Here is a 72,089-nt window from a genome sequence, read left to right as displayed (position 1 = left end):
ACACACACTACAATAGTGTTAACCATGTACACATTGTTGCTCAATAGATCACTAAAACTTTCATTTTGCAAAACTGAGACTCTACACTCTTCCCTACTCCCTGGCAAACTCTATCTACTTTCTGTTTCTAAGAGTTTGACTATTCTAGGTCTCTCATCTCGGTGGAATCATGTGATGTTTTTCCTTTGTGACTGGCTTATTTCAGCTAGCTTCATGTCCCCAAGGTTCATCCATTTGGGACATTTTTTTTTTTTTGTACTGGGGATTGAACCCAGGGGTGTTCTCCCACTGAGTCGTACCTCCTGCCTGTTTTTATTTTATTTTGAGACAGGGCCTTGTTAAGTTGCTGAGGTTGACCTCAATTTGCCATCCTCCTTCCTCAGCCTCCCAAGTCACTGAGATTACAGGCATGAGCCATAGCAACTGGCCAGATTTTCTTTTTAAAGTCTGGATTTGAGGTGTTTTTTTTTTTTTTTTTTTTTTTTTTTTTTTTTTTAGGTGTAGAAATATATCCCATATTGCAATCAGAAACATCCAAGTGGCTTAAAAGCAGAGAATTCCAGAACACTAGAGAGGGGCCTTAGGGGGTGGTCGGTAGCTATTTGATCAGAGAATAAATAAAAATAGTTAAAAGAACTTTAAAACCCTACTACAAATCAGCATCAACCTGTCCAGTCCTTAAAAAAAATTTGAAAATAAATTTTGAGAGTTTTGAATTAAGTGTGGGTGGGGTGGGGAATGGAGCTCAGTGGTCGAGGCCTTGCCTAGTGTGTGAGGCCTAGCCAGGGGTTGATTCCCAACACCTAAACAAAAACCAAAACAAAAGAAGTTTTGAATTCAATTTCCAATATTAAGTTGTCATAGGAACTGGCCAAACACTCCTCATGGAAGTGTTTACAATTGTCCACTGAGATAAAAGTGTAAAAAAAAAAAAAAAGAAAGGCTGAGGCAGGAGGATTGCAAATTTGAGGCTAGCCTCAGCAATGTAGGGAGACCCCTAAGCAACCCAGTGAGACCCTGTGTTTAGATAAAATATGAAAAAGGGTTGGGATGTGGCTTAGTGGCTAAGAACTCCTGGGTTCAATCCCTGGTAACACACACACACACACACACACACACACACACACACACACACAATGTCTAATACAATTTGCCCAGTTAAGTGAAAATAGCGTATGGGTTAAACAAGATACTTTAGATGTTCTTGCTGGTTGCTTTGGTAGAAAATAGTGATAAAAGAGGCTGAATAAACATGTTGGAGGTGATTCATTAGAAGTGGGGCATCCTAGGTGATCGTCCTGGCGAACGCAAGTGGCATTCTCTGGTAGGTTCTAAATTGGAAGTAGGGACAAAAATTAAGCTGGCAGTTATTAACAAGTCCTGGCTGCTGGGAGCGGATTGTACAGGGTGAGTGTTTGGCTTCCTGGACTATTTGCTTGAGACAGTGGTCTGACCTCCAAATCCAACTTAGAGGAGCACTGGCTTCCTGGGCTGGTTGCTCTAGAGAACGGGCCAGAGTTCTGTTTTTACAGAGGGTCTGGCCATTGTCCACTTTTGTCTTCAGCCTCTCAGCGGAACATCCCTTGTCACATTGCAGACACTCAGTGAACATATTTATGGACCATGTGAACTTAAGCAAGTCTCTGACATTGAGCCTCAGCTTCCCCTTTTACAAGTGCCGACGTAGCCAGGCGTGGTGGTGTATGCCTATAACTCCAATGACTCGGGAGACGGAGGCAGGAGGATTGCAGCAAGTATGAGGCCACACAGGGCAACTTAGCAAAACTCTGCTTCAAAAATAAAAAATATAACAAGGGCTGGGGAAGTAGCTCAGTGGTAAAGTGCTCTACCACTGAGCTACCTCCCTGGCCCTGTAGTAAAGTCTTTTATAAATGAAGCTATTCCAGGCAAATATGTATGGTGCTCAAAGAGAGGAGCAGATACCTTCCAGGAGGGGGTAATTCCTGAGGGTGGGGAGGTCCTGGGTTGCTGATAATGTTTTATTTCTTGATCTAACTGCTGATTATGTGGGCATTTTTATTCTAGGGAGATTTATCAGATGCTTTCCTGTTATGTGTGTTTTACTCTAATAGAAAGTCGACTTAAAAAACAGTGGTTGCTACCTCCAAAGAGTGGTTGTTGGGCAGAGAAGGACGAGGGTCTTGCCCTGTGACTTTGGCCTTGAGGTGTGCTGGGTGCGGGTGGTGGCTCAGGCCTTGTCCTCTTGGCTGAATGATTGGAGGGCTTTGGAGGGTTCCCACGAAGCAGGACCCAGCTACTAGACTCTGGGACTTCTAGTGTCCATAGCAGGACTGTGAATGGAGATGCTTGATGGAACCACTAGGCGCTGTGCCTTGGGATGGAAGGAAGTTACCCAGCAGCTTGAAGGACAACGCTGTTCTAGTCCCGTTGCAGACAGGCCTCCCTGTGACCATCTCAAACTCAGCACACTCTGTTTTTCACCCTAGGCACTTTCTGTGATCTGGAATGATCTGGTTTGCCTCCTTGTGTACTTGTTGTTGCTTGTCCTCTCCTCTCCCAAATGGAAGTTTCTGGAAGGCAGGGTTTGCATGTGCTGTTCATCCTCAATCCCTAGCACCTGGCAATGGACAACACTGGAGGATCCAGCAGTGGAGACAAGAGATTCTAAGGTGGACTTTATGGGCACCTGACGTCTCATTTAAACTATGACCAGCATGGCAGAAACATCCCCCATGGATTCTAAGAGAGGCCTGGCTTTGCGTGGAATTTCCAATCAGGCAATTTCCTGACACGGACCAACAATGGAAACAGTTTTCTTGAAAATGTTATCAGAACAGCGAGAGAGAGACTTTTGTGGCAGACAAATTCCAAACACCAAAGGAAATTCTCCAGTGTCTTACAGGTCCACAGCAAGCTATTTGGTGACATTAAAAGCTGGGATTCTTAAATGTCAGCAATGAAACAGCAAAATCCACAGGAAAGCAACTGCTGACTGACAAGTTAGAAAAGCAAAAAAATCTGAATTTCGGCATTGAGCTGATGTCTCTGTGTGGTGATATGGGAAGAAGGGGATTCTAGAGTTACCAGAGTGTCTTTATTTATAGATGAGACTCTTTTCTAGAGGTGGATTTCCTTTCCTCACCCAAAGAGACTCAGCAATAATTGGTTAAATAAGTTTATTCATGGGGGCTTAGGCCACGCGCCTTAGTGAGGCACAGTTACTAATGAGACTATAAAACATTTTAGGAATGAAAGAGATGGGCACCTTGCACCTTGCATGTTTTTACAACTAAGTTCCTAGCAAAGGAAGCATACAGCCCATGTATAGGAGAGTTGGTGTGTCCTGGGTTTGGAGTTTTTATCTCCTCCTGGGACCAGATACATCCCTCATGACCTACTACAGGTCTGGCAATGAAATAAGGCTCATACCTACCATCAGCAACATCATCTGTGGGCCCAAAGCAAAAATGAAAATGTAAGTCTCCTTGTTCAAGCTATTAAGAATTTCAATCTGATGTCCACAGAACTGTGAGGCAAGTGTGGTCCCCTTCCAAGTGCAGGGCCCTAGAGACTGAACAGGCCCCACATCCACAAAGCTAGCCCTCCTGGTGGTTTATAGATACAAGTACAATATTGCCCAGTTTATCCAAAGCACATCATTAAGTCATTTATTGTAACAAATCTGTGAAATATCATCATGATGGGAAAGAGAGGTTAAGTGACATTCCAGTGACTTGGGGGTGCAGCTCAGGGGTAGAGCACTTGCCTGGCATGCACGAGGCCCTGGGTTTCATCCCTAGCACCATGCCATCACACAAAATGAAAAAAGATGAAAGGATGGAGGGAAAGAAAGCAAAAAACAAAAACAAACAAACAAACAAAAAACAGAGACACTTTGGAAAGTCAAATAGCTACTTAAGTGGTAGACCCAGAACTCATCCTTAGTGTTTTCCTTGGTACCAGCTAAAAAATTCCAAAGACGCTCAGGCCCTTGGATTCCTAGAGCCCCTTCTTCACCTTAGACAACTAAAAGAGGCACAAGTTTGTCTTGAAGCCGCTGGACAAAGAACTGTCCAACATAGAATCATTCACATAACCCAGCCTCTCCCTTCCCTTGACCTGGGAGAACATCACACACGTGATCCTGAGCATCACTGCCGTCCATGATGGGAGGGTGGAGAGTGGGGCATGTTCCCACCTGTTCTTGATAATCTGCACTAGATCCAGGACCATGGGTGTGCTGGACCAATTTTCTTTTCTTTTTTATTTTTTAAATAAAAAATTTTATTTATTTTAATTTGTTCTAATTAGTTATACATGACAGTAGAATACATGGCAGTCTGTCTCATTCTGTTGTCCTTCCCATCCCCACCACCTGACCCCTCCTGTCACTCCCCTCTGCACAATCCAAAGTTCCTTCATTCTTCCCTACCCCTTGCCTCCACTATGGATCAGCATCCTCTTATCAGAGAAAACATTCAGCTTTTGTTTTGGGGGGGATTGGATTATTTCACTTAGCATGATATTCTCTACTTCCATCCATTTACCTGCAAATGCCATAATTTTCATTCTTCTTTATGGATGAATAATATTCCATCAGGTGTATATATATACTACAGTTTCTTTATCCATTCATCTATTGATGGGCAGCTAGATTGGTTCCACAGTTTAGCTATTGTGAATTCAGCTGCTATAAACATTGGTGTGGCTGTGTCACCGTAGTATGCTGATTTTAAGTCCTTTGGGTATAAATCAAGGAGTGTAATAGCTGGGTCAAAGGGTGGTTCCATTCCAAGTTTTTTAAAGAATCTCCATACTGCTTTCCATATTGGTTGCCCCAATTTGAAGTCCCACCAGCAATGTATGAGTGTACCTTTTCCCCCACATTATTGCCCAAACTTATTATTCCTTGTATTCTTGATAATTGCCATTCTCATTGGAGTGAGATGAAATCTTAGAGTAGTTTGGATTTGCCTTTCTCTAATTGCTAGAGATGATGAACATTTTTTTTGTATCTTTGTTGATCAATTGTATTTCTTCTTTGTGAAGTGTGTTCAGTTTCTTAGTCCATTTATTGATTATTTGTTTTTTGGTAGGTCCAATTTTCTTAGGGAGAATTTCTAAGAGCAAGACAGTCTACCATAGTTTACCATAAGAATAATATTAGGAAAGCCTGATGTAAGCATAGCATGGATCTAGACTGGCATGTATATGCACTGAGATGATACTTGCCTGATCAGAACAGAGTCAACAAATGAATAAACAAGGCACATACTCAACTTACACACATGCACAGCGTTAGTCAGCTTTTTATCACTGTGACAAAATATCTGAGATAATCAGCCCCTTAGGAAGAAAGGTAAATTTTATTTCCTAGTTTCAGTCCATGATCACTTTTGCTTTGGGCCTGTGGCAACATGGTACATCATGGTGGGAGGATACGGGAGGGGTGATCTGTTCCTCTCATGGTGGCCATGCAGAAACAAAAGAGAGAAACAGAAAGGGGCCCATATGCTGGAGTGTTTACACCACATTTTTTTTCCAGAAGTTGCATAGTTTCTGGTCTAATTCCTAGGATTTTGATGCACTTTGAATTGACTTTTGTGCAGGGTGAGAAATAAGTATCAAGACTCATTCTTCTACATGTAGATAACCAGTTTCTTCAGCACCATTTGTTAAGAAGGTTGTCTTTCCTCCAATGTGTAGTTTTGGCACCTTTGTCTAGGATCGGATAACTATCTCTGGGTGGGTTTTTGTCTGTGTCTTCTAGTCTATACCATGGGTCAAAGTGTCTGTTTTTAGGCCAGTACCATGCAATTTTTGTTATGATAGCTCTGTAGTATAATTTGAAGTCAGGTATTGTGATGCTGTCAGCATTACTTTCTTTTCTTTTTTTTTTGGCTCAGAATTGCTCTGACTATTCTGGATCTTTTATTCTTCCAAATGAATTTTAAGACTTTTTCCTACTTCCATGAAGAATGTCATTGGTCTTTTTATGGGGAGTATATTGAATCTGTACATCGCTTTTGATAGCCTGGCCATTTAAACAATATTAATTCTGCCTATCCATGAACATGCCAAGTCTTTCCATTTTCTTATATCTTCTTCAATTTCTTTCTTCGATGTTCTATAGTTTTCACCTCCTTGGTTAGATTTATTCCTAGGAGTTTTTTTGGGTTTTTTTTGAGGCTACTGTGAATGGGATTGTTTACCGATTTCTTTCTCAGCAGATTCACTATTGGTGTATGGGAAAAATCCTGATTCTTATATGTCGATTTTGTAGCCTGCTACTTTGCTGAACTTGTTTATCAACTCTAGCAGACTTTTGGTGGTGCTTTTTGGATGTTCTAAGTGTAAGATAATATCATCTGCAAACAATGATCATTTTTCTTCTTCCTTTCCTGTTTTTATGTCTTCTATTTTCTTCTCTTGTCTTGTTGATTTCTAATTATTGCCAAGAGTTGCTTTGTAACCTAAACATGAGTCATTAAGAAGAAAGTGTATTTGGCTATTGTTAGATGAAATAGCCTATGTATATCTGTTAAGTCTATTTGATTTATAATATTTTCCAGGGCCAAAGAGACTTTACTGCGTTAATTCTGGATGACTTATCGATTAATGAGAGAGGTGTGTTGAAATCACCCAGTATTATTGTATTGGGGTCCATGTGAGTCTTTAATTCAAGAGTGTCTGTATTATGTAATTAGGTGTACCATTTGAGACATAAATAAATATTTACTATCATTTATATATATATATATATATACATATATATGTATATGTATATATATGTATATGTATATATATATATATATATATATATATATATATATATATATATATAAAGTTGTCAATATTTTATTTATTTATACGTGGTGATGAGAATTTAACCCAGTGCCTCACACATGCTAGGCAAGCTGTCTACCACTGAATCACCACCAGCCCCATCATTGTATCTTCTTATTGGATCATTCCCTTCACTTGTATGACGTGACCTTCTTTAAAAATTTTTTTTTTTTAGTTATAGTTGGTACAATATCTTTATTTATTTATTTTTATATGGTGCTGCAGATTGAACCCAGTACCTCACACATGCAAGGCCAGTGCTCTAACACTGAGCTACAGCCCCAGCCCCTAAAGTGACCTTCTTTTTCTTTTCTAATTAATTTTAGCTTGAAGTCTACTTTGTTTGATATGAAAGTAGCTACTCCTGCTTGTTTGGGGGCTCCATTTGCATGATATATAAATTTCCATCCTTTCACTTTTAGTCTGTGACTGTCTTTGCCTGCAAGGTTAGTCTCTTGCAAATAACATACAGTTCAGTCTTGTTTTTTAATACATTTGGCAAGCCTGTGGCAACATGGTACATCATGGTGGGAGGAAATGGGAGGTGCCGCAGTCTGGCTGGGCACAATTCATGAGCCACTTATCAAGCAGAAATGAACTTTATATTTAGAATACACACACCACACCACACGAGCTCTTCAGGAATTCCCTCAGAGCCCAACTGCCACCACCGGCTTCCCACAAGCCTCTCAATCCCCACACTCCTCCTGCTCTTGAGGCTGATTGGCTGGGTCGTGTGGGCAGAGTCAAAAAAAGTCCCCCAGTGAGCAGCCCCATGGTCTGAAAGGGCCGGGAAACAGCCCAATGAGCATCACCGCAGAGGAGCCAAGCAGCTGGCAGCTAGAAGTTTGCTCAGGCCGCAGTGAGCCAATCATCAGCTGGCAGCTGGAAGTTTGCTGTGGCCCCTTCGGCTGTGGCTCTCAACAGGGAGGGGTGATCTGTTCCTCTCATGGTGGCCATGCAGAAACAAAAGAGAGAAACAGAAAGGGGCCCATATGCTGGAGTGTTTACACTACATTTTTTTCCAGGAGTTGCATAGTTTCTGGTCTAATTCCTAGGATTTTGATGCCCTTTGAATTGACTTTTGTGCAGGGTGAGAAATAAGTATCAAGACTCATTCTTCTACATGTAGCTAACCAGTTTCTCCAGCACCATTTCTTAATTGAAGAGTTGAGACTACTTTCAATGTTACTATAGATTTTTTTTTAATTCTTGCCATTTTGATTTATTTCTATTATTTAATTTGGTCCTGTTTCTTGTTTATTAGCTACTCTTCAAATGAGATTTGTTCATTTGATTTCTTCTGTGTGGAATATTTCTTCAAATATTTTATGTAGTGCCACCTTAGTAGTCATAAATTCTTTGAGTTTCTGCTTATTGTGAAAGATTTTTAAACATTTCTTCTTTGATGAAGGATAGCTGTGCTTGATATAGCAATCTTGGTTGACAGTCCCCCCCCCCCCCATTATTTGGAACACACCATTCTAACACCTTCTGGTTCTTAAGTGTTTGTGTTGAAAAAGTGGAAGCAATCTGATTGGCTTGCCAATCAGATTTTCTCTTGAGGCCTTTAAAAAATCGTATCTTTATTCTGTGTTAGGGATTTTAATAATAATAGGTCATGGTCAGGTTCTTTTTTGATCTTGAATATTTGGGGTTCTGAATGCCTCCTGTCCATCTCATTCTCAAGGTTTGTAAAATTTTCTGTTATTATTTCCCTGAAGAGGTTACCTGTGCCATTAGGCTACTTCTTAGAACCTTCTTCAATTCCAATAATTCTTAAAATTGGTCTCTTTATGTTATTTCAGAGTTTTTGTATATTCTGGTCATAGTTACTTATTTTCTTTTCTTTAATACTGTCCGAATATTCAAGGTAGGTCACTTTATCTTCCAGCTCTGAAATACTGTCTTCAGCAGGGTCTACTCTATTAGAGAGACTTTTCACTTAACATTTTACTTGATTTATTGTGTCTTTCATTTCCAAGATTTCTGTTTTTAGATATCTCTATATCTTTATTGAAGTTTTTGTTCATGTCCTGTAGTAACTTCATTAATTCATTCAGTAGTTTTCTGTGTTCTCCTGAAATTTATTGATCATTTTTATAATCATTCTTATGAGTCTTTATATGATATTTCATCCACTTCAATATCTTTGGGGTCAGTTATCGATGAATTGTGAACTTTAGGAGATATTGTATTACCTTATTTTTTTTCACATTGCTTGTAATCCTGAGTTGAGTTTTATGCATCTGTTAGGATGAATTTCTTTTCCACTCTTATGAGTGAACCTTTTTAGGGCATGGTCTTTTCTTGACAAAGTGTCCTAGAGTAATTTAGATTGAGACCCCTTTGTAGGCATGGTATCCACAGCCTTTGTGTTAATTCTCTGTTTTGGCTATTGGAGTGGATGTTCATGAGTGGGACCTGAGGGCCCACCCACAGCTGTGCTTTTTTAAAGAACATTTAGTTGTAGATGGACAATACCTTTATTTACTTCTCTTTGTGTGGTGCTGAGGGTCAAACCCAGTGCTCACATATGCTAGGCAAGTGCTCTACCACTGAGGCACAAACCCAGCCCCACCCATAGCTGTTTTTAGTTGAGGAATCTGTAATGTCCCTGTAGTTTCCCAGAAGTTCACAGCAAAGGGAAAAACAAGCAATAGCAGCAACCAAATCAAGTGATATACAGCATTAAAATTGATACCTAGTGCCTACTATGACATCTACAACACTGATTGCCCCTAAAATAGGAATGGTGGGGTCAGCAATTGCCAATAGAAAAAAAAAAAACGTGAACTAGATCTAGCATTAAAGTAAACAGCAGGTGTCAACTACATCATCTACAGCACTAATAGCTGCTACAATGTGAATGGTGGGGGAAGAAGTTATATAAACGAAATAGTTCTAAATGATGGTAAAAATATAGTTCATTAAGAGAAAAGGAAATGTGAGAGGAAGGTAGAAAAAAGTTTACTCACTGAAAATGTGAAAGAATGCAGAAGAGATACAGTAAATGATAGTTATAAAGGAGAAAAATAGGAAAAAGCAAAGTAAAGGGAGAGAGTGGCAGGAAGAGAACAAGAGTATTTGACTATTGGTGGGAGAAGAAAGGACAGAAAGAGAAACAAAATAAATAAATAAATAAAAAAGTAAATAAACAAACAAACCTCTGACCCTTAAAAGACAAGAAAAATAACTCACAAAGATGTTAACAATGTGAAAAAAGAAACAGGTATGTATATGTATATATATCCACCAACCAATTAGCACAGGAAAAAAAAAGAAGAAAAAGGAAAAAAAATTCTTAATGAAAAATGAGAGTTGTCTCCATTGAGGATCTAAATAGTTGACAAGAATGGATGGCCTCCCTGGGTATGGTGGTACTGTAATCCCAGTAGCTTGGGAGGCTGAGGCAGGAGGATCGCAAGTTCAAAGCCAGCCACAGCAAAAGCTAGGTGCTAAGCAACTCAGTGAGACCCTGTCTCTAAATAAAATACAAAATAGGGCTGGGGATGTGGCTCAGTGGTTGAGTGCCCCTGAGTTTAATCCCTGGAATTAAAAAAAAAAAAAAAAAAAAAAAGAATGGATGGCCTCTGCCTTCGCTCCACTTCTTCTTGGGCTAGTGCTGAGAGAGCAAGGGCTGGGGGTTGTTAACTCCTTCTTCTTTTGTGCTCACTGGGCTGCCAGCTGGGGTGGCCTAAAACTGAAGCTGCTTGAAATAACTCCCAGCTTCCCTTCTCATCAGTACAAGGTGGTAGGGAATGGGAAGTACTGTCCACTGGAGTTTTGTCCCCACAGATCAGACTGATGTACTCCCAGGACAAGGCTGCTGCAGAGTTCTGTTGAGTTCCTCCTATTTCTTCCTCATCCTTGGTATCCTGAGATTATTCAGCTGTACAGGCCCAGTTTAGCCTCTGTAATGACAGAATGAGAGACCAATGATGGAGGAGGCCCTGGGCATTCTAGTATTTCTGGCCGGGCCCCAGATCTATGAGTGAGCTTAGCTGACACGTGGAGCATGCATGTGCCTTCCCAGCTGAGCCCAGCCCAACTTGTGGACCCACAGAATTGTTAGAAAATAAGATGATGTTGTCAAAGCCACTTAGTTCCAAAGGCACTAAGTCTAAAACAGCATTTAATTTATTGGGTTTTTAAAAATATTTTTTTGTTGTTGTTGTAATTGGACACAATACCTTCATTTTATTTATTTATTTTTATGTGGTGCTGAGGATCGAACCCAGGGCCTTGCACGTGCTAAGTAAGGGCTCTACTGCTAAGCCACAACCCCAGCCCTAAAACAGCCTTAAAAAAAATGGATACAATCTCCTGTTGTATTTAGGATAAGATGTACTCTAGGGTCTTCGTACATGTTGTGCCATTTCTCTGGATGACTTCCCTACCGTACATCACCCTCCAACACTATCCTACTTGAACACTTTTGCCTCCATGTCTTTCAGATCTCGGGTTAAATGTCGTCTCCTCAATGAAGCCATTTCTGTACCCCAGCTGTTATTTCTATCATCCCACTCTCTTTTCCTTCATAACACTGGTGATATTTATTTATTTATGATTAAATGTTTTTCTCCCCAACCAGCCATTGCGCTCCATGAAGGAAGGGTCTTTGTTCATCTTGTTTCCCACCAGTAGGAAAAGAGTGCTTGGTACTCGGTGTCCAACAAATGAATGAGGGAATGTTAGAGACCTTGAGGAGGAGACTGTACTGTAAAAATCTTCGGTGGTCATTTTGATCTGCTAATTGTGGAGGCTAATTTGATTTTTGTCTTGACGCTGGTTTTTGTTTGTCAGAAACAAAACAATTCTGAAAAGTTGATTTAGTTTAGAGAGTATCACATGCTTATCTCTAGATTCAGTTTTTTTGTTTTTTGTTTTGATTTGGTGTGTGTGTGTGTGTGTGTGTGAGAGAGAGAGAGAGAGAGTGTGAGTGTTTGGTGCTAGGGATCAAACCCAGGGCCACATGCATGTTAAGCCAGTGCTCTACCACTGAACTACATACAGCTCTAAATTCACTTAAGAAGAGGATTTTATGATGTGTTTTATACTTTATTTTGTAAATTTCTGAACATGTACACGACTAACTACTATGCGCTCATCATCCATAAACATTTTCTAGCTAGGCTTCATTTATCTGCAACCCCTGCCCTTCCTTTGCTGGATAGTAAAGCAAATCCTAGACTGAATGTCATTTCACCCGCAATGCTTGAGTACATACACAGTGTGTTCTTTGACTAACACCCTACACCTTCAGAAATTCTTGCATGCAGGTGGGTGAGGTGGCACACACCTGTAATCCCAGCTCTTCTGGAAGCAGAGGCAGGAAAATTGTAAGTTCGAGGCCAGCCCGGCAATTTGGTGAGACCCTGTTTCAAAATAAAAGACAAAAAGGGTTGGGGATGTAACTTAGGGGTAGAAGACCACTCACCCCCGTACAAAAAAAAAAAAAAAAAAGAAAAGGAGATTTTTTAAAGCAAATCAGGCAAGTCTACCATTACTTTTATAGGAAATTTTAGCCCTAGAATTTTGAACAAATGTCTACATTCTTCATGAATAGTATTTCAACTACCGTACAATTATGAGACAGAAGTGATGAAAATCTTTATCCAAATGAAGAATAAAAAATAGACAACTGGATCATTAGTAACTGTGTCTTTGCTCTAGCCCTCGATGTACATATTCTTTTTTTTTAAGTATTGGTTTTAGTTGTAGATGAACACAATACCTTTATTTTATTTATTTACTTTTTTATGCAGTGCTGAGGATCGAACCCAGTGCCTCACACGGACCAGGCAAGTGCTCTACCACTGAGCCATATCCCCAGCTGTGTATGTTGTTACTGTTTTCCAAAAATGAAGAAAGGGACAAAGGATTAATTACTTTAGTGGATGGTCCAAACTCAGAAAAGCACAGGGTAAAAAAATTAAGATAAATAAATAACAGCACCGGGTATTGTCACCCAAGTGCTTAACAGCTCTTTGGGCTTTTAGGTCACTGTCCAGTGTGCTTTAGTTCTCCCATTGCTGGAGGTCATCGATGTTTACTTTTGAAAGTTGCCTCAGTCTCGCAAGGAAAGGCAACGTGTTGCCACCAGGAACTGCCTTTAATGATATTCTAAAAGCAGCAGTGGCTTCTCGTTGAGTGGCTGGTTTCTCTTTGACTTATTAGTCAGGGTCTCTTTTCGCCTCCCTGAGCAGTGATTTTAATGCCACTGGGCGTCACCAGCTCTCATTTTGGGAGCAATTGTGAACTGTCAGTAAAGGTTCAACTCCTTTAAGAAGCCAAAATTTTCAGCAAGAAAATTCACTGTGTCTCGGTTTTCTAGACAGCATCCTCCTAGATCTCACCAGGTGCTTAATAATTTAGCCTTTTGGGCAAAGTTCTCGTTAGAATAGGTCAGACCTATGAATAATTCAGACACTTGAGAATCATACTGCTGCGCTGTGCTGACGCCAGCCAAAAAACACCTTAAGCGCTTACAAAGAGGCTCAAGGTGGCTGGATCGGGTGACTGGGTCATGATGACACCAAATTTGGTTAATGGGAATCCCGGGTCCTATCCGAGGGTGTCAGACTACAGCCACTGCTGGTTATAATTTTGCAAGTCTGAAATGTCTCAGGCAGGCCAAAGTGTCTGCCGAAACATCAGACTTCACACCCCTAATCTTCTCTCTCTCTCTCTCTCTCTCATTCCCAATGCCTGTCTTCTCTCTTCGCATCCTAACACTTCTTCCTTCTCAAGAGATGACCTTGAATCCTCCTCCTTAACTGAGAAAATAGAAGTAATCAGAAGAGAACCTTCCTCAGCTCCCCAGCCACATCTGCCCATGACCAGCCTGTGCATCCTCCTACTGTCCTTCCTGTCTAGGGGATGAAACGGCCATAGTCCCTCTCATGCCACCTCCTCCGTGTCTGCACTGGATCCTACCCCTTCCTACTTACTCCCTTGAGCACATCTCCCTGCTCACCCTCCTCTCTCTCCTAGATCGGCACTTTTTAATTCCCTAACAGATCTTCTCATCATCACACGGACATGCTGGAGTCGATCCTACCTTTAATTCTCCCTGGGGGGATGGTCCAGGCACAAATGAAAAAGACGCTGAACGTCATTCATCCTGAGACAAGTGCAGATCGAGACCTCGACCAGATGCCACCACACACAACGCAAATGTCCCAAATCAAAAAGATGGACCGATGCCGAGGGAGGGCATGGAGGGACTGGCATTGTCTTCCAAAGAGGGGGCGATGAGAAATGGGGGACCCAAGTGATGACCAGTTCATTCTCTTTATTCTCCTTTTATTCTTTAAACAAGTTGGTCGTGTCTTAAATCGTTGAAGATACAACCATCACACGACCCATTCATTCCCCTCGAGTTTTCTCCCTGAGAACTGGAATTCTCCGGGGCCACGTCTTCCTCTCATCCTGTTAAAGTCAGAGTGACAACTACAACCCGGCCTGTCCCATGCATGTTTGCTGTTGGCAGTGGCATTTGACTTCCTGTCAAGATCCTGAGCAGTTTTTACTTAAAACATGTTCTTTCTTGGAGTTTCCCCCATCTGAACAAACTTTGTGATCTTTAATGAATGCGCCAATTTTTGAACAAGGGCAAGAAATCCTGGGAGAGCCCCAAACTGGTCAGGCACATATGAAATACTATAGGAGAGCAGAATAAAAACGCTGTAGGAGGCTGATTTTTTCATGCACAAGAAATGTGAGCATCTTTGGCTCAGTTTACATGTGCTGGAGGCAACGTTTAAAGGAGACTCAAGTGAGTTAATTAAGGAGAATTGGCACTGACCCCCACATAATGAGCCTGCCTGGATTGCTCCAGGGCCCCCCTTTCTTATCTCCCTGTTCTTTGTCAGGCAGGTGTTCTGAGGGGTTCCTTATACTGGGCAGAAACGCCCCTAAGAATCAGATCCTCAGGAAAACCATCCAAAAAGATAAATGTCAAGGAAGGGTGTTTTCATCCCCAAATTCCAAAAACCTGGGATCAACTTCAGGGTGAAATCCAGGAGATTGTTGGAAAGTCTTAGGAAGGCTTCAGATTCCGATTTCCACGTGACCTTGAATGGATGGGAGATTAGGAGACAGGGAATCCCACTCTCCTCTGATTTCCCCAACCATCCAATCTTGAGAAATTCATGTAATTTCTTAGAACATCAGTTTTCCTGTTCATTTACCCAATATACTTTTTATGGAATGCCTCTTAGGTGCTTGGCACTAAGAATAAAAATTATTAATTAATGGGATAATTAATTCACCAAACATTGCTGGTACAGGAACGATACACCTAAAATGAGTGTGCATCACACAATCTATAGGAATCCCATTGTGCAGACGACTCTGTTAAAAAACCAGGTGAAACCCCACGGATTCAGAAGGGGCTGAAAAGTTCAGTGTAGGTCTTTTAAAATTCTTTCACACTTCTTATTCTTTCTTTTCTTATTTATTTACGTATTGGCACCAGGGATTGAACTCAGGGGCACTCAACCACTGAGCCATATCCCAGTCCTATTTTGTATTTTATTTAGAGACAGAGTTTCACTGAGTTGCTTAGCGCTCTCTTTTGCTGAGGCTGGCTTTGAACTTGTTACGATCCTCTTGCCTCAGCCTCCCAAGCCACTGGGATTACAGACGTGCGCTATCAGGCCTGCCTCACACTTCTTAACATGGTAATATTTCCTTCATCATCTCAAATATTCCAAATGCAGTTGTTTTTTTTTTATAATTTTTATTGTTGGTTGTTCAAAACATTACATAGTTCTTGATATATCATATTTCATATTTTGATTCAAGTGGGTTATGAACTCCCCATTTTTACCCCATATACAGATTGTAGAATCACATCGGTTACACATCCACTGATTTACATATTGCCATACTAGTGTCTGTTGTATTCTGCTGCCTTTCCTATCCTCTACTATCCCCCCTCCCCTCCCCTCCCCTTCCATCTTCTCTCTCTACCCCCTCTACTGTAATTCATGTCTCCCCCTTGTTTTTTTCCCTTTCCCCTCACTTTCTCTTGTATGTAATTTTGTATAACCCTGAGGGTCTCCTTCCATTTCCATGCAATTTCCCTTCTCTCTCCCTTTCCCTCCCACCTCTCATCCCTGTTTAATGTTAATCATCTTCTCATGCTCTTCGTCCCTACTCTGTTCTTAGTTACTCTCCTTATATCAAAGAAAACATTTGGCATTTGTTTTTTAGGGATTGGCTAGCTTCACTTAGCATAATCTGCTCTAATGCCATCCATTTCCCTGCAAATTCTATGATTCTGTCATTTTTTAATGCAGAGTAATACTCCATTGTGTATAAATGCCACATTTTTTTTATCCATTCGTCTATTGAAGGGCATCTTGGTTGGTTCCACAGTCTTGCTATTGTGAATTGTGCTGCTATGAACATGGATGTAGCAGTGTCCCTATAGTGTGCTCTTTTTAGGTCTTTAGGGAATAGACCAAGAAGGGGAATAGCTGGGTCAAATGGTGGTTCCGTTCCCAGCTTTCCAAGAAATCTCCATACTGCTTTCCAAATTGGCCACACCAATTTGCAGTCCCACCAGCAATGTACAAGTGTACCCTTTTCCCCACATCCTCGCCAGCACTTGTTGTTGTTTGACTTCCTAATGGCTGCCAATCTTACTGGAGTGAGATGGTATCTTAGGGTGGTTTTTATTTGCATTTCTCTGACTGCTAGAGATGGTGAGCATTTTTTCATGTACTTGTTGATTGATTGTATGTCCTCCTCTGAGAAGTGTCTGTTCAGGTCCTTGGCCCATTAGTTGATTGAGTTATTTGTTTTCTTATTGTTTAATTTTTTGAGTTCTTTGTATACTCTGGATATTGGGCTCTATCTGAAGTGTGAGGAGTAAAGATTTGTTTCCAGGATGTAGGCTCCCTATTTACCTCTTTTATTGTTTCTTTTGCTGAGAAAAAACTTTTTAGTTTGAGTAAGTCCCATTTGTTGATTCTAGTTATTAACTCTTGTGCTATGGGTGTCCTATTGAGGAATTTGGAGCCCGTCCCCACAGTATGTAGATCGTAGCCAACTTTTTCTTCTATCAGATGCCGTGTCTCTGATTTGATATCAAGCTCCTTGATCCATTTTGAGTTAACTTTTGTGCATGGCGAGAGAAAGGGATTCAGTTTCATTTTGTTGCATATGGATTTCCAGTTTTCCCAGCACCATTTGTTGAAGATGCTATCCTTCCTCCATTGCATGCTTTTAACCCCTTTATCAAATATAAGATAGTTGTAGTTTTGTGGATTGGATTCTGTGTCCTCTATTCTGTACCATTGGTCCACCCGCCTGTTTTGGTACCAGTACCATGCTGTTTTTGTTACTATTGCTCTCTAGTATAGTTTGAAGTCTGGTATCGCTATACCGCCTGATTCACACTTCCTGCTTAGAGTTGTTTTTGCTATTCTGGGTCTTTTATTTTTCCATATGAATTTCATGATTGCTTTCTCTATTTCTACAAGAAATGCCGTTGGGATTTTGATTGGCATTGCATTAAACCTATAGAAAACTTTTGGTAATATTGCCATTTTGATGATGTTAGTTCTGCCTATCCATGAACAGGGTATATTTTTCCATCTTCTAAGATCTTCTTCTCTTTCTCTCTTTAGGGTTCTGTAGTTTTCATTGTATAAGTCTTTCACCTCTTTTGTTAGGTTGATTCCCGAGTATTTTATTTTTTTTGAGGAAATTGTGAATGGAGTGGTTGTCCTCATTTCCATTTCAGAGGATTTGTCACTGATATACAGGAATGCCTTTGATTTATGCGTGTTGATTTTATATCCTGCCACTTTGCTGAATTCATTTATTAGCTCTAATAGTTTCTTTGTAGACCCTTTTGGGTCTGCTAGGTATAAAATCATATCATCGGCAAATAGTGATAATTTAAGTTCTTCTTTTCCTATTTTTATGCCTTTAATTTCTTTCATCTGTCTAATTGCTCTGGCCAGTGTTTCGAGAACTATGTTGAACAGAAGTGGTGAGAAAGGGCATCCCTGTCTTGTTCCAGATTTTAGAGGGAATGCCTTCAATTTTTCTCCATTCAGAATGATGCTAGCCTGAGGTTTAGCATAGATAGCTTTTACAATATTGAGATATGTTCCGGTTATCCCTAGTTTTTCCAGAGTTTTGAACATAAAGGGATGCTGTACTTTGTCAAATGCCTTTTCTGCATCTATCAAGATGATCATATGGTTCTTATCTTTAAGTCTATTGATGTGGTGAATAACATTTATTGATTTCCGTATATTGAACCAGCCTTGCATCCCAGGGATGAATCCTACTTGATCATGGTGCACAATTTTTTTGATATGTTTTTGTATTCAATTCACCAGAATTTTATTGAGGATTTTTGCATCTAGATTCATTAGAGATATTGGTCTGTAGTTTTCTTTCTTTGAAGTATCTTTGTCTGGTTTAGGAATCAGGGTGATGTTGGGCTCATAGAATGAATTTGGAAGTTCTCCCTCTTTTTCTATTTCCTGGAATAGCTTGAAAAGTATTGGTATTAGTTCTTTAAAGGTTTTGTAAAACTCTGCTGTATACCCATCCGGTCCTGGGCTTTTCTTAGTTGGTAGTCTTTTGATGGCTTCTTCTATTTCCTCAATTGATATTGGTCTGTTTAGGTTGTCTATATCCTCCTGACTCAATCTGGGCAGATCATATGACTTAAGAAATTTATCGATGCCTTTACTATCTTCTATTTTATTGGAGTATAAGGATTCAAAATAATTTCGAATTATCTTCTGTATTTCTGAAGTGTCTGTTGTGATATTGCCTTTTTCATTCCATATGCTAGTAATTTGAGTTCTCTCTCTTCTTCTCTTCATTAGCATGGCTAAGGGTCTGTCGATCTTATTTATTTTTTCAAAGAACCAACTTTTAGTTTTGTCAATTTTTTCAATTGTTTCTTTTGTTTCGATTTCATTAATTTTAGCTCTGATTTAAATTATTTCTTGCCTTCTACTTCTTTTGCTGTTGTTTTGCTTTTCTTTTTCTAGGATTTTGAGATGAAGTGTGAGATCATTTATTTGTTGGTTTTTCCTTTTTTTAAGGAATGAACTCCAGGCAATGAATTTTCCTCTTAGAACTGCTTTCATTGTGTCCCATAGATTCTGATATGTTGTGTCTGTGTTTTCATTTATCTCTAAGAATTTTTTAATTTCCTCCTTGATGTCTTCTATAATCCATTGATCATTCAGTAACCTATTGTTCATTCTCCAAGTGATGCATGATTTTTCCTTCCTTCTTTTATGATTGATTTCCAGTTTCATTCCATTATGATCAGATAAGATGCATGGTATTATCTCTACTCCTTTATAATGTCTAAGAGTTGCCCTGTGACATAATATATGATCTATTTTTGAGAAGGATCCATGTGCTGCTGAGAAAAAAGTGTAACTGCTTGATCTTGGGGGGTATATTCTATATATGTCAATTAAGTCTAGGTTATTAATTGTATTATTGAGTTCTATAGTTTCTTTATTCAACTTTTGTTTGGAAGATCTGTCCAGTGGTGAGAGAGGTGTGTTGAAGTCTCCCATAATTATTGTATGGTGGTCTATTAGACTCTGGAACTCGAGAAGAGTTTGTTTGATGAACATAGCTGCACCATTGTTTGGAGCATATATATTCATGATTGTTATCTCTTGTTGGTGTATGGTTCCCTTGAGCAGTATGTAGTGTCTCTCTTTATCCCTTTTGATTAACTTTGGCTTGAAATCTATTTTATTTGATATGAGTATGGACACTTCTGCTTGTTTCCGAAGTCCATATGAGTGCTATGATTTTTCCCAACCTTTCACCTTCAGTCTGTGTATGTCTTTTCCTATCAAATGTGTCTCCTGTAGGCAGCATATTGTTGGATCTTTTTTTTTTTTGATCCACTCTACTAGCCTGTGTCTCTTAATTGGTGAGTTTAAGCCATTAACATTTAGGGTTATTATTGAGATATGGATTGTTCTTCCAGCCATATTTGTTTATTTATGTTACTTAACATGGTTTGTTTTTCCTCTTTGATTATTTTTTCCCTTTATTGTACTACCTCCCACTGTTGGTTTTCATTGTTATTTTCCATTTCCTCTTCCTGTAATGTTTTGCCGAGGATGTTTTGAAGAGATGGTTTTCTAGCTGCAAATTCTTTTAGCTTTTGTTTATCGTGGAAGGTTTTAATTTCATCTTCCATCCTGAAGCTTCATTTCGCTGGATACACAATTCTTGGTTGGAACCCATTTTCTTTCAGCGTTTGAAATATGTTGTTGCAGGATCTTCTAGCTTTCAGAGTCTGTGTTGAAAGATCAGCTGTTATCCTGATTGGTTTACCCCTAAATGTAATCTGCTTCCTTTCTCTTGAAGCTTTTAAAATTCTCTCCTTATTCTGTATGTTGGGCATCTTCATTATAATGTGTCTAGGTGTGGATCTCTTATGATTTTGCACATTCGGCATCCTGTAGGCTTCTAGGATTTGGGATTCTGTCTTATTCTTCAAGTCTGGGAAGTTTTCTCATATTATTTCGTTGAACAGATTGCTCTTTCCTTTGGTTTGGTCCTCTATACCTTCCTGTATCCCAATGACTCTTAAGTTTGGTCTCTTTATGTTATCCCACATTTCTTGGATGTTCTGCTCATGGTTTCTTAAGAGTCTCACTGAGCTGTCTATGTTCTTTTCAAGTTGAAATACTTTGTCTTCATTGTCTGATGTTCTATCTTCTAAGTGTTCTACTCTGCTGGTAGTATTCTCATTTGAGTTTTTAAGTTGATTTATTGCTTCCTGCATTTCTAGGATTTCTGTTTGTTTGTTTTTTATAACCTCTATCTCCATGTATAGTTGATCTTTTGCTTCTTGGATTTGTTTATATAATTCATTGTTGAAGTGATCTCTCATTGTCTGATTTTGCTGTCTAATGTCTTCCTTGAGACTCCAGATCATCTGAAGCATGTAAATCCTGAATTCTTTTTTGACATTCCATCTGCTGCAGCTATTACCTCTTCTAAAGTTGAGTTGACCTGCATTGCTTGTGGTCCTTTCTTTCCTTGTCTTTTCATACTGCTCGCGTTTCTTTCTGCTTGGTGAAACTGTTGTGTTATTGAATTTTCCCCCTATATATTTATATTGCTCTTGTATAGTTGCAAAGTCTCCCTTGCAGGGGCGGGCAGCGGCTGTGCTCCTCCTCCAATTGGGGTGATCTGTCTACCATGCTGGCACGCTGGGCCTGTTCTCCAGGTTGCAGGTCTGCCTACCTTGCAGGTGCAGGCAGCAGCCGTGCCCCTTCTCCAATTGGGGTGATCTTTCAACTAGGCCGGCGGGCCGCTGGGCCTCTTCTCTGGGATGGCAGATGCAGGTGGTGGCCATGCCCCTTCCTCCAATTGGGGTGATATGTCTACCACACCTGCGGGCCGCTGGGCCTGTTCTGCCGGTTGGTCGTAGGTCTGCCTACTTTGCCAATGCGGGCGGCGGCTCTGCTCTGCCCCTCCTCCAATTGGGGTGACGTGTCTACTGCTGGGCGTGTTTTGCTGGTAGGTAGCAGGTCTGCCTCTCCAAATGCAGTAGTAATGTAGTAATTATTTTTTTTTTAATATTTATTTATTTATTTATTTTTTTAGTTTTTGGCGGACACAAGATCTTTGTATGTGGTGCTGAGGATTGAACCCGGGCCGCACGCATGCCAGGCGAGCGTGCTACCGCTTGAGCCACATCCCCAGCCCCTGTAGTAATTATTTTAATGTCCTTGTTAACTGTGTCATTTCTCTTGATGATTTTTCTCCTCCTCCTGGGATACAATTCTTGCTTTTTTGCATGCCTGGTATTTTATTTTTTTAATTTTTTTGGTACTAGGGATTGAACTCAGTGGCACTTGACCACTGAGCCACATCCCCAGCCCTATTTTTTGTATTTTCATTAGAGACAGGGTCTCACTGAGTTGTTTAGTGCCTCGCTTTTTGCTGATGCTGGTTGTTGAACTTGTGATCCTCCTGCCTCAGCCTCCCCAACTTCTAGGATTACAGGTGAGAGACACCGCGTCTGGCTATGCCTGATAATTTTTGATTTAATGATAGATATTGTGAATTTTGTTTTATTGGGCGCTGGATGATGAATATTCTTTTATTATATACATACATACATTTGTATGTATATACACATATATATATGCATATATTCTTTAACAAAATTTTTTTAGGGGGCTGGGGCTGGGGCTCAGCAGTAGAGCACTCGCCTAGCATATGCTAGGCACTGGGTTCGATCCTTAGCACCACATAAAATGAAATAAATAATATAAAGATATTGTGCCTAACTACAACTTAAAAAAATATGATTTTTTTTTTTTTTTTTTTTTTTTATGGCTTGGGGGATTGAACCCAGGGCAGAACCAGAGCAAGCTTTAGCCTAGGGCCACTTTGCTCCACTCTCTTGAGCTCTTGACTTCCTGCCCCAGGTATTGTGAGGTGTTTTTCTCTATCTGCTGGGAACCACAACCTATGGCCACTCCCTGTGAGCGTCTGGAATTGTTCTGCTTGCTTCTATCATGGATTCATTCCCCTGCCGTCAGGTGGTTTCCTCACACGCATGAGCTGCAAACTCAAGAGGGAACCTTTGTTAATCTCAAATCTAGTCCCTATGCCCTGTCCCCTCTGATACCCTGCCCTGCAGATCCCAGCTGTTTGCCTTCCAGACTTAGCTCAGGGAGGCTGTTCCGCCTGGGCTAACTATTAGGGATCATTATCCCTCATGGCTACCTGCTGCTGTGTCTAAAAATTTCTGTTTCATAGTGCGGCTCTATTTTATAGGTGTTTAAGGCAGGAGGGTTAATTCATCATTGTCATAGTAGAGGATGTTTCCATAATTTTTTTTTAATTTAGTTGCTAGAAGGATAATTTTGCGTAAAACCTATAAAATATTAAGGTTTTTAGTACTAAAGGAGTATTCAATTTATTTTTAAAAAGTGTGTGTGTGTGTGTGTGTGTGTGTGCAGCAGGAGATTTATTTCCAGTGGAATCCTGACTGTTTCAGCCTCCTGAGTCCTTCCTTGTTTCTGGGCATGAATTTTGCAGCTGCCTGTAGATGTCACCAGAGGAAGGCAAGTCAGAAGGGACAAAGATCCCAAAGAGAAAACCACAGCACCACAGCAGAAGGTTAGAGAAAAGCGTTTTGAGTCAAGGAATTTCATCCACGGAACCAAGATTTTCAATAAGTATGGAGCCAGTTCTTATTACAACAAATATTAGCATGAGCAGCAAAATCAAATATTGCCCAAGAGTAAGTGAGGAAAGATCTGGTGATGTTCTGGGATATGGACCCATGTAATTCGGGTCAAACTTTATCAAACTCTTCTTTTCAAAAGCTGGGTCTTCAAATGGAGCTTAAGTAGATGTTTCTCCTAAGAAATCCTTTGTAAGTCTGTTCTGTTGCATGTATGCGTGTGTGTGTGTGTGTGTGCGCGCGCGTGTCTCCATTGTATTTATTTATTTTACTGTGCTGAGATTGAACCCAGGGCTTCCCCTGTGCTAAGCAAGTGTACTACCACTGAGCTCACATAACAAAACAAAACAAAACAAAACAAAATTCCAAACTTAATTGGTACATAATAACTGTGCATATTTGTGGAATGGAATATAATGTTTTGCTACATGTATACATTGTATAGTGATCAAATCAGAGTAATTGGCATTTATGTCACCCTAAACATTTATCATTTCTATAAGGGTATTGTGGTTCAGATATTATGTGTCCCCCCCAAAGCTCATGTGTAAGACAATGCAAGAACATTCAGAAGTCAAATGATTGGGTTAACCAAATCATTGAATTAAAATGGGGATTAACTTAACCCAATCAGTGAATAAATAAGGGGATTAACTAAGTGGTAACCGAAGGCAGGTAGGGTGTGGCTGGAGGAGGTAGGCATTCCCACCTCCTGGGCATTATTATATGTGGTGCTGAGGATCAAACCCAGTGGTGTATATTTTGTATCTAGCAAGTGGAGTCTCTCTCTTCTTTCTGATCATCATATGAGCTGCTTCTCCCTACCACACTCTTCTGCCACAATGTCTGGCCTCCCCTTGAGCCCCAAGGAATGGAGCCAGCTCTCTATGGATTGGGACCTCTGAAAACGTGAACCTTCCAAATAAACTTTTCATCCTCTAAAATTGTTCTTGTCGGTCTTTTAGTTACAGCAGTGAAAAAGCTGACTACAACAGAGAGATATCATTAACTTAACAACCTTTATTATTGAAGATATTGGGTGCACAGTGCTGATCAACAAACATGATCCCAGGTCTCCTGAGTCTCACCTGCCTGTGGAGGGAGACAACATGCAAATATATAAGGAAATAGATGCTAAGATGAAAATGAGACCTTGTGGTCATATCAACTTTTCTTTATTGCCACATTTGAGTGCATATTCTTTTTTAACTTTATTTTTTGTTTATTATTATTGTTATTATTATTTGGATGCCGGGGATTGAACTCAGGGGCACTCAACCACTGAGTCACATCCACAGCCCTATTTTGTATTTTAATTAGAGACAGGGTCTCACTGAGTTGCTTAGCACCTCACTGTTGCTGAGGCTGGCTTTGAACTCGGGATCCTCCTGCCTCAGCCTCCTGAGCCACTGGGATTTCAGGTGTGCACCATCATGCCCAGCTTGTTTATTTTTTATGTGGTGCTGAGGATGGAACCCAGTGCCTCACATGTGAAACAAGTGCTCTACCACTGAGCCACAACCCCAGCCCCTGAGTGCACATTCTTAAGCTATAATACATCTCTTGCCACAGGAACAGGAAGAGTTTGGAGACTTACTAATAAAAGTGCGTATTAGTTAGCTTTGTGTTGCTGTAACAAATGCCCGAGAAAAACAACTTAAAAGAGGAAAGATTTATTTTGGCTCAGTTTTAGAGGTCTCAGTCTGTGATTGGCTGGCTCCATCCCTTTGGGCTGAGGTGAGGCAGAGCACCATGATGGAAGGGCATGGCAGGGAAAAGATGCTCTAGAAAGGAGAGAGAAAGAAAAGAGGCCAGGGACAAGATATAGTCCCCATGGGCATGCCCTCAGCGATCTAATTCCTTCAACCAGGCTCCACCTGCCTACATTTTCCACCACCTTCCAGTAGTCCACTCACATTTCTAATCTACCGAATGGATTAATCCACTGATGAAGTTGGAGCCCTCATGATCCAGTAATTTCCCAAAAGCCTTACCTCTGGACACCTCTGCACTGGGAATGAGCCTTTAAGTATATGAGTCTTTGGGGGGTGTTCCAGATCCAATCCATAACAGTGTGTCTGAACCTCTTTTTGGCAAAGCAGATTAATAGGTTTTTTTTTTTTCCAGAGGATGAGTTTATTTTGAGCCTTAAAGGCAGTCAGCTCTCCCGGAGGAATACGTGGTTGCTGCACGTGTTTGTGGGGTTCAAGACAGCTGTACCCCACGAAGGCTGTAGCTCCAGCCTCATCCTGTACAGGATGGCACATTTGCATCACGTGGGCAGGATGTGACTGACAGGGGAGGGTCCAGTCCCAAATCTGCTGTATCACAAGCTGTGTGCTCAGATAAGCTCCACTGTCCCTGTGGGTCTAGGTTCTCTCACTCTAATGGTAGCATTGAGCATCCTTCCTTCAAAAAAATCCAGAATCCAAAATCTGAAATGTTTTGAGCACTGCTGTGATATGACGAGTGGAAAATTCCACCCCATGAAACTTTATTTCAGGCACAAAATTGTTTAAGATGTTGTGTAAAAAATTATATTCTGGGTATGGTGGCGCACACCTGTAATCCCAGCGACTCAGGAGGCTGAGGCAGGAGGATGGCAAGTTCAAAGCCAGCCTCAGCAACTTAGTGAAGCCTTAAGCAACTTAGGGAAACTCTGTCTCAAAATAAAAAATAAAAATGGCTGGGGATGTAGCTCAATAATTAAACATCCCTGGGTTCAAAAAGAACCCCTGGTACCAAAAGAAAAAGAGAAAAAAAGTATATAAATAGAAGGAAGACCAGTAGAGAAGAGGAAAGGGAATAGGTGGAGGGAGTAGGGAAGGGGGGGAAAGAGGAAACACTGAGACTGAAAAGGAGCAAATTAAATTCCATGCATGTATTATTATGTCAGAATGAGCCCAATTATTACATATAACTATAGCACACTAATGAAAGCACTTATGATTAATTCTTGCGAAGAGTCAAGTATTTGATTCTCTTATTCGCTGTAATATCCATTGAATGAGTGTTCAAAAGTCTTGGAATCATTCCAAAAGAGCCAAAATATCTCCAAGTCATTTTAGATGCAAGGACAGAGAGGCAGGCACCCTTTCCAAAGGACTTGTTAGGTTAAGGGGTGAGCACATTGCATAGTTCAGGTTATTTTCAAGGCAGAAAGGAATCCGTTGTGGAGTACCCACGCTCCGTGAATTATAAAAGATTTATAAAATGCTCCATATGGTTTTAAATATTAATAATTCATCGAGGTGGGTGGTGGCAACTAACCATGTGTACGAACTGGGCACCCTTGTCTGAAAATTGAACGTCCCAGTAAAGTTCCTCTGAACTTCAAAGGTACCCACAAGAGGGCGCTAAGAGATGGGACTGACAGGAGAGGCTTTGTGAGGCTGGATCTGGACCAGGTTCATCGGGACCCACTTCATGGAGGGTCCTTTGTGTGATTTCTGGGGAGGGAGATGCAAGAATTCAAAGACACGGCTCCTGCCCTCTGGCTGATTAAAATATAATAGAAAGGGTTTCTATCAAAAAGAGGTAGCCACCAGACGCGGTGGTGCACACCTGTAATCCCTGTGGCTCCGGAGGCTCAGACAGGAGGGATTGTGAGTTCAAAGCCAGCCTCAGCAAAAGCGAGGTGCTGAGCAACTCAGTAAGACCCTGTCTCCAAATAAAAGACAAAATAGGGCTGGGGATGTGGCTCAGTGGTTAAGTGCCCCTGAGTTCAATCCCTGGTAACCCCCTCACCCCCCAAAAAAGAAGTAGCCATTTGCACTAACTCCCCAGTTCTCATGAGCCAGGGCAAAGGATGTCTATGAAGGCTTCCAAGGTGCTAATCCCCTGTTTTTCACGTTCTTCCCCTCCCTGCTCCTGTCCTCATTCCAGCAAACACATCGTTCTCACCATCCAAAAAGATGTGTTTTTTCCTAACCCTGAGACCTCAGTATGAGATTTTATTGGGAGACAGGGTCACTACAGAGATGGTCAAGATAAAATGAAGTCATTAGGGTGCACCCTCATCCAATAAGGGGAGTGGCCTTATATAAAAGGGGAATTTGGTCAGGCATAGTAGACACTTTGATCTGGAATTCTAGCCTCCAGCACTGTGAAGAAACAAATTTCTGCTGGTTAAACCACCTTGTTTGTGGTACTTTGTTATGGCAGCCCTGGTCCATGAACAGACCCCGTGCAGGGACGATTCCCAACAACTTGATGTGCACCAACTCATTCAGTCGTCCCAACAGCCCTCTCATGTGTGCTGCGATCATCCCCATTTTACAGATCAGGACCCTGAAGCCTGGAGCAAGATTTAGTGATCTGCCGGAGGCCACGCAGATGGGAAATGGTACAGCCAGGACTTGGTTGTGCCCTTAGCCACCCCGCTACACTGGCTCTCTGTCGGCCATGGGGGTGAAATGCAGACATATCAAGGAAGAAGGGACAGGCAGGGAAGAGGATGCATCCAGTGTGGGTCACCGAAGGGTGAGGACAGGGAAGGGCCTTTGAGGTAGTACAGCAAGCCGACGTCTTCCAGCTGGCGTGAGGGCCAGGGGCCACGGTGCTCCGTCTTACTTAATTACCCACCAGGAGAATGTCCTCCCATCCTCTCCTTCCCCTTCAGGTGGGTTGTAATGGCCCACGTTGAATGGAGCAGTGGTCCATCCCCAGCCACCCTTGGCTGGGCAGATCCCCTGTTGTGGACATCAGCTTAACCCTCTCAACAGAGGTCCAGGGTGACAAAGCTGCTCGCTGAGAACCTGCAGCCTGAGATTAGCCTCTTTCTATGAAGGAGTTGATTTTATCAGGAGGTGAAAGGGGTGATTCTGGAATGCCAAGAAAGGGTGACAGGGACATGGCTGGGAAACCTGAGGAGTTGGAGAATATCTTTCTTCTGGGATCCACGTGTAAATACATAATTAATTAATTACTCTTTTTTAGGTGGAGGTCTCACTCTGTTTCCCAGGTTGGCCACAAACTCCTGAACTCCCAGATGCTTAATGAATTATTTTGGTAGTGGGGACTGAACTACCAGAGGCGCTTAACCACTGAGCCACATCCCTGGCCCTTTTCTTAATTTCTTTTTATTTCAAGATAGAGTTTTTCTAGGTTGCTTAGAGCCTCACTAAGTTGTGAGGCTGGCCTCGAACTTGCAAACCTCCTGCCTCAGACTCCCAAGCTGCTGGGATTACAGGCCTGTGCCACCACACCTGGCTTCACATTTTTTTTTTTTATTGGTGCATTATTGTTGTACACAATGGTGGGAATGTTGTTACATACTCATACATGCACACAATAGAACAATATAATTTGGCCGACATTACTTCCTTCCACTTTCTGCCTCCCTCCCCTTCTCCCTCTCTCTGGTCCCTTTCTACTGATCTCCCTTTGATTTTCATGAGACCCCTCCCCCATCACCTTTCTCCTCTTCCACATATGAGAGAAAACCTTTGACTCCTGACCTTCTGGGTCTGGCTCTTTTCACTTAACATTATCATCTCTGGTTCCCTCCATTTTCTTCTTTATGGCTGAATAAAACCCCATTATGTATAGATACCACCTTCTCTTTATCCATTTATCCACTGATGAACACCTAGGCTGGTTCCATGGTTTGGCTATTGTGAATGGCACTGCTGTGAAATGGGTGTGCATGTATCACCCTTTCATTCTCTAGGATAAGTACTAAATACACTTTAGGAGTGCTATAGCTGGATCATATGGTGGTTCCATGCCTAGTCTTTTGAGGAACCACCCTACGGATTTCCACAGTGATTGAACCAACTTACAATCCCATCCACGGTATAAACATGTTCCTTTTCTCCACATCCTCTCCAACATTTATTACTACTTGTATTCTTGATGACTGCCATTCGGACTGGAGTGGGATGAAATCTCCACGTAGTCTCTCTGTGCATTTCCCTGATTGGTAAGGATGTTGAACATTTGTGGGTCATTTGGATGTCTTCTTTTGAAAAATGTCTGTTTCATTCACTTGCCCATTGTTTCAAATTGGGTTGTTTTAGGTGTTGAGTTTTTTTTTAGTTCTTGCTATATTCTAGATATTAATCCTCTGTCAGAAGAGTAGCTAGCGAAGATTTTTCTCCCATTCTGTAGGTTCTCTCTTTCACATTCTTAATTGTTTCCTTTGCTGTGCAGAAGCTTTTAAATTTAATGCCACCCAATTTATTAACTCTGGGCGTGATTTCCTGAGTTTTAGGGGTCCTATGGACCTGTATGCTGGAGTGTGGACTCCACATTTTTCCTGGCTCTGCATCATTTTTTGCCATGATTGGTTTGGTTATAAAATCCCAGAGGAAGGAGAGAGAGGCTTCCCCTCGCCACCAGGGGTCGCTGCTGTCCACAGCGCTGAGCCCAGGGCAGCCCTTGGGGCCTCCACCTTTCCTCTGCTCCCCCTATTTAGCTCCTCATCTTCAGGACCAGGCCCCCAGCCCTTTCCCCTCACCAAGACCCCTTTCACCACACCATCCCAGTATTCTTCTGTCACTTCAGGATCAAAAAGTTCCCTGAGTTATCTGGGTCACGTCATCTTATCCAAAGACCTGTGCCCATCCCTCCCAGGGTAAGTTTCCCCTGTGACACTTTGGCCCATCACGTCGGCATAGTCAGATGGCCTAAATGATGGCCTGTGTGGGTGAATACCAGGTCTTATTTCCCTCTGGAGGGCTGTTGTAAGCGTCAGCTGAGGTCCTATGTGGGAAGTACCTCATAAACCCAACCTGGGGTGGTGATGGAGGCTGACACAGCTGTAGTGAGCCTCAGGCCTGGGGCGGACGGTCATTCCTCTGGGGCTCTGAAGGGTCCTGTTATGCTTGAATTCGGGACCCCAAAAGACCACCTGAGACCAAGATCGACGTAAACAGCAAAGAGGCGTTTATTTCGAGCTAGCTCTGTCCTCTGCTCACACAGCAACTGGTGACGCTGAGAGGCCCCGAGCCCAGGGTTTGCAGCAGTCTTATACACTCTTTGGGGAAGGCAGGGACTTCATATACATCATAGCATCTCTTAGCAAATCATCACACACCACGGGAAAATCAAACAACAACTCTAAAACATGATTAGCACATTCACTGGCGGGAACAAGTTGGGTAGGGGAGATTGGTTACTACAAGAGGGGGATTTATTTGGACTGATTGGTTTAAGCCAAGAGGGGTGTACGTGCTGGACTACATGGTTTCCCAACACGTTATCAACCACCATAAACTACTGGAGGGTCATCTGGCATCCCAGGTATTTCCCTGTCTCATGCTGATTGGTGACTGCTAGGGGGCTGCTATGGGTCCCCACCTAGCCTGACTGAGTCAGGGACACCTGGCGCAGCAGATCTCTCCTGTTATTTGTAGATAAGCCACTTAGCAGGGTGGGAATGTGCCTAGGAGTGCTCTGTGGGTCTTTTCAAGGACAAAGGTGATGTCCCTTCCTTGGACAGGCTTTGCTCTGAGGTAGAGGCTGGTTTTTCAGTCCTTCCTGGTTGGAACATGCTTTGAGAATTGCTATTTCCCATCTGGGTGATACATGTCCCTGTCCATAGGGCTGGAGCCCATGAGGCTCCTGGGAGGGAGCACCATTCATGGCTGGAAGTAGGGGCAGCCACTCCTGAATAGCTCATTGCATGGATGCTTGCCAGGTTTAAATATGGGCTCCATGTCTCCAGATAGGCAATTTTTGTGAGAGAATCTAAAAAGGCATATATACATATATTTTTCCCCATAGGAAATCTCCAAGTGTTTCAATATTGGCAGTTACGATTTTTTTTTTTTCCAAGCACTGCATGGGCCCTTGGAACAGTCTACAGTCTAGCCTACAGGTACCATTTTGCAGTCTCTGGTGGAATCTTCTGGAAGACACAGTCAGTGGTGGAGAGTAAATACCACAGACTGGATCATGGGAATCGACTGAGTTTTCTGCTCCCTGGTGTCTCCTTGGGTCTCACCTCTTTGGGGATGAACCAGGACCCCTGGTTTGGTGAGGGGACATCCTATGGCTCCTTCCCTGGGACCCAAGCTGAACTAGTAACCTAGAGGTGTGAAAATGTCCATTTGTATCCCATTTCTCTGAACCGACGTTTTTTGGCCTGAGTAGTAGAGATGCTGGATAACCCGGGTGCCTGCTGGTCTCTCTAAACAGAAGCATCAGATCTGCCCGTCTTTCTGTACCGTGGCACGGCACTGCTGATGTTCCCAAGGAGCTAACTCCACGCTGGTGGTATCGCCAGGCCAAGCCAGGCTGACCTCAGAGTCCTCCCGGACAGTGCAATGGTCCTTCTGAGCTTTGCGAGGGTGCTTGTCCTCATAGCTCTATCCACAGGAGCCAGTGGCTGGGGCTGGGGTTGGGTGGAGAGTCCTTGGTTGCTCAGCTCTTCACACCCACTCAGTGAGTGTGATCACGGCTGAAGGATCTAAAATAGATGTGCTTGGCAGAAGTCCTTCTAAGGTGCTGAAATGGGGCTTCACAGGCCCAGCTGAAATATGTATGCAGAAGGAAACCAGACACGGCACGCCTTCCCCGGTGTGTATCCAGGGATGAGACCTCTTGGAGAGGACCTGGTGTGTCCTTGCTTCTGACCCCAGGCAGACAGCTGGACCCCTTTCCCTCATTTGGGAGGGTGAACAGCTGAATGCTGTCATCCCAGACACATTTATTCTTTATCCCTTCCCGATGAACTTCCACAGAATGAACTAAGTCACATTTTAACAAGGAACGTCCTAGATACAGCCAAGGGCAGAATAATTCTGATCCCCTCTCTTGGTAGCTGGCCCAAGAGCTAACCTTACACACAAGTGCCTGCATGCGCATATATGCACATGGTCACCCTGTATGCACGTGCACACACACGTGCCCTTAAATCACTGCAGTGGAATTTTGGAAATGGTACTGTTCAAAACAGATGAGGTTAATCACAGAACTTTTTTTCCTGGCTTGTAAATACACTATCTGATGGAGGGGAGAGCCACTCCCTTTACCTTCTCCAGGTCCTAGGCACCGCTGCTCAGCCCGTATCCATGGTCTCATCTCTTTGGGGGCAGTGACCTCTGTCTCTGGAGTAGGCAGAGCACATAAAGCTTTGTGTTGAAGTCTCCTTCTGTTGTTCTGGAGGGGAGCTGGGATGTGATGTCTCTGTTCTGAGTCTAACAGAGAAAAACTCCACTATTGTTTCATCTCAAAAAAATTTTTTGGGGGGATGGGGGTACCAGAGATTGAACTCAGGGGTACTCGACCACTGAGCCACATCCCCAGCCCTATTTTGTATTTTATTTAGAGACAGAGTCTCTCTGAACTGCTTAGTGCCTCACTGTTGCTGAGGCTGGCTTTGAACTTGCGATCCTTCTGCCTCAGCCTCCTAAGCTGCTGGGATTATAGATGTGCACCACTGTGCCTGGCTATCATCTCCATTTTTTTTCTAAGTTTTCATCCTCTTCTCACTTCCCTGCCTACTGCAATGGGCCTAGGTTTGGGGGTTTCCAAAGACTCATAACCCCAGCCCCTAATCACAGCCCCCAGCTGGCTGACTGCATCCTAAAAGGGGCTGGGTGCCGTAGGTGTCTTAGCACAGCCCTGCCAATAGAACCCCTGGTCATGATGGAAGGCCTCCGCCTTGCCTGGCTGTTGTGGTGGCCACTAGCCACCCATGGCTCTCAAGTCCTTGAAATGTGGTGACTGGAGAGCTGAAGATTTCACTTTAATACACTTACATATAAGTACACAGGAGGCTAGTGACTGTTGTACTGAACTGTGTGAGTTTAGACCCTCATAATTACAGGGCTCCCCCTGCCTCTGTATCCATGGGTTCTTATCCTTGGATTCAACAGTGTGCAGATGGAAAATATTTGTATAAAGTCGTGTCTGGCCAGGCATGGTGGTGCACACCTGCAATCCCTGCAATTAGGGGGAACTGAGTCAGGAGGATTGCAAGTTCAAAGCCAGCCTCAGCTACATAGTGAGACTGTCTCAAAATCAAGCCAAAAAGATTATAGGTGAAGCTAAGCAAGAGAGCACTTGCCCAGTTTGTGTGAGACCCTGGATTAAGTCCCCAGGGCCACCCTCCACCACACACAAGCCATGTCTGCACCGATCATGTAGACTTTCTTCTTGGCGTTATTGATTAACAGTGCATTGTAACAGTGATTTATTTCTATGCCATGTACATTGTATTAGGTATTACAAGTAATCAAGAGGATTTAAAGCATATGGGAGTATATTTGTAGATTGTATACAAATGCTAAGACGTTTTATTTACGGACTTGAGCATCCACAGATTTTTGGTGTCCTCAGGGTCCTGCAACCAATCCTCAGCAGAAATTCAGGGATGACTGTATTTTCCCCCATTTTTACAAAGAAACCAAGTTTTCAAGGGATTAAGTTACCTGTTAGGGTTACAAAACTCCCTTCTAAGCATGGCCCCAAGTCTTTTTTGTGTTTGGGGGTAATGTTGCTTTGGAAAATAATCCTAAGTCTTCCTCCCCAGGTTGATCTGACTCACAAGTGCTAAAGAAGTCACCTTCAGCTGGGCACGGTGGCGCACGCCTGTAATCCCAGTGGCTTGGGAGGCTGAGGCAGGAGGATGGAGAGTTCAAAGCCAGCCTCAGCAACAGTGAGGCACTAAACAACTCAGTGAGACCCTGTCTCTAAATAAAATACAAAATAGGGCTGGGGATGTGGCTCAGTAGTTGAGTGCCCCTGAGTTCAATTGCTGGTACCACCCATCCCCCCAAAAAAAGAACAGAAGTCACCTTCATGCTGTCTGGTCCTCATTTCCTTTCTTTTCCCTCTAAAAGGTATCTTTTTCTGTTCATTGAGGAAATAAAGCTCCATTGAGGGGGAGGGATTATAGGAAACCATATAAAGAAAGAGAATTATCCATAATTCCTTCAACTAGATAAACCACTATGGTGTGTTGGCCCATCTCTTCCCATAGTTTCCTACACACACACACACACACACACACACACACACACAGGCACACACACACACACACACTTTAAATTTAAAGACTTATTACATTTGCCAAGTAGAAATTTGGAAATTTATACTAATTTACATTCTAAATATATATGTGAATGTTTTCTTCCTGCGTCTTCATCAATTATCCTTTTTTCCCCTTTAGTTGAATATTCCTCTTTTTTTTTTTTTTTTTTAGTGCCATTTGCCTTTCCTAGCATTCGTGGCAATTTCTGCTACTTTCTGCTGCCTTCTTGTCCCAGGATGGTACCCAGGCAGGACCAAAATCTCCACGGGCCACTGGACCCATGGACAAAGATGCTCCTGGTGGGAAGCTGGGCAGCACAGGGAGAGAAGGAGGTGCGGGAGGGAGAAAGACAGATATCTGATATCTTTGTGGATTTCTTTTTGTGTTATTTTTCTGCCCCAAATGCCACACTGTGATTTGCCACATCTCTGGCCTCTGACTCTGTCCCCATTGGGACCCATGGTGTGTCACCCAATCTGCCTACTTGGCTGACAGTCCTGATTGTACAGTTAGCAACGGACAGTTGATGGGTCGATGCCACCAAATGATGGGGAAATGTGCAGAGAGGAGCCCAGGAGAACGAAGAGGACTTCGGGGACAAAACACTGAGGTCTGTTCTGACCTGCTGGACCCAGAGCTGCCTCAGCCTTTCCCAGTGACTGGGAAAAATTCGTATTAGAAATGGCACAGGGAGGAAGGCCCACCAAATCAAGTCCTTTCTGCAAGACTCCAGGGCAGACCTGAGGAATAAGCATGCTGGGGTCCAAGAGAAGGTGGTGGCAAGGTGCCCTGGGCCTGAGGGCTCTGCTCTGGTCGGGACCCAGAGATGTAGCTTCCAGTGGAGCCCAGCCAGCGGCCACAGGACCATTCTTCACCCACAGCTGTGGGAACTTCCCTTTTTCCTAGGCTGGCCTTCCTTTCTGCTGGGAACTTCTGGAAGATACGCAGGCAAAGACATGGGCGCTAGAGTGTCACAGGTCACAGACCTGCCAGGCATGATGGTGCATGCCTGTCATCCCAGCAGCTTGGGAGGCTGAGGCAGGAGGATCGCGAGTTCAAACCAGCCTCAGCAACTTAGTGGGGAACAAAGCAACTCAGTGAGGAGCTAAGCTACTTAGCAAGACCCTGTCTCTAAATCAAATATAGAAAAAGGGCTGGGGATATGGCTCAGCGGTTAAGCACCCCTGGGTTCAATTCCTGGTACCAAAAACAAAAACAAAAACAAAACAAAACAACCCAGAGCCTCAAAATGGGGTGAGGTGGTTTTCAATTCCAGAAGGCTCTCCCATGTAACCTGGGTCATGTGAATGGGGCCAAGAGCTGGGTATTTTGTCTTTGGGTCTTGCCCTGCAACTGTGACTCCTGCATAAGGTAGAAGAGGGCAGGGCTATGGACATTCTATGTGCAGTTGGTGCCATGTCATGACATTCTGAGAAATGCAGCATTAGGCAACTTTGTCACTGTGAAAACACCAGAGTGTCCTTCCACCAACCTCGGGGGGTCCAGCCTGCCACACAACTGGATTATGTGAGGCTCCCGGGCTCCACTCTGTACAGACTGTCACTGTACTGAATACTGCAGGCAACTGGGACACCAGGAGACGTGTTGATGTGCCTAATCATATCCAAACATAGAAAAGGCACAGTGAAAATCCTACCCAGTAGGAAATTTCCAGCTCCGTCCCAATCGTAGGGGACCCTGTCATAGACTGAAACACCATTTGATGCCCTAGTTGGGTCCCTGGACTAGAGGCTTAGGGCTGCCACACAAGCCCCTTGCTGGGCTGCCTATCCTTGGTCCATGGAAAGTTCTGCTCTGACAAGTATCTTTGTCATCCCTCAGGACACTTGCCCAGACCATCCCAGGGCTCAGAGAGTGTCCTGCAGGCAGCACCTGGAGACTATGTCTAAAAGGACACAGGGAACCTTCCTGCCAGATCATTGCTAATTTCCAGATTGCTCAGAGTTTAATCTGACCCAGGACGAAGCGGGGCAGGATGACAAATGGCAGGGTTAACTCTGGCCACCTGTGTGACTCTCATCAGTTCAATGTCCACTTCACCTGCCCACACAAGTCCCCAAGTTCTATTTTACAAAGACCATGATGTTAAGTTGCAGGAAAAAAAAATATAATGAGCTATAGACATGTGAGCATTATCTTCTCCCAGGATCATGACCACAGGCTAGGAAATGAAGGATCATTTTTTTCATGCGGGCCAGGGCACAGGATGTGACTACTTTCACTCTGGAATAATACATTAATGTCCAGGTCCCTAGAAAGAGAAAAGCATCACAAACTTCATCTGTCAGAGGATCTGGGTCCCAGTTCTGGAAAACTTTCTGAGAACTCAAAGTGTCTTGCATCATGAGATCCTCAAAACCACTTTTTGGGAAGGGTGCTGCTAGGATCCCCATTTTACAGATGGGTAGACTGAGTCAGGCTCTGATACTAAAGGACCTGTGCAAAGTTATATCGGTTGCAAAAGGTGAAGCAAGGACGGGACCCCAGGTTTGCAGACCCTAAGATCCATACTCTGGTTTGCAGCTGCTTCTGTATTGTGGTGCATCCGTGTCTCTCTCTTTTCTTGGAGAGAAGACCCCTCCGTCGCCTCTGTCATCCATCTGCTCTCTTTCCCTCCACTTTCCAACCTTGGTCCAGATCTTGCTTCTGCCTCTGTGTTTCACATATAAGGCAGAGGCTGCTGTCAAAAAGGGTGAGCCCCAGGAGGAGGGCACAGGTACCAGCAGGCTGAGGCTAATAACAAGAGCCAACATTTATCCAGCACTCTTTGAATCAAGCACTGGAAAAAACAACAACCAACCAAATCCTGGATGTCTGCTCATTGATTAAATGGATTTTTAAATTACAACTGTCCCTTGAGGTAAGGGGTATTGCAAACTCTTTTACCAGGGAACTAAACTTTGATCAAGCTCAGTGTCATATAATTTGCTCCAAGTTCCATATAATTGGACAAGAAGGGAAACTGGGACTCAAACCCAGCCCCAAGCCCCGGTCCTACCCGACCCAGGATCTACTGTCTCTTTCATCTCCTAACTCAAGTTAGTTCTTGCAGCAAAGATGGAGGGGTTATTTTCCCTGCTCTACAGGTGAGAACCCCAGCTCTCAGAGAGCCCCAAGGGAGGGGAGCCCAGGCTTACTGGATCCCAGGGCTACCTTTTCCAAGCTGTAGACATCTGTGGAACTGGAGAGCACTCTGGAGGTCTCAGAGTCACTCAGCAAACAATAGCTTCATCTTACAGGTGGAGCCTGGGGGTCACTGAGGCTCAGGGAAGTGTTCTGAGTCCCACCATCACTTGGGGCCAATGGAAAAGCCAGCATCTGTGATATTTGGGGGGCAAAGCATATCCGGGTACCTTGGCTCTGACACACAGCCTTGTAGACTTGCAGGAATAGAGTTCTGAGACTTGGTTCTTGCTCTGCAAAGGTGGCCTTGGGAAATCCAGGAAAGAGGGTGGAAGATGGGAGGACCCAGAGCACAACGCTGGCTGCCACAGTGGCCAGGTGAGCTGTAGCCCTGATGGGCCCAGGTGGGGGCCAGGTCCTAACTCATCTCGTGCCCTGCCCAGAGTTTCTCCAATTGGGGTCTGTTGTCTCTATGAGAATTTTTGAAATTCAGTATTTTTATTTTTTATTTACATAAAATAGCATGCTTTAATTTGAGAGTCATCAATGAATGCTGGACCAGGAGAGGTGAGACGAGTTCTTTGCCCTAGAATTTTCCACCTCCCACTATCTTCTCCAGGTAGAAAGCCTGATACAGTTTATTCCATTCCCTCTGCTCTCTGCATAAATTCACGGAGATGCATACATTTTTTTCATCCATGTATGACCCAGATCAAGATATAGGACATTTCTGTCGCCACAGAAGTTCCTGGGGGCCCCTTCTCTGTCTTTCCAACAATTATCTCAGCAGTTCAAACACTCCTCCTTTGTTCCGAGGATACTTTGTAGTTCACAGGTTTTTATGAATAAGAGATTAGATTCTGAAGTTGATGCTTCTCAAGCATGGATCTGCAGAGCCCTGAGAGTATATTCTCAGGGGTCCCAGCCAAGACTTCCTTCAAAGGGTCCCAATATTACTCAAGATGGAGGAACCTGGATCCAGGCTTTCTCTCAACACACACAAACATGGACTTTAGGGCAGGACTCCTCAGTCTTGGCACCGTGGGCATCTTGGGTCAACTCCCATCTCTGTGTGGGAGACTGTCCTGTGTGTTGTAGGATGATTAACGACATCTCTGATCACTACCTATTTGGATACCAATTGCCCCCCTTTCCTTCTCCAGTTGTGACAGCTACAAATATCTCCAGGTGGGGCAGAATCACCCCCTCCTTGAGAATCACTGGTTGGACAGGCTTAGGAGAAATTAAAGAGTCCTCAATTAAATCAGACTGAGACCTCTATAATAATAAAAAGTAATAATTAGGGAGGGGCTGGGTTTGGCAGGGATGGCTGGGAACTCCTGCAGGGAACCAGAGGACCTGGGATGGGAGGGCAGGTGGGTGTGAGAAGCACCTGAACACAGGTGCATGGGCTGTCGGGGGAGGAAGGCTAGGCTGCCCTGCTCACCACTTGCTCCTTTCTGGGTTTTTTTTTTTTTTTTTTTTTTGATACTGGGGATTGAACCTAGGAGTGCTCTACCACTGAGCTACCTCCCCAGCCCCTTTTCATTTTTTTATTTTGAGACAAGTTCTCACCAAATGGCTGAGGCTGGCCTCAAACTTGCAATCCTCTTGCCTCAGCCTCCTAAGTAGCTGGGATCATGGGCCCGTGCCTCTGTGCCAGGCTCATATCTGTTTCTATCAGGTCAGAGTCTCCTGCCTGGGGGAAGGTCTGGAGCTCTTTGTTGTCAGGGGCCAGGCAGAGGGGGAGAAATGGGTCAGATCCAGTCTGGAGGAATAGGGCATGTTAAGAGGCCTGGCTGGGCGGCCAGGGGAGGCCTGCGCTGAGCCCTGGGAACCCCCAGCCGGTGTAGCTGTTGCTCCCTTGACTGGCAGCCTCTGGATTTCCTGTGACTGCCAGCGCAGGTACAGCGTGGGGAGAAAACTAGCAAACAAGTCGCCTGATTGAGAGGGTGGGATTCAGGGGGCCGTTCTCAGGTCCCCATAGAAGTCACAATCCCCAGAGACCTTTAACTCTGCCTCTGTCCACTCCCCCGACCCCCACCCCCACCCCAACATTTGGAAACATTTTGCTGAAGCTCATCTTCTGTCACGAAGCCTCTCTGGTCCCGCTCTAGGGTGGATGCTGCTTTCCTGAGACCCCCCGTGTCCTTGTTGGCTAAGGTCACCTGGGAGAAGAAGGCTTCGCAGTTGAAGCCCTCAGGATCTGAGAGGCACAGAGACCCTTAAGAACTTTTTTTTTTTTTTTAATTTGTTTTTAACAGGAGATAGGGTCTAGCCTAAATATGTCCGCTACAGCCTGGATCTTGAGGGTCCCCCAAGTTCCATGTGATAAGGCTTGCTCCCCAGTCTGTGGCGCGACAAGGAGGTGGTAGAATCTTCAGGAGGTGGAGACTGGTGGGAGGAAGTGAGGTCATGGGGAGAGGTCCTTGAGGGGATATTGAGACCCTGGCCCCTTCCCAGCTTCCTCTGGGTGAACAGGCCTCCTCTGCCATGCCTGCTGCTGAGATGCTCTGGGCCCCCACAGGCCCCGAGCAACAGGGCCAAGTGTCCATGGACTGAAACCTCGAAAACCTTGAGCCAAGGTTTCCTTATTAAGTTGATTATCTCAGGTATTTTGTTATAGCGAGGCAAAGCTGACTAACAAACACAGTGCCTCAGGCACTGATCTGCATCCCCATGAATGTTCTTTGTGTTTATTTTTATTTTTTTTTCTTTGCTTTTTATTTTTGAATGCTCCTTATAAATGGGTTAGGCATTTGTGTGGGTTTCTGAGGTGAAATTCGCATCACATAATATTCACCGTTTTAGGGCCAAGGATGTGGTTCAGTGGCAGAGTGCTGGCCTGGCATGCACGAGGCCCTGGATTCCATTCCCAGGACCAGTTTTTAAAAACAGAAAAAAAAAAAAAAAAGAGATCACCATTTTAAGCAAACAGTTCTGTGGCATTTACTACAATTTGTTATGCTGGGCAATCACTACCTCTATCTAGTTCCTAAATAGCAAAGTCTAAGTATTGAAGTCTAGGAGTATTCAACACAAATAGGCAGTGGCACACACTGTAATCCCAATGACTGGAGAGGCTGAAATAGGAGGATCACAACTTTGAGGCCAGCCTCAGCAATTTAGCGAGAGACCCTATCTCAAAACAAAAATTAATTTTTTTAAAAAAGGGCTGGGGATGTAACTCAGAGGTAGAGTACATTGGATTTAATCTCCAGCACTTCCAAAAAAAGTGGGGTATTTTTTTCTTTTTTTTTTTTTAACTTACATACTATCCCTAGGCATGAGTGGATGCTAATGCAAACTGTAGCAAGTCTTTGGATTTGCAGACCTGGCCACAGAGAGAGCAAAGGAATGCTCTCCTTCGCATCTGCAGCATATCCTCTTGCCGTAATTCACAAACAGACCCCCAAATGAAAGATGTCAAAGTCAATAACGATAATATCTAGAATTTATTGAGTACTTAACCACATGTCAGATACTGGGCATCTAGTGTATGAAACAGCAGCTATTTTTAATCTTCGTTTCACAAATGGACTCTCTGAAGTTAAAACAGCTATTAAATGGGAATCAAGTGGTTGCTCCGTGTCCTGGGGCTGGTGAGTGGCCAAGCAGCCGCTGGGCAGCCTGAGGCCAGCACCTGTGCACTGGAGCCCAACGCTGTCCTGCATCCAGGTCACCATTCCCTCACGTCTCAGATGCAACAAGATGAGCATGGTCTTTGCATCAGGGAGCAGACCAAGGAAGCCAGCTCAGGCCCTGGGTAAACCCAGGCTTCAGTTTCCACATCTGAAAGAAAAAAGGTTGGAATGAGTGACCTTAGGGACACCCCTGGACCCTTCATGTCAAAGAGAAAGGACCCTCCCTCTCACCCTTGCAGCTGATCAGACCAGGCCTGATGTCCTTGGGGAAGAGAACGCCAGACATCGCCATGGCTTGCTCCAAAAGGAACAAGCAGGAGGAATTTTTTTTTGCTCTGAAATCCCCTTGTGTCCCTCCTGGGAACCCAAATGAGGCTGGAGAGTTCGGGGTCTGGTGATGCGAGCAGCATTCTCAGAGACATGTGAGGGCAAGAGGGGAGAGGAGCCCTGCGGTTTGGGCTGGCCTGGGCAGCCTGTGTGTCCACAGGATGTATACACTCTTGGCCACCATCCCGGGTGCTGACTTGCACTGATCTCCTGCCAGGGGGAGCCCCCAGAATCCGAATCCAAGTCTGGAGTCTGCAACTTCCAAAGGGCAAGTGCATTTTCTATTTAATTAACAAAAGTGGCTTCCTGGACGTGGGTGCCACCGCTGAGCTCATGCTTTGAAAATACATGTCACCGAGGAGAGTAAGGAAAAGCCTCCTCACCTCGTCATTACCAATCTCCCCAAGTGAAACCCATGTCTCTTGTCTCTGAAGGGGGTCCTGCTTGGGAATAGGAGGGTCTCCAAGAGAGCAAGTCTGGAGTCCTGTGGAACTCAAAAGAATGTGTCTAAATAACAGATCAGACCACTTACACACCTCTGGGTGTTGGGCCAGGGAACCTTCTGGTTCTACCACAAACTGTCCTGGTTCTACCATGAACTCACCCACATCCGTGGGATGCAAGGAGGGTGAGTGGATTAGGGCTGGAGTCCCGTCTCCATCTCCAGGAGTCCGGCTGTCCCTTTCCAGACCTGCTTCTGAGAACCCTGATCTGTAACATTTCAAATTTTTACCTGGCGATATGGCTCAAGCGGTAGCGCGCTCGCCTGGCATGCGTGCGGCCCAGGTTCGATCCTCGGCACCACCTACAAACAAACATGTTGTGTCCGCTGGAAACTGAAAAATAAGGATCAAATTTTTATATGGAAAAGATATTTCAAGTAACACATATATTACTTGTATAACTAAAATTTAACTTTTAAAAGTTAATTGTAAGCCACCGTATTCTCTTTCCCAGTCTTTAGAGACTTCCTGTTTGCGTGTTGTATCTTCAAATGAAGATCTTCCTTCCTATTTTGTTTTCTTCCTAGACACTATGTTTCTGAAACTACCTTATGCATTGGTCTAGGGGACTGTCTCCACTTGAAATATAACAATACTAATAATTTATAGAACTTACACCATGCCAGGCACTATTCCAAGTGTTTTGTCTATAAATTAATTTTTTTTTTTTTGTACTGAGGATTAAACCCGGGGATGCTCTACCACTGAGCCACATCTTCAGCCCTTTTTATTTTTTATTTTGAGACAGGAGCTCACTCAGCTGCCCAGGCTGGCCTTGAACTTTCGATCCTCCTACCTGAGCCTCCTGAGACACCGGGGTTACAGAGGTGCCCCATTGCACCTGGCTAAATTACTCTTTGAATGCTAAAATAAGCCTTAGGAGGGGTGCTAGGTTTGAATGACCCCAAAACTCATGTTGACCTGTAATGCCCATCACAAGGTATTAAGAGGTGAGACCAGGTAGGACCTCTAAGAGGGGATTTAGACATGGGGACTCTGTCCTTGTGAGTGAATGAAACCATTCATGGATTAACAGCTACCAAGGGAAGACCTTTGGTTATAAAAGTGAGATCTCTCGGACTAGCCGGCTGTCTCACCAGATGATGCCCGGCATTGCCTTGAGACTCATGCTTTGAAAACAGCTGTCATGGAGGAGGGTAAGGAAAACCAAAAAGTCCCCACCAGCAAGAAGGACCTCACCAATCGCAGCCCTTCAGCCTTGGACTTCTCAGCCTCCAGAAACAAATAAGGAATAAATTTCTTTCTTTCAGATAGTAGCCAGTCTGTGGTGTTCCGTTACAGCAAAAGAAATGGATTAAAACAATCCCATTAATATTTTCCGTGACCTCATCTGTTAAGTCCCGTTAATATTCCCATTTGACAGATGAGGTCACTGAGGCCCAGAGAGACAAAATTAATGCTTTGCTCAAGACACAGGGCCAGGAGTTACACTCAGTTGTGGATTCTAGAGACTGTCTCTACATCACCCCCAGCAGCTGCCACTGAGAACCACAGTGCTATCACAAAGTGACCCTTGGAGCTGGGGATGCTTCAGGATTTTTTTGCTGACCATCCTGGGGCATGTGGCTCCAGGTGTGAAGGGAAGAGGCATCTGCAGTGTAGGGTGCTGAGCAGGCCCCTCCTTCATAGATGCTCATCCCTGGGATCTGGCCTGAGAGAGGGTCCTGAGCCCTAAGAAATGGCCTCACCAAGATGCACAGTCCCAGTCCTGGCCTCAGGCCTCCCAGTAGTCCTGACGCTCTCAGGAAATTCGCACCAGGAATCCCTGTCGTCCCCCTCCTGACCACACACACTTGAGCTTCAGGCTACCCCTGGAGATCATGCACTTGGACCCCCAGCTCACCTTTGAGCAGGAACTTGATATGCCCTAAACTTAGTTCCTATATAGATCAGCATTTGGGTGAGTGGGGCTATTGTCTGATAAATCCCCAAAGTAATTATCTCATGCTATTTGAGGGGGTTTCTGTGAATTGAACCCAGGGGCATTTAATACGTCTCTAGCCCCATTCATTTATTTTATTTTAAAAGAGGGTCTTGCTCCGTTGCCTTGAACTTGTGATCCTGCTGCCTCGGCCTCCGGAGCCTCTGGGATTACAGGTATAAGCCACCACCCGGCTACCTCATGCTTTTATTTTTATCTCCAGAAAATATATATTCGTTTTACAAACAAAAACAAGGTAAGTGGCTAAATCTGGGAAAGTGTTTGGCGAGTTCCAGTTTCTTAAGATTTAAGCTGAAAGTTTGAACTTCTCCTCAAGACCAGAGCCAAGGACACAAGCAAGTGTTGGGCCATGCCCAGGATGTTGGATGAGCCAAAATGACCAGTGGGCAGCCCAAGAGGGAGCAGAGAGGCATTTCCATGTGCTAAGTTGTCCCTGCTGTGTACAGACAGCACCTGGGGACAAGGCTTGTCTGGCCAGCATCCGGGCCAGAAATTAATCCTGTTTTGTTTTGGGTCACATAGGCAGGAATAGAATAGTGTCAGGACCTTCCGAAGAATGGAACTGATAAGATACATAGATAGATATAAATATATGAGAACGGATTTATAAATATATGAGAACGTGGTTGTGTGTGTGTGTGTGTGTGTGTGTGTGTGTGTGTGTGCTGGAATGGAATCCAGGGCCTCACATGTGCCAGGCTAGTGCTCCACCACTGAGCCACACCTCCAGCTTTTATTGTGGGGTGGAGGGTACTGAGGCATTCAAACACTGAGTCACATCCCCATCCCTATTTTGTATTTTATTTAGAGACAGGGTCTCCCTGAGTTGCTTAGCACCTCGCTATTGCTGAGGCTGGCTTTGAACTTGGGATCCTCCTGCCTCAGCCTCCGGAGCACTGGGATTACAGGCGTGCACCACTGTACCTGCTTCTTTAATTTTTATTTGGAGACAGGGTCTTGCTCAGTTGCCCAAGCGGGGCTCACGCTTGCCCTCCCCCGTCTCATCCTCAAGAGTAGCTGGGATTACAGGTGTGTCACCTCCCCCCAGCAACTGTGCAAAAATTATTTTAAAGCCATTTACTTAGAAACCGCCCTGTTTTTTCTCCCACGGTGTTTAGAAATGTCCTGATATGCATATCATTGTGTTCTCTTCCAAACGACTGCCATGGGTCCTGCCTCCAGTTCATCCTGGGGAGGTGGGTTCTAGAAACCCAGGCCAAAAGGGTGGGCTTCTCTATCAAGGCAACTGTCCACCTGCACCTGGGGGGGTCCCCATGGATCCTGAGTCCCATCACCCACAGCCACAGTGTGTTCCCCAGAGGGTCCTGAAAAGGGCTCATTTCTGGTCAGTCTTCTTCATTCTGGAACGAAGTCATTTTCTGCTGTAGACAGAATCTATTTTGAGCTGCCTTTTTTCGTCTACTGCTTCATACGTGTGGGTCTCCCGTGGGCTCCACATCTGAGAAGCTTCGCTCCCTCGCAGACTCTCAGAAACAGAGCCAGCCAAGCGGGGAGGGCTGTTCTCAGGCACAGATGGCAGCTGTGGGGGAGAGGAGCCTGCTCTGGGTCTCTTCCACGTGCCAGCGGAATGAAGCCAACTTCCTCCCCGTTCTTGACATCAGAAGGAGCTGACCGCAATGTTCTTTTTAAAAATCAGTAGCCAGAAGCCTTGAACTTGGACCTTGTGAATACATTGAATGGTTGCTTTCTTTTCTTTTTGGTACTGGGGATTGAACTCAGGGGCACTCCACCACTGAGCCCCATCCCCAGCCCTATTTTGTATTTTATTTAGAGACAGGGTCTCACTGAGTTGCTTAGCCATTGCCAAGGCTGGCTTTGAACTCTCGATCCTCCTGCCTCGGCCTCCCGAGCTGCTGGAATGACAGGCATCCGCCATCACACCCGGCTAAACAGTTGCTTTCTGTTCCCAAGGCTAAGGTTTTGGTAGTTTGTAGACAGATGTCTCTTTAAATTCAGGTTTCTGCAAGTGCATATTCTCAGCAAGTGCCTATTCTCAGCTTCTTCATTGGCATCTCTTAAGAGATGCCGGTAAATGGCCAATGGATTGGGGGAAGGTTCAGAAAAAAAAAATAATTTGCTTTCTGAGATGAGTATTGGGGGAGGGTTAGGGACAGGGGGACCCAAGAATCATGCAGACCCGGGGTTCCTATTGTGAATTCACCACGGAACATCCTCAAGGCATCTGCCCTTCTGGGAGACCCTGGGGTCCTGTCACCTCCACACTCTGAAATAACCATTTCACCACCCTTGTGATCCCTGTTCCCTACTCCCCACTCTGAGCCAGTGGCTTCCTGCAGACTGGCCCTCCTTGCTGTCCCTACTCTGTTTGAACCCGCTGCTCATCCATGCTTGGACCCCCCCTTCTCGTCTTCTACTAACTCCCAGCAAACTGTCTGGGAGCTTCTCGCCTGGTTTTGAACCTGTCTCCTTAGAAACAACAAAACATTTGAAGCCCTCCAGAGCCCCCTCTGCTCATCCCCAAATTGCCCAAAAAAGATGTCTCTCAATTCTCTGCCTCCCAGCCTCTTTCTGTCCCCGCCTCTCCACTCAGGTCAAGGTCGGGCACAGTGGCACATGCCTGTAATCCCAGCTACTCGAGAGGCTGAGGCAGGAGGACCAGAAAGAAGTTCAAGGCCAGTCTCAGCAACTTAGTGAGCCCCTAAGCAACTTAGGGAAATTCTATCTCAAAAATAAAAAATATAAAGGGCAAGGGATGTGGCTCAGTGGTAAAGTACCCTGGGTTCAATCCCCAATACCTAAATAAAAATAAATATTTAAACTCTATGCTTATATTATATATGCATTCTATATAGCATAAATATAAATATACTATATCACGTATTATACATAGTATACTATGTATATAGTTGATTCATTAACATTAAACTATCACCCACACCTGAATGAAGCCTATGTAATGCATAGTTTCTTTTCAACATTCTACATACACAGTAGTCACTGCTTAGTTGCAGTCTTGCCACTAGCTGAAACTTTGTGGTCAATTGAGATCCACAAATATGACATGGAACATTCCAGAAGTAAACAATTCACAAGTTTTACATTGCATGCTGTTTGGAGTAGCATGGTGAAATATGGCACCATTCACCTCCATCCTGCCTGAAATGTGAATCATCCCTTTGTCCAATAGATACATATTGTATGTGCCCATGAGTCACTTAGTAGCCATCTCAGCGATCAGGTCAACAGCCGTGGTTTCACAGTGCCTGTGTTCAAGGACCCTTGTTTTACCTAATAACAGCCCCAAAGCGCAAGAGTGAAGCTAGCAATTCAGATATGCCAAAGAGAAGCCAGAAAGAGCTTCCTTTAAGTAAAAAGGTGAAAGTTTTTGACTCAATCAGGAAAGGGAAAAAAAAAAAATCATGTGCAGATGTTGTTAAGCTCTATGGTAAGAACAAAACACACAGGCATCCCACGGGGGGCGGGGTTCTGGAACTACCCCTTGGAGATAAGGCAGGGGGTGTCTGCTGTCCAGTTATTCTATCTGCAAATAATTATAACTTTAAACATTTTTTTTCTTTTTCTTGTTTACTTACCTTAACTAATTCTTCCGGAACAAGATTTAATAATTTGAGGCAAGTGAGCAGTCTCATTATTATTCCCTTTAAAATGACAAAGTTTTACCCGGTGTGGTGGTACATGCCTGTAATCCCAGCAGCTCAGGAGACCAAGGTAGGAGGATTACAAGTTCAAGGCCAGCAACTTAGGGAGACCCTGTCTCAGAATAAAAAATACAAAGGGCTGGGGAGGTGGGCATGTGGCTCAGTGGTTGAGCACCTGTGGGTTCAACACCCGGAACAAAAATTTTTTTACAAGTTTCTAGTGTTTCCCCTCTAAACATGATGATCCACCCACCGTATAGTCATAATAGGGAAGAATTCACTTTTTGACCTTTCAATTGAATGCACTATTTTTACGTTTTCAAACATTGAACCATCCTTGCATTCTGGTAATGTGCCTTTTAAAAGAAGTGATGAAATTTTATTAAATTAAAAAAATTTTTTGCATTGATATTTAGATGTGAGATTGCTCTGCAGATTTCTATTTGGGGAGTTATTTTTATCAGGTTTTAGTACAGGGGATTAGACTGTCATTGTGAAAAGAACTTGGCAAGTTTTCCTTCTGAATGGTCTAGCAGTTTAAGTAGTGTTGAAATTGTTTCTTTCCCAAATGTGCTTTTTTAATTTTGAATTTTGTGATGGAATCATATGAGTGAGAACCTATTTTGAGGATGGTTTCTATGATTACATTTCCAATGCCATACATTGTTACTAGATCGACAGGAATCTTGCAGAGAGGGAAGAGTGATGGCAGAATTAGTGAGCCAACTCAGCCTGGCATTTAGGGTAATATCGAGTCTTTGGGAGACTAAATTAGATCGAAGCAGGCTACGCACCTGCAGACACAGCCCTTTAAAGAACCCCAAGACTGCAAAGCCTGCATTTTCTCTTCCCAATGAACCTTGGGGCCCCGCCCACAGCAGGCCAGGCGCTATGGTTGGACAGTGTCTTAGTCTCCCAGGGCCAGGGCCCCTGTAATAAATGATCACAAGAAAAGTGACTTAAAACAACAGAAAGATATTTTCCCACAATTCTGGAGGCTGGAACTCTGAAACCCAGGTGTCACCAGGGCCACTGCTCCTGCTGAAGGCTGGTCCTCTTGCAGGTCCTAGTGCTCCCTGGCTCATTCCTGAATTCCTCCAATCTCTATCTCCAATGTCCCATGACGGTCTTCCCTCTGGGTGCCTCTGCATCTCTTCATTTCTTTTAAGGACACCAGCCTTTGGGTGTAGGTCCCCTGCCCCTCATCCATTGTGACTTCATCTTAATTACATGTAGAAAGACAGTATTTCCAAATAAGGGTGCGTTCACGGGTACCAGGAGTTAGGATCTCCACATGCATTTCGGGGGAACACAATTCATCTCACAGTAGCTGGAAAACACCCATATCCTTTAAGAAATCTCCCTTTCATTGAGCACCATGCACACCTAGGGCCCCAGATTCTTAGGAGGCTGAAGCAAGAGGATCACCTGAGTCCAGGAATTGGAGGCCAGCCTGGGGCAATAGAGTGAGTCTGTGTCTAAAAAGAGAAAAAAGGAAATAAATCCCTCCTTTGGCACAAACCCATGTCTAAGAGTGAAACCCATCACCTTATCATCTCTACCAGCCAAGCTTGTACCCTGGGGCAAAATCATAGCAATAATGGCTCTGATGTAAGAGGACCTATTGACTGCCAGGCACTGGGCTCTGGGTACAATGTCAGGTTAGAGACAGGGAATGGGGAAGGGCTAGGGACCTCAGCCCCACCCAACACACTTCCTACGAAGGGAAACTGGGCCATCTTGCAGTTAAAGGGAGGAAGCCAGATGTCCACAGGGGAACACAAGATCCCGAAGGGAAAGTCCCTGATCTTGCACATGCGATGGACCTGCGCAATAGCCCAAGGGACTGACCTAAAGTCACTTTGTTGCTAGTTAACATATCATTAACATTGAGGTTACTGCGCCCTTTTGCATATTTTCCAGAAGGAAAAGAAACATGTGCTTGAGCGATAGAGAAGAAATTATGTCAAAGGCAGCTGTCAATCAAGGTTCCAGTCAACCCCAGGTCCACCCTTGGGAGAAGGGGAGAATTAGCCCAATAAGAGCAAGCTCCAGGGTGTATGTAGACGGGGTTGGAGCTACTTCACAGCTTGGCCCACTCCTCTCTCCAGAATGTTCTGTTTTTAATAAACCTGCCAAGGTATTGCTCAGTTCTTTGCTTGGGATGCTGGGAACCGGGACCTGGACCCTACCCTTGTGCCGATAGCACTTTTGTCAATATTAGGTGGTGGTGGGGGAACCCAGCTGGTCACAGGCGGAGGCAGGGCCTTTTTTGGAGGCTACCTGGCCCCTGGGAGGCTGAGCTGCTGGCTCTGGAGTTGGCCTTTGTCTGCTTGTTGGGCAGCGGGAGAGGAGAGGTGGGGCTGAGATGGGCCATGCAGAGGGGGCTCCTTTCCTGGCCAAAGACAGACCCAGGATGGGTGGCCTCTGACTGCCCATCCTTGAGCCTCCCCCAGCCTCCAACCCCAGACCTCTTCAGGGAAAGGAGTGTGACCGGAGGACACAAGACTGACAGGACAGATGGCACCCTGGGTGCTTTGCCCTTTCTCAGGTTCCCCACACTCCCAGGGAGGGCTGCCCAGTCCCCAGTGGTGGCGAGCACCATGACCCAGTCCAGGAGTGAGGGACTGACTCCCTCCCTGCAGGGACAGCTGCCACGGTGGCCCTCAGCCACTGACCCCCTGAAGAGAGGCCTCAGGTCACACAGAGTCATGCCCCCTCCCCAGGGCAGACCTCTCTGGAGCGCACTGAGCCCAGGGCTGGCTCCCTGCAGTGCCTTCCTGCTGCCTTCCCAGCCTCCCCCGCGTCTCGACCTCCAGGCCATGACCTCCAGGCCAGCCCCCCCTCAGCGCCTCATCATCCGCTCCTCCCCCCAGAGGGAGAGCTGCAAGGAGGAGGCTGTGTCCCCTCGTCTCTGCTGGGCACCCTCTTACCAGGGGTCTATGTTTCCACTTAGCATCCCTCATTTTGGGTGCTGTTCCTGTGCCACCCTGCCTGCAAAGTAGGGTATTTTCTTTGTCCTCATTTAACCCTTTTATATCTTGGTGCAGTGGCTTCTGGGGCAGCAGACTAGCTTGGGGGGTCAATAAGACCTGCTTACCGCCTCCCCATCCTTTTGACCACCCCTGTGGACTTCACATTACTTCTACCCGGCTGAGAGGGTCCCAACTTTTCTCCCCACCCCCTCAGCACCCCTAAGATATCCTCTCTGATTCTGAGGAGTGACTAGCCTCAGCGAACCAACGTGCCAAAGCCACTTTCGACAAGGACTTATATGTTTATTTTTATTTAACAAATGTGTAGAGTGTGTAGACTAGACCCAGAGGCCAGTCTAAGTGCTTTCACTCATTTAATTCCCCCATAACAACCCCTTGAAATAAGTCCCTACTGTTGATTTATGTATTATTAGAGATGAGGAACAGAGAAGTCAAGGAACTTGCCCATGGTTACACAGCAAATGAGAAACAAAGCTGAACTTGAACTCAGCCAGGATGGCTCCAGAGTCACCTGACTCCTGGCTGTTGGTTGGGTCACCCTCTCAGAGTCAGAGCTCTCTGCCCACCCCACCCCCATCCAACCCTTCTAGGCACCTCGCCTGCTCCACTTTCAAAGTCTACCCATCAACCTCCAGTTCTCACCTCCTCCATCCCTGCCGCCTGGTGCCAACCTCCTGGATGCAGCTGTCACCGCCTCGCTGGACTCCAGCGCGTCCTCCTCTCCCTGCCTCCACCTCACAGGGCTGCACATGGCAGCCACGTGTTTTCTTGAAACAACGGGAGGTTTGGAATAGATTCTGATTCACGCTCTGCCAGGGAGGGACCTTGGATGCTGCGCCCAAGGAGCCAGTCACAGCAGGATGCACGTGTATGCGACACCTGGAACAGAGGCCCCGCATGGAGCCGCGAGAGAGGAGGGTGTCACGTGCCGGCCAGGCACAGGGGCCGTGTGTGACTGCTTGGTGGCTACAGAGTCTCTGGGGCGATGGAAAAGTTCTGGAAAGAGACTGCGGTGTTGGTCGCACAGCCTGCGAATGCAAGGAACGCCACGGAGGGCACTCTTAAAAATACCTAAAGTGCTATTAATAGCTAGTGATCATAAATTAATAGCTAATCATCATAAATTTAAAAATCAATGCTGTAAGACCCCTCGATCCGTTGAATGGCACACTTTAGATAGATGAATTGTAGAACACGTAAATCCCAGTGGAGTAAAGTGGTTGCTGTTGCTTTTCGTGGAAACCTTAGCTCAGACCAGTATCCTCCAGCCATGAAATCTTACTGACGGGGCCCTGGTGATCTGCCACCCTGACATCCCTCTGACCTCCTCCCCCTTCTTCTTACTTTGCTCCTCAAGCCACTTGGACCACTTGGCTGTTTCTCTGGGGTATCAAGGATCATCCCCATCCACCTCAGGGCCTTTGCACATGCTGTTTCCCCTCTGCCTAGAACACTTCCCCGATACCTGCGTGGATCACTTTATTTCCTTGGACTGTCTCCCCCAGCGTCATCTAAAATGTCTTCCTTGGCCAATAAAATAGGACACACAAGCACACACCACAACACTTTCTGCTCCTGACCTTGCTTCATTTTTCTTCTTAGCATATCTGACCGCATGAAAATTACAAACATTTAGAAAAGTGTTCTGTCTCCTCCAACTAGAATCTTGGCACCAGGAGAGGAGGGACCTTATTTTAGTTCTCAAGCCCCTAAAATAACGCCCGGTAAGGAGAGATGCTCAAGAAGTGTTTCTTGCGAGGAGGAATTGCTGCACGGCCTCCCGGTGGATGGGTGCCGCATAACGGATGTGACCGTCCCCGACGTGCCTTTACCCAGCCTTGACCGCTGTTCATCATGTCACAATAAAGGACTTCGTATTCAGGTCTTTGAATCCACATCCCGGTATGTCTGTGGCAGAAGTTCTCAGAAGTGGAACTGACATATCAAGGGCCTGAGCATTTTCTGTTTTGATAGCTGTTGCCAAATTGTCTTCCAAACATGGCTTGCACCATCTGTGGGCGATCATGCCGACATTCCCTGCATTCTAAGCAATAGTGTGCTACCTTTTATCTTTGCCGATCTGAGAGGTGAGAAAATGCTGCTTCATTTTTGTTTAATCTATTTATGTATATAGATTAATATAGTTATATTAATAGAATATATAGGTTATTATAATACATAATGACCTATATATTCTATCAATATATATTAATGTGTATCTACATATTATATATTATCTAATGTATATGATGTATATCAATCTCTGTACTTATATAATTGTATATAAATTTAATATGCACACACACACATTTTGGGGGTACTGGGGGTTGAACTCAGGAATATTTGCCACTGAACTACATCCCTTGTCCCTTTTTATTTATTTATTTAGTTTTGATACCAGGAATTGAACTCAGGGGCCCTCAACCACTGAGCCACATCCACATCCCTACTTTGTATTTTATTTAGAGACAGGGTCTCACTGAATTGCTTAGTTCCTCGCTGTTGCTGAGGCTGGCTTTGAACTTGCAATCCTCCTGCCTCAGCCCTCCGAGTCTCTGGGATTATAGGCATGGGCCACCACGCCTGGCCAAATCCTTTTTAATTTTTTAAAATTTTAGATACTGAAAGTCTCGCTAAGTTACTGAGTGTCTGGCTAAGTTGCCAAGGCTGGCCTCCAACTCACCATCCTCCTGCCTCAGCCTCCAGAGTCACTGGGATTATAGGTCTATACCACCAGGCCCAGCTTGATTTATATTTCTTATTTTGAGTAAGATTGATCATGACTGAAAGCCATTTGTTTGATCCGTAGACTCAAAGCAATCATACTCAATGGTTTATTCAACCAATTTCCTATTAATGCACATGTCTGCTGTTTTCATTATTTTACTACTTTAAATAAAACTTTGATGTGCAAAACATCCGGATTTGCAAATTGGTCAGGTGACCTCCTTCACTAAAAGTGGAAGTGCTGTTTCAAAGAATTTGCCCATTGACATTTCAGGTGGATAAATAGTTTTCCAAATGGTCTTCCAAAGTCTGTTCCTATTTGTTTCCCCCAATAAAGTACAAGAACATCCGTCTGTCTTCCGGAAGGGTCATCATCATTTAAGAAGGTCCATTTTCTTGTACTCTCCCTATGCAGGGGCTTGTTCATCTTTTTGGCTTCTCAGAAGTGTTACTTGTGCAGTAAAGAATTTTACCCAAACTGAGCGGGGTGTGGTGGCACACACCTGCAATCCCAGAGGCTCTGGAGGCCGAGGCAGGAGGATCGCGAGTTCAAAGCCAGCCTCAGCAACTTAGTGAGGCTCTGAGCAACTTAGCGAGATCCTGTCTCAAAATAAAAAAAAAAAAAATAAAAAAGGGCTGGGGATGTGGTTCAGTGGTTAAGCACCCAAAGGTTTAATCCTCAGTATCAAAAAAGGGAATTTTACCCAACCCGGAGAGAAGTCTGGTCTTGGTCCTTATCTAGGGGTGATGAAGGAGTCCTTGGAGGGTTCTGTTGGCCGGTCCCCTTTTTAAAGAAAATAAATAAATAAATAAATAAATAAATAAATAAATAAATAAATAAATAAATAAAAACAGGGCACAATGTAGGAGAATGGCAAAATAAATGATGGTACATCTCCCAGATGGAATGGTAAGCAGCTCTTAAAAATAACAACCACGAGGACTGCAGGAATATGTTTAAAAAAAAAAAAATCCACGACTTAATTTTGAGTGAAACAAGCAGAATCCACAATTGTATCTGTGCTGACGAGAACTTCGAGAAAATACGCCTACAGGTGTAGGGAGACTGGGTGGGCCCTGGAGCGTGGCAGAGATCGGACGGGTAAGTTCTCTTTGTCCCCTTCTTTGCTGCCGGTGGCTTAATCAGTGTGGACGCTCTCTGCATGGGTCATGCCAAGGTATACTCCCTGGACCTTGGACACCCAGGGCTGCCTCCTGGATCTGCATTTCCCGGTGTGAAACGTGACCTACCTGATTTCAAGACAAGCGTGGCGTTTCTGTTCTTGTTGTTGATTGACTCTTGGACTTTGAGGTTCCAGAACTGCAAAATGATGCATTTCTGTTATTTGAAGCCACCTGGTTTGTGATATTTCATTATAGCAGCTGCAGAATTATGGGCTACAGTATGTCTCTTCCAAAACAACTCATACGTTGAAGGCCTAACCTCCGGGAGCTCAGAATGTGACTGTATTTGGAGACGAGGCTTTTAAAAGGATAATTAAGTTAAAATGAGGCCATAGGGATAAACCCTGGCTAATCTGATTAGTGTCCCCAAAAGAAGGGGAGACTGAGACACACAGAGCCGTCAGGGATGTATGTGCCCAGAGGAAGGGTCATGTGCGGGTACAGTGAGACAGAAGCCACCTGCAAAACAAAAGAAAAGCCTTGGGAGAAATCATCCCTGCAGACCCCTTGATCATGGATTTATAGCTTCCAGAACTGTGTGAAAATAAGTCCACCCAGTTCTGTGGACACACACAAGTCATTTGGGATTCAGGTGGGGCTTGATCAAGCATACACACAACTTCATCAGAATCTACATCTCATCTCTGCTTCCTGGGATTGGTGCCATAAAGGTTTTTCCTTTGGTTTGTTTGTTTGTTTTGTTTGTTTGTTTGTTTGTTTGTTTTGGTACTGGGGATTGAACCCAGGGGCACTTAACCACTGATCCACATCCCCACCCCACCCCCTTTTTTTTTTTTGTATTTTTATTTAGAGACAGGATCTCACTGAGTTGCTTAGGGCTTTGCTAAGTTGCTGAGGCTGACTTTTGAACTCGCGATCCTCCTGCCTCAGCCTCCCAAGCTGCTGGGATTACAGATGTGCGCCACTGCGCCTGATGCAAGGTTTTCCCTTTGGAATCATAAGGCAAATGCACCAGCTCATGGGGCTCCGCACTCTTCTGGGATAACAGCTGGCAGGAAGGAGCCCACTTTTAACCACCCAACAGATTCTGGGCTTTGCCGATTGGTCCATCTGAGGTCACAGGCTCATCTGTGAACTAATCACTGTCACAGGACTGTGATTGTCCCAATGAACTCAGGCCTCCTACTCCTCCTGTGTCGGAGGGGTGTGAGGCGGAGGAAGACCGCCTGCCAGAAACACACTGCGTTTCCTTGGGGGGATCTTCTGAGGGAAGCTTGGGGTACTGCTAATAAGGGTGTCCAAAGCAGCAGTTGTGAAGGACAATTGCAACTGTCCCCAAGTTCATCCTCGCCGTGATTCAATGAATCAGGAGCCATTACTATCCCTGTTCTCTATATGAGAAATCTGAGCCTCGGGGAGTGGAAGGAATTGCCTGAGCTGACAAGTAGAAGAATCTGGACAAACCTGGGACTCTCCGTCTGTCCCCAAAGGCTCTCTCTTTCCACCACATTCACCCTCTTATGTTCTAATATCCAACATACAATCTCTACCGGATTCCTGTCCTACTAGTTATCTACCTGAAAGCCAACACTGAAAGTATTTGCACCAGTGATGTCAGCAACGGCTCCAAATCAGAGCTTTCCCTTCAAGAATCAAGTATCAGCTACTGTTTTTTTGCAGCTTCTGCTGCCCCCACTTTGGAGCCTCCAGCTCTGACCTCACAAATGGATCTCAAGCATTTTAATTTGGTCCGAGGGATATAAATGTAGTGTGAGACGCACAGGCTTATGCAAGGGTAAGAAAAGCTACAGGCTGCAGCCTAGAAAACGCAAAAACAGTGGCCTCTTCTCCAGAGGGTGGAGATTTGCGTCAGCAAGTGAGAGATTTTTGGCATCTTTCAGCAGTTGAGCTCTCTGGAGACCTACATTCCTGGTCGGTCACTCCCGGGCCTGGACAGGTACTGACAGTGCTCTGCCCCTCCCAGCTGAGTTTGGGCTGCTCTGGTCTGCCCAGTCCTTCTTTGTCAGTTCATGTGTTTGTGAGGTTTCTCTGGGATTCCCCCATTTGTGTCCTGCCTGCACAAGGCTGGGGGGTCAGGCAGGATGGGATAGGGAGCTGTCCCATCCCTCCAATCTGAACAGGAGCTGAGAATTCAACCTATTTCTAGACACAACGTAGGCCTCGGATCTCACAGCCCTGTTCCTGCAATGATGAAAATATTTAGTATTTACTTTGTCCCAGTTGTTGGCAATGCACTTGAGCCTTGGAATGTGGCTGGTGAGGCTGAGGAACTGGGTTTTTATCATATCAACACGTACTTCATTTGTTGTTTTTGCAGAGTTGGGGACCGAACTCAGGGCTTCATACTTGCTAGGCCAGCGCTCACCACTGAGCTATACCTGCAGTTACGTGTACTTTATTTGACCAGCCACATGGGACTAGTGGCTTCCGTGTTGGAGAAATACTCCCTCCTTTACGCACATGCGGTTGTCTCTTGGTATCCGGGAGGGGGGTTGGTTCCAGGACCACCCTCTCTCAGACACCCAAACCTGAGGATGCTCCACCCTTTTAGGTAAAATGGCATAATATTTGCCTATATCCAATGCACCTCTTCCTGTATACTTTAAGTCATTTCTGGCTTATTTATAATACTTGCTGCAATGTGATCATTATGTAAGTGTTGTTATGTTGCACTGTTCAGGGAATACTAAGATAAACATCTGGACACACTCAGTAGAGACAATTTCTTTTTTTCAAATATTTTCAATTTGCAGTTAGTTGGCTAAATCTGCAGAGGCTGAACTCCCGGATAGAGAGGGCCAACTGGATATATATGGGTGTTCATTTTTCCCCCTGTTTTTAAATAGAGGAAAACTGGACACCACACAAAAGTTGCTCAGTAGAATGGATTAAGAGTAACGATGCAGAGTTCCGGAGAATAGCTGGGTGTCGCTGCCCAGGTGTTGGGGGACAAAGAGACAATCTCTCCACGCGGCACAGACTGAGAGATGGGCATAGGTCTAAACGTCTCCCTTGCTCCTGGGGAGATTCGATGACTCCGTGGTAAGGACTCCAAACCAGGATGTCCTGAGGCACTTCAGCAGTGCCCTGCGGAGTGCTGCTTGTTGGGGTTCAGTCCTCTGCCACTAATGGGGGGGAAATCTCTCAAAATCAGGTCTCAGGCCCTGGAATCCCATTTGCAACAATCTTTCTCCAGAAAACAGCCCTCACCACTTCTATCTTCTCACCCAACCAGTGTCCAATCCAACTCTCCTTTAATGATGGTCTGTCTACTTCTGTCCTAGTGGATTGGATAAGTTAAAAAAAAAAAAATAGAGAAACAAATCACTTGTGTTTCTGTACTAAATGACTCTGTATCCTGACACCTTAGTCGTTTCCAGAAACTGCCACACTGTGTTCCCAAGTGGCTGCGCCATTTTGCATTCCCACCAGCAGTGAATGAGCGTTCTGTGGCTTCACATCCTCACCAGCATCTGATGATATCAGTTTGCAGACTCTCGCCATTGTAATGCAAGTGTGGTGGTATCTCATTATTGCTTTGATTGCAATTCCCTTGCGGCATGTAAATATCTTTTCATGTGCTTATTTGCCATCTGTATGCTTCCTCTCATAAGGTATCCGCTTAGCTCTTTCACCCATATTTTGATTGGGTTGTTTACTTCCTTATTGTTGAGTTTTGAAGACTTCTTTGTATATTTGGGATAGAAGTCTTCTATCTGATAAGCATTTTGCAAATGTTTGTCCCAGTGCATGACCATTGTTTTCATTTTCCTAATCTTGAGTCATTTTGGAAAATCTGGAGTAAAGATGGGAAGGGTCAATTGGTAAGGAGAGGACTGTGATCACCGATGTCGCCCAGCCTCTCACTCCATGAGGAAGTACAAGCGGGAAGCGGGGTCTCCTCCCTGCGGGTGGGCTATATATTGCCTCAGGCACTTACAGAGTAATTGACAATCTCCAGTGAATCAAGGATGCTCAGAAACTGCGTTCCTTAACATATGACAGAGACAATCTCTTGCGTGGAACACCAGCTGCAAGATTGGAAGATGTTCATCAAGGCATTGTTTGCAATAGAAAAAAAAAGGGAAACAATTCACATAACCATATTTGAACTTAGTGAGATTCTGCCTCAAAAAAGTATAGGGGGCTGGGGATATAGCTCAGTCGTTGAGCACTTGCTTAGCATGTTCCAGGCCCTGGGTTCAATTCCCAACAGGATACATAAACAAATAAATAAATTTTCTGCAGCATAACACTGGGAGTGAGGAATTGGAAAACTGCACATTGTGAAAATGTACATTTGAAAACACAGGAAGCTGCCAGGCGCTGTGGCGCACACCTGTAATCCCAGCTGCTCAGGAGGCTGAGGCAGGAGGATCAAGAGTTCAAAGCCAGTCTCAGCAAAAGCGAGGCACTAGGCAACTCAGTGAGACCCTGTCTCTAAATAAAATACAAAATAGGGCTGGGGATGTGGCTCAGTGGTCGAGTGCCCCTGAGTTCAATTTCTGGTACTACTACTACTACTAATAATAATAATAGAAAGAAAAAACACAGGAAGCCATACTCTCTACTGTTTATGGCAACCCACTCAGGGAGTAAAAGTGTGAAAGCACAGCGCAACCTCAGGGAAGGGGTTGCCCTAAGGAGAATAAGATCCAGGTGGGATGCAAAGGGATTTCTTAAGACAGAAATCAGAAACACATAAAGCAAAAATATTACTATATACCATTAATTCTGGGTGGAGGGTACATTAGTATTGATTGTACTCCCTGTGTTTTTCTGAAAGTTTGGCATCCCATAATTTAAAACAACAACCACAACTCAGTGGTGTAAAGCATTTCTCGTTGTCCAACCCAGTCCTCTCCAGCCCTCTCCTTGGAAAGACAGGGAAACCCACAACTGCGGGGCGACAGGACTGGAGGCAATGGGGTGGGGGACGAAACCAGACTGGGAGATGAGGACAGCTCTCCACTTCCAGGATTCCATTTGGCTCCCCCCACCATCACCACTCAGCAGTATCCATGGCAACTAGGTTCGGTTGCCTGGCTGGACCAGTCGTCAAGTCCTGCTCCTAACCATGGCGCGCTCTGTGAAGCGTCCCCAGGTGGGGACCTCTAGGTCCCTTCTGGCTGCAGCTGCCCACCATAGAGCATCATCCAGCCTTGCCCCAGTCCTGTCATTCACGTTCGGCTGCTATCATTGACCCACAAAGGTTTGCAGGGCACCTCCTGGTGTCCTGCACTGCTCTGGGCATTGATTATGACCGTGTCTTTGCAGGAACCCCCAAAGCTCACGGTGACAGGTCACTCGCTGACCCTGAGACAAGAGTGGGGTTCATAAGCGGTCAGTATGGACCTCTCTATTGGCCCATTCTTTTATAACAATTGTTTTTGTAAATGTGTTTTACTTTAAAAGTAACATCCATCTGTAGAAAATGTGGAGAATCATCTCATCATCTCCCAGGCATTAATAATCAGAGCTAGCATTAGGGTCCTCCTCTTTCCAGTAGCCCCCTTTCTACATGCATTTTGGAGGAGCTGGTTTCTTGACAAATCAGAAAGTCATAACCTCAGAGTGACTTTCAGGCATTACCTCTGGAAACAGGTGGGCATGGGTTAGGACCCCAGCTCCTATTCTTAGCTGCCATCTTGAGCCAATGAATGAGTTTCTCCACACCTCGCTCTTCTGACCTATCATTATATGGGAATAGTAATGATCGACCTTGGAGGGTCTTTGGGTGGCTTTCAATGATATGATGCACATAATATACTTAGCATCGTGCTGAACACATAGTCATCAGAACCTCAGCCAGTGTTACAATTATAGTGGCAAAAACATAGCATGGTATAATTATAATATTCGATAACCCACTTTTTTCCATTTAATACATCAGGATTGTTTTCCTATACCCACAAAGATAAAAAGATCATGATTTTTAATAACCACATGTCAGCATATGAATATACCCAATAATTATTTTATTAATTCTCCACTATTAGATTTGAGGGTGGGGAGGTTCCTGATGTTTTTCTTTCCTAAACCGCAGCATAGAGAACACCCTCTCCTGATTGTTGACTTGGACCTTTCCCTCCTTAGAGTCAGGTAAACACCCTCTGAGATATGCTTACTTTCTCGATGACTCATATTTTTAATTGAATTCTTGAATTCAACTGGAAGGGTTTTTTTTTTTTTTTTTAATGCCATCAAGTGAGGACTACGAAATCTGATTTTATTCTTATTCACAATAAGCTAACTAATGACCCAGAGTCATTTATGAAAGTACCCAATCTCGGGGCTGGAGTTATGGCTCAGTGGTAGAGCACTTGCCTACCTAATGTGTGAGGCCCTGAGTTCAATTCTCAGCACCACATATAAATAAATAAAATAAAGGTCTATTGACAGCTAAAAAAAAAAATATTAAAAAAAAATTTTTAAAAAGTACCCAGTCTCTTCTCATTGATTGGCTGGGCCATCTTTATTAGATTCTAAATGCACTAACATATTGACTCTGTTGGGTTTGTGGCTCTGGGGATCACAAACACGTATGCTGGATTTGCATGTGGTTCTACTGGCCAACACATCACTCTGATGAGCCCCCCCACCCCCAAGTCTCTCCCATTCAGCTCTGGCCATCAGTATTATGAAGGAATTGTGAATCCCTGAACTCTTCTCTAGTCAGTGTTAACTATCTTTGCTTCCTTTTCCCCACCATGTAAAATCCTCAGTTTCTATTAAGCTCCAATTTCACTGGTTCTAAGCTCAGCGGCATCTGTCCCTGGTCATCTCCATGACTTGTAATCTCTCAGCACTAATGCATTCAGTCTCTCTGTGGGTAGCAGATTGTCCCTTCCAAAGATGGTGTCACCAGTACATTTACCTGTCCTTCACGCTCTTTTTGCAGATTAAGTGACATGCCTCCCTTGAGAGGTGGAGTCTGTGTATCCTCCCCAGGGGTCTGGCCATGGGTCTTGTGTCTTCTCATAGAATAGAGCACAGCCCAAGTGATGCTCTGGGCCATTTGCAACTAAGTCACGAAAGAACCCAGCTTCTGCTTGGTGCTTTCTGCCCCTTGTCTGTCTCTTTCTTGATGCTTCGGAATTGAGTCACCATTTTTTGGAGTCCGGGCTCTATGCAGAGGCCACATATGAAAGTGCTCTAAGTGACAATTCCAACTAAAGGCATCAGCTGCTTCATCCGGTAGTGTATGACATGACTCCGGCATCTCCCACTGCCCTTGCCTCCCCAAATTCCAACTGAGGTTCCAGATGTTGAGAAGCAAAGAAGCTGGGAATAGTGGCCACCCCTGTACCTACTCAGGAGGTTGAGGCCAAAAGATTGCTTGAGCCCATGAGTTTAAGACCAGCTTCAGCAACATAGCAAGACCCCATCATGAAAGGAACACACACCCACTCTCTCTCTCTCTCTCTCTCTCTCTCTCTCTCTCTCTCTCTCTCTCACACACACACACACACACACACACACACATATAAAATAAGAAGCAAAAACAATGAAGGAGAGAAGAATGGAGAGTTTGTTTATTGAGGACAGAGTTTCTTTTCGGGATAATGAAAAATTTTGGAAATGGATAGTTGTGATGATTGCACAAATTGTGAATGTACTTAACGCAACTAAATGGTATGGTTAAAAGATAAATTTTTGGGCTGGGGATGTGGCTCAAGCGGTAGCGCGCTCGCCTGGCATGCGTGCGGCCCGGGTTGGATCCTCAGCACCACGTACAAACAAAGATGTTGTGTCCGCCGAAAACTAAAAAAAAAAAATATTAAAAAAAAATTCTCTCTCTCTTTCTCTCTTTAAAAAAAAAAAGATAAATTTTACTGTATGTATATTTGTCACAATTTTAAAAACTTTTTTAAAAAATCAAAATTTTGTCCCTGCTTTACTTACCCTAAATTATAGAGCCACAAAATTCAGTCCCATTATATGGAAGAATTATTTGTTAATGCAGCAATAGCTAACTTATACCACATACTCTTCTGCTTTGCAGAAAATTTGGGGGAATGAATTACAAGTTTTAAGGTCAGAGCCTGTCCTTTTAGCACTTAAAATAATGCTAAGAACATATGAGGTATTCAACAAATGTCTACAAACTTGAATTCACCCTGTTCTGAGTGATGTGATTCTTTAATAAGTACTAAAATTACATCCTCTATCCATGTCTTAGTCTATTTTCTGTTGCTATAACACGAATACCATAGACTGGATTATTTATAAAGAATCTAGGTTGACGTAGCTCATGGTTCTGGAAGCTAGGACAGCCAAAAGTGTAGTGCCAGCATCTGCCCAGTGTCTAGTGAGGGTCTGAAAAGAAACAGAGGGCATCATATAGCGAGACAGAATTCTCTTTCCTTAGCTGCCAGAGAGAGTGCAGTTTTATAACAAAGTCACTTCTGCGATAATGAATCCACGAATGGACTAATGTGTCGTGAAGGCAGAGCTTCACAACCCAATGACCTCCAAAGGTCCTGCCCCCAAATACTATGCACATGTGAATCTGGAGGTTGTTTCCAACACACGAAATTTGGAGAATATGTTCAAACCATAGCTAACCAAAACTTATGTAGCTCAGGCTATGGTAAAGCAGAATTGAATTCACAATCACTGGCCTTTCCTGCACACCAGGTACATCACATACCTCATGGTTAAATACCCAGGTTTTAGAGTCAGGCACAATTACAGCCCTATTTATACTAGCAGTGTGATCTTTGGCAAGTTACTTGATCTCTCTGGGCCTTAGTGTCCTAAAATGGGTACAAGAGAACCTATTCCAAAGAGTCATTGTGAGAATGAAACAACACAAGTACGTATCAAATCATGAGCAAAAGCTTGGAGTGCTTGAGAAACTTGGAGTCTATCTCATTTACCCCACAAGAGCTCTATAAAGTAGGTACAGCCTCACTGTCTCCACAAAATTAATGAAGAATGTTGTAATTATCTTCCAGTGCTATAACAAAAAGCTTAAGGTGGGATACTTTATTTAAAAAAGAGAGAGGTTTATCTAGCTCACAGATTTGGAGCCTGAAAACCCAAGATCTATTGGCTGGCCCCATCTGTTTGGCCTCTGGTGAGGGGTATCTTGGCTGCTTTTCAACAGGGTGGCTCACATCATTAGTGGGCGCATATGTGGAAGAGATCATGTGGGGAGACAAGAAGCCAAAACCCAGGAAGGCACCATTCTTGGTCTTTAATAATCTATTCTCGGGAGATCTAACTCGGGTCCCTTCCAAAGGCAATGCCCCTTTCAATGACTTAACCACCTCCCACCAGACCCGACTTCTTAACGCCATCCCACCAGGGACCACCCTTCTATCACATGAGCATGTGGGGCATACCCTCAAGCCAAATCCAGACCTTAGCAAACGTGACCCTCAGGAAGACCGGGGAGCCTGAGGGTACGTGAATAGGGAGGCGGTAGAACCTACATTGACCCCTGTATTCGTTTTCTGGGGCTGCCATAACAAAGTACCGTAGACTGGATCACTCAAACAACAGAAAGGTACTGTCTCACAGTCCTGGAGGCTGGAAGTCCAAGATCAAGGTGAGGACAGGGCTGGTTTCTTCTGAGGCCCCTCTCCTTAGCTGTCTCATTCTGCGTCTCCACAGGGTCATCCTTCTGTGAGTGTCTGTGTCCTGATATCCTCTTCTTGTAAGGAGGGTGAGGGTCCAGTCTGACAGCCTCATTGTAATTTAGTCACCTCTTTAAAGACCAGGTCTCCAAATACAGTCATTCCTTTTTTTTTGGATGGAGGGGGATTTACCAGGGATTGAACTCAGGGACACTCAACCACTGAGCCACATCCCCAGCCCTGTTTTGTATTTTATTTAGAGACAGGGTCTCATTGAGTTGCTTAGCACCTCACTGTTGCTGAGGCTGGTTTGAACTCTGGATCCTCCTGCCTCAGCCTCCAGAGCCACTGGGATTACAGGCATGTGCCACCGTGCCGGGCTACTAGAGTGGCATTTTGTGATATCCTAGGGCTTCGACGGGTGAATATCGGAGAGACGGCATCAGCCCCTAAGGGTCCCATCTCCTGTCATTTTGACCCCTTAGTTCTGAAGTGTGGAGGTGCAGATCTACCGGGTCCAGGGCGGTGTCTAGACCAGGAGGAAACCCAGTCAGTCAGGTGCGCTCAGGGACAAGGGCCCAGCTGCCTCAGCCTCAGCCTCAGCCTCCTTGCGCACGAAGCCAGGCCAACCCTCTCCACAGCCGCCCTCACAGCCCTGGCAAGATCAGAAAGTGCCAGCGAAACCAGGAAGATGGAAGCTTGTTCTGGCAGGTCCCAGCCTGCGGAGCTCACCTCCTCGCCAAGACCCAGGAGAAGTATCTGTTGGCAAAATGGAAAAGAACAAACCTTCAATTAATGACTCCCTGGGGGTTGTGGGGGTGAGGATTGGCGGGGAGACAGCTGTGAAAATCCACAGATAGCTTAGCAGGGGTGGGGGTGGGGAAGAGGCTTGCAACCAAGAACAAACAAACAAGCAAGAGGGTTTTTAATGACAATGGGGACCAGGAAGAAGAAAGCCCAGGTGGCTGGAGAAGGGGGTGACCGGAGGGGCCACTTTGCAAAGGATGCTTGGGGAGGGTCTGTTTGAGGAGGTCGCATTTCAGTTGAGGCCTGGAAGAAAGACTGGATTATGGAAAGATCTAGAACCAGGTTTCTGAACTTGGGCACTGTGAACATTTGGGGCACGATAATTCTCTCTGGTGAGGCTCTTTGTGTGCGTCGCAGGATGGTGAGCAGCATCTCTGGCCAGGGGCAGCCTCCCGAATATCTAAGTCTTTACAGAGACTTGTTTTAAGCCACAAAGGGAGGCTGTCAATTTGGAGACCAAATCCAGGTGTGGACAGGGCCATGCTCCTTCCAAAGAAATCAACCCTGTTGAGAGCCACTGACCCAGAGGAAGGGCACCTAGGGAGCAAAAACCGAGAAGGTCCTGAGGTGGAGAACAAGCTTGATGACTTTTCTTGGAACAGAAGTTTCTAGATGCAAAAGCTTTCAAGGAGATGACAGTTGACGGTTGGAGTTCAACAAGGGAAGAGAGGAGTGAGAAGAGGGCAGGGCCCAGAGCCTGTGGAGCCCCAGTTTGTGGGAAGGAGGGTGAATTCTACTCTGCACCTTGGAAGGAGACAGCAAGGGTTATGACCTGGAAGATCCCTTGGGTGCTGGAGTGGGGTTAGGGAGGACAGGTGGAGGACAGCAAGTGTATGAGACTCCTGTTGCTGCTGTAACAAATGGCCACAAAGTGAGGCCTAAAACAGAAACAGATTCTCTCAATTTGGAAACCAAATCCAAGTGTGGATAGGGCCATGCTCCCTCCAAAGACTCCAGGGAAGGATCCCTCCTGCCTTTTGCAGCTTCTTGTGGCTCCCTGCAGTCCCTGGCTTATGGCTGCATCACTCCAATCTCTGCCTCTGTCTTTGCATGTCCTTCTCCTCATATCTCTTCTTATAAGGGTGCCAGTTATTGAAATTAGGGCCTAAGCTAAATATAGAATGATCTCTGGGGGAAGAAAAATGGTGGGGCCTGTGCCATAGGGCACCAAGGAGATGAGGAGCTGAGGAGAGGCCCGGCTGTCACTCAGCATTCATCCCCACCTTCTGATTGGCTTAAGCTCCGCCCTCCATGCCTGCCTCTCCCTCCGTGTCTTCCCCTGCAGGAGGGAGTCAGCCCCTTTCTGTACCAGGATCCAGGCTGCCCCCACACCCTGGCTACCCTTTTCCCCACATCTGGCTCTTGGTGCTGGGTTTGGGGTTCCCCTCCTCTCCCTTCTGGCATCCTGGGAAATTGCTGAGAAATCACCACTTGGTTCCTGGCTCTTGCCTTCTTCCTAAGGATCTCACATGAACATTCTTCAAGAACTGAGATTAGGAGCCATTATCTCTGGATCAAGGGTAAAACAGAAGAATGTCCCTGGCATTTCCGGTGTGTGCTGCCCTCCTAAGTGTGGGGCTGGGCTTGTTTTTCAGGTTTCATTCCATGCAAGATTTTTGTCCTCTAGAGTAACCAAACCAAGGGCCCTGGGTCCCCTGTCTTCATGGGAGATATTGAAGAGATATTGAGTATGTCCAACCCCGTTTCAGCCCCCTCTGTGGGGTCCCAAGGTTTCTTGGTGTCCTCATCCCTATATACACATTAACTGGAGCCCCTTGGGATGGGGAAGTCGCCTGGTTTCTGAGGTGTCTTCCTCCAGCAGCAGGAAGCCTGGCTCTGGCTTCAGGCCACTTCAGTGGTGAAATTAGGGCCTGTGGTGGGCAGGGCCCCAAGGACTTCCTGCAGGCAGGTCCTGGCCAGTAAAGATGTGAAAAGAGGAGAGAGGAAGGGAGGGGCAGGGACCAGAGGACGCAGAGCCCTGATAATACCCTGGCATCCATGTGTTTGTGACACTGGTTAGTCCCACAAATACATCACTCCATCCTGCTGGGACTGCGGGCTCCAAGCAGAGGGCTGTGGGGTTGACACACGGCACCCAGGAGCTTGGGGCATGGGCTTGGGTATTCATGTGATTGAGCTGCTGCTCTGTGCACCTGGCCTTTCAGGTGCTCACTGCTTTGGGTGGGGACAAATGTGTTTACTCCTCACATTTCCCTCCGAGAGCCTGAGCATACAAAGGAACAGCCATCAGGCCCTATAGGACAATAGGGCTCTGACCCACACCTGCCCCCACCAGCCCAGGAAGCCAAACACAGCCTCTGCACCCATCTGCCCCAAACGGCCAGGGCCAGATCAATGACTGACAGCTTCCCCACTTTGGCCCGGGACTCTGACTGAGGACCAAGTGGAGAAGCCATTGGTGCTCTCCTAACTAATCACACAGGGTGCCCGGCTTCTCCCTTGCTGCCTCAGTTTCCCCAGGCCAGCGGCCTCCCATCCAAACACTCCTGAGCCTTCCCTTTTGCTCACCGTCACGCATGGAAGAGGCATGGCTGAAACGCCTCTTCCCCTGCTCTTGGTGGCTGTCCTGATGGTTGTCCCTCTTCTTGGAAACCCACATGGGTTCTTTTCTTCTCTTCCATGAAGGTGAAATTCACATAACAAAATTAAACATCTTAAAGCCAATTAATTCAGCCAGAGGTAAGGGTGCACCTACTGTAGTTCTAGGTAATGGAGAGCTCCAAGCCCCTTGTTATTCATCTCCCTGCCACCCCCACCAAAAAAAATAAAAAAGTACAAGAAAGAAAGGAAAAATAGTGATGTTTAGTTAATGTTGTGCAACCACATCTATCCAGGTTCAAGAATATTTTTATCACCCCAAAAGACCTTGTGAGCCCAATAAGCAATGAGTCCCCACTTCCTCCTCCCTCAGCCCCTGGCATACACCCAGAAGCCCTTGTGTCTGAGGAGCACCCCCTCCTCCCAGCCCCCCCGACCATTGGGAGGCTATGTGGTCTACATTCTGCAGCATGAGCCCAGTCTCAGTCATTTCTCCAGGGGACTGGTGTGCCAAGCACCTGGAACACTAATGGGATTATTTTTAACACATCCCTGTTCCAGGATATGTCTCCAGTAACAATTATATAAACAGTGTTGACTAGATTTGTTTTTCAGTTCTAAAATAATTTAGGAGAGAAGAACATGTCCCTTTGGTTATTGATACCCAAATTCAGCAAAACATGTTACCTGCAGACTGAAAGTTATACCTAGTAAAAGCTTCCCACCTCCCAGTTGGCATATCAGCTTGCTCCTTCAAACTTTAAACACAAATCAAAACTCCAGCAGCGGCACAAAAGAACAGAATTGAAGTAACCCAAGTTCTGTGTCTCGTCTTTACACTCATGGTTCCTGGAATATGTTACAGGAATATAGACATGAGTGAACAAACTGGGTCCAAAGTGAGTTCCAACACACGGAACCACTGAGAAGTGAGTGTGTGTACAGCAGGGGCCAACTGCAAAACTGAGACCTCTCTAAGTTAACCTGTTATATGCAATGCTTTATAGTTGAGAATTTTAAATATGCAAATTTGATTTTGCATAGGTATCAAAACCCAATAAGAATTGCCCCAATTGTATAAAACTTAAACCCACAGTATTTTTTTCATAGAGAACTACAGATGGTCCCTGACTTATATGGTTCCATTTAATGTTCGTGTGTGTGTGTGTGTGAGATACTGGGGATTGAACCCAGCTGTATCACCAAGCTAGATATCCAGCTCTTTCTATTTTTTTTTTTTTTTTCTTCATTTTGAGTCAGGGTCTCACCATTTCCTGAGACTGTCCTCTAACTTATGATCCTCCTGCCTCAGCCTCCTGAGTTGCTGGGATTACAGGTGTGTGCCACTGTGACTGGCCACTTGATCATTTTTTATTTTTTTTTTAACTTTATAATAGTGCCAAAGTGATAACACATTCAGCAGAAATCACACTTCAATTTTTGAATTTTGATCTTTTTTTTTTTTTTTTAGCAATAATCACTGCCGAGCTTTATCAAGATGCTGGCCAGTGGCCGCTAAAGGCAGCTCCCACAGAGCCTGTGATCACAAGCAGAAATAACCAGCACTCTACTATGTTGCTAAACTAGGATGCCTGCTAGATTAGGCCTGCAATGCGTTTTCGACTTATGATGGGTTTTTCAAGATTAAACCCCATCATTAAGTCAAGGTGCATTTGTAGTTTATTGCTGACGCTTCGGCTTGCGCAAGGTGATAATAAGAAGCAGATGAACTTTGGATTGAATTTATTATTGTTATTAAATTCTCCACAGAGAGTGCACGTCCTTATTGCCTGTCTTCAGGGTGGTTTGTTCCTCCTGCCCTGTCATCTGGCCCCTGGCTGGGGGATTCTGGGGAAAATGCTTCCTAGCCCCATAGGCCTCCATAGAACGTGAGAAAGAAACACACAGCCCTGGAAGCTCTGGGCTATCTTTGTGCATCCTGAAGGGAGTCTGTACCTTGTAAAGCAAAAGAAAAACTCAGAACGAAATGGTGAGCCCCTGGGTCAAACCAGTACTGAAGCAGGTATAAAGCTCCTCTGGAGATTCTCATAGATGTTGACCCATCCATGTATGACATAAGACTCTGACATAAAACCTCTGTAGCAACCGGTCCAGGAAGTCAAACCACACCTTTGCATCATGCATTGTCTCAGAATGGTCTGAACTTGGCCAATGACCCACAGCTTCCCTAATTTTTGTTCCTGCCTCCAAACCACTTGCATTTCAGAATCGACCCGAGGAGGCCAAATACCACTTTCCCAATCGATCACAGAATGTTCCACTTCTAATTAGCTTTCTCCGGCCTCTCTAGACCAACAGCCTCCAACCAGCACACACCCCAAGCCTTCCCTTTTAATACTCTAATGCTTTCCTTCTCCACCGACAGCTTTGAGTCTCCACCAAATGCAAACAATGGTGTCGACACCCTTGCTCTAGCAAGTCCTGAATGAATAGCCTGCTTGTTCTTATTTGGGTGACGCCCTTGTGTATTTCTACTGAGCCCCATTATTTATTTGAGCTGATCCAAGTGTGTTTTCTGTTACTGCATCTTGACATCTTAATTGAGATACCGTAGACTTCTCCACCAACCAGGGATAACCATGTCCACTTTAGAGGCCCCTACGCCTGACATAAAGGAGTTTTGTTGTTATTGTTGTTTTCCTGGAGTGAAAAGAAAACCTGAACCCAAGTTGGGTTAAACCGTAAAGGTACTTGTCTCCCTCAGCAAGAGTCATGGCAGCTCTAGGGTGGACATATCGAGCTGTTCAACAAGGCCACCTACAGAGTGTTGACTGAACCTCAGGGGACTTCAGGATGGCTCCCTCGGATGGCAGATACGTCAGTATCACCTTCGAATGCACACCATCCACAGATGGCATCTGATTCTTCTTCTAATGTCCCTTAGAAGACATCTCACTGGACAGAATTGGGCCACATGTTCACTCCTGGGCCAATCACAGGCAATGGCATGGAAGTGTCATTGGTCTCAATGCCTGGATGAGACCAACTTAAATTCTTGGAACAGGGTGGGCTGGGGTTGGGGTTGGTTTCTGGAATGGGGTAAATACCTGAATAAAAAAACAGGAGTTTCTGGGAAGAGGACGCAGGGTGGGTATGGATGGATGCTGGGGAGTGGTTGTTCTACCTGTCCGGTGCTTGAAGAGAAAGAATGAGGTCCACTGTCCCTTGAATGGGTGCCCATGGGCTCTGAATAGGGGTGCTTCCTCAAACGTCCACTGTCTTCCTCTGGTCATTTAATTCACAGGTGGGATCCTCGCCTCCCTGGGCCTGCATTCACTTTGCTTTTGGTGTCAGAAGTGACCCCAGAGACTTGGCATCCTGCCTTCCCAGGATTTTCCTTTTTCAAAGTTCAGAGACCCCCCCCCCAAGACCCCCCTCATTCTGACAAATCTACCATTTGGGGGGATCCTGAGACCACCCTGAGGTTTGCTAAGTCACGGGGAAGCCATTCATGGTCACAGTTTATTACAGGAGAAGGATGCAGATGAAAATCAGCCAGGCAGAGAGGCACCTGGGGCAGAGCCCACAGGGTTGTCCCCTCTGAGGAGCCACGGGCAGAGTCAACTTCTCCCAGAGGTGACACATGACAACACACACAAAGCAGAGTACCAAGCCGGGAAACCAAGGCTTGGTGTCCAGAGTCTTGACTGAGGCAAGAAAGACAATTTTTTATCTGGCCAGACATTCCAAGGTCTTAGAAGTTACCTCTCAGGCGATGAGGTTGAAGGACCGATTTCTCTTTCTGGGTAAGGTGAATTCTTTACAAAGCGCAGGATATTTAGCAAACAAACAAACAAACAAACAAACAAAAAACTCTCTTTGGGGACTTTGAAATCTCTGCTGACTTTTAGGGAAAGGCAAAGCGTAGGCTTGCTCCGTGGGGATACAGAGATGATCTTCTCATTGTCCTTTTGTGGGCCCTACCTTTCATGACTCCCTGGACGTCCTTATTAGGGGACCTTCCCAAACAAGAGTACGTGGTGGTTAATTAAAAACAAAAGTGAGGAGCTGGGATGTAGCTCAGTGGCAGAGCACTAGCTTAGTATTGTGAGGGGCCCTGCATCCCCAGGACCAAACCCACCCCCACCCCCACGCCCAAAAAAGGTACCAAAATACCCCCAAAGCCAGCCATGGTGGTGCACACCTGTAATCCCAGCGACTCAGGAGGCCAAGTTATGAGAATCGCAAGTTCAAAGCCAGCTTTAGCAACTTTGCAAGGCCCCAAGTGACTTAGCAAGACCCTGTCTCAAAATTAAAAAGAAAAAAAGGCTGGGGATGTAGCTAAATGGTCAAATACCCCTGAGTTTCAATCCCCGGTACCAACAAACAAAACATGGTGTCACCTGCTGGTAATCCCAGTGACCCTGGAGGCTGAGACAGGAGGATCTCAAGTTTGAGGCTAGCATGGGAAACTTAGCAAGACTCTGTCTCAAAACAAAATATATAAACAAAATAGGTTTGGGGGATGTAGGTCACTAAGACCGTGCCCCTGTGTCTAATCATAGTACCCCCCCCCGCCCAAAAAAAGTGATTTTTTTACTCAGTTCCCAAGAGGAAGGGCCTGACACACCATGCAGGCCACTTTGGTGAAGAAGCAGAAGAAAGAGTGGGAAATGTGGGCAGGGGCTTTTCCTTTTGGGAAGGAAGAGGTAAGGCCAGGTAAGCAGAAGATTGGCCAGTTGGAACTCCTCTGGGGTACAGGGAGTATTCCTAGCTGTCTGGTACCTGGCTCTGGGGGCATCAGATCAGGGATATGCTGTCCCAAAGAAGAGGCCTCTCCTGAGTCTGGGAGGGCCGTCCCTCCAGGATCAGCAAGGCCCTAGTTGTCAAAGCCTCAGAAAATAGAAGACGAGGTTGTCACACCATGCAAAGGCATCTCACTGTCTTTGGTGGCAATGACACTGTGCCTGAGACAGGGGGAAGCTTTTGCCAGGCTGGGGAGGGTGGTGGGGAGGGCCAGCCAGCAGAG

This window comes from Callospermophilus lateralis, chromosome 19 (genome assembly GCF_048772815.1).
Source record: "Callospermophilus lateralis isolate mCalLat2 chromosome 19, mCalLat2.hap1, whole genome shotgun sequence".
Classification (NCBI taxonomy): domain Eukaryota; kingdom Metazoa; phylum Chordata; class Mammalia; order Rodentia; family Sciuridae; genus Callospermophilus; species Callospermophilus lateralis.
This window is presented reverse-complemented; position numbering follows the sequence as displayed.